The sequence below is a fragment of the Ylistrum balloti genome, unplaced genomic scaffold (genome assembly GCF_031769215.1).
Source record: "Ylistrum balloti isolate Yb309-2 unplaced genomic scaffold, AGI_CSIRO_Ybal_v1 Utg370344, whole genome shotgun sequence".
Taxonomy (NCBI): domain Eukaryota; kingdom Metazoa; phylum Mollusca; class Bivalvia; order Pectinida; family Pectinidae; genus Ylistrum; species Ylistrum balloti.
Genome location: NW_026782247.1, coordinates 199083 through 260030, shown reverse-complemented (window position 1 = coordinate 260030; position 60948 = coordinate 199083). Strand labels below are relative to the sequence as shown.

The 60948-nt window shown below is 36.8% G+C and overlaps 3 protein-coding genes across 3 annotated transcripts; 1 reads left to right on the top strand and 2 right to left on the bottom strand.

Annotated features, from left to right (window-relative positions):
- Positions 1 to 1868: 1868 nt before the first annotated feature.
- Positions 1869 to 13317, top strand: LOC132553654 (solute carrier family 23 member 1-like). Its single transcript, XM_060217914.1, has 11 exons — positions 1869 to 2090; positions 4282 to 4439; positions 7338 to 7441; positions 7887 to 7969; positions 8407 to 8591; positions 10218 to 10353; positions 10746 to 10902; positions 11254 to 11507; positions 11800 to 12073; positions 12366 to 12461; positions 13148 to 13317. Exons 1-11 carry the CDS (start codon positions 1869 to 1871, stop codon positions 13315 to 13317), a joined length of 1839 nt encoding a protein of 612 aa, XP_060073897.1.
- Positions 13318 to 14690: 1373 nt separating this feature from the next.
- LOC132553653 (uncharacterized) lies at positions 14691 to 29180 on the bottom strand. The gene is made up of 8 exons (XM_060217913.1): positions 29123 to 29180; positions 23878 to 24063; positions 22790 to 22914; positions 22515 to 22729; positions 21458 to 21950; positions 21055 to 21173; positions 15550 to 15696; positions 14691 to 14990 (listed from the first exon to the last, which is right to left on the bottom strand). The coding sequence occupies exons 2-8, from the start codon at positions 23986 to 23988 to the stop codon at positions 14737 to 14739; spliced, it is 1464 nt and encodes a 487-aa protein (XP_060073896.1). The 5' UTR covers positions 23989 to 24063; positions 29123 to 29180; the 3' UTR covers positions 14691 to 14736.
- Positions 29181 to 36919: 7739 nt separating this feature from the next.
- On the bottom strand, positions 36920 to 57008 carry LOC132553652 (solute carrier family 23 member 1-like). Its single transcript, XM_060217912.1, has 13 exons — positions 56940 to 57008; positions 54625 to 54653; positions 50544 to 50769; positions 49325 to 49482; positions 49132 to 49235; positions 47597 to 47679; positions 46777 to 46961; positions 46476 to 46620; positions 44770 to 44926; positions 42689 to 42942; positions 41350 to 41623; positions 40886 to 40981; positions 36920 to 37089 (listed from the first exon to the last, which is right to left on the bottom strand). Exons 1-13 carry the CDS (start codon positions 57006 to 57008, stop codon positions 36920 to 36922), a joined length of 1950 nt encoding a protein of 649 aa, XP_060073895.1.
- Between the last annotated feature and the right edge of the window lie 3940 nt (positions 57009 to 60948).

The window sequence follows — 60948 nt, the reverse complement described above, 5'->3', positions numbered from 1 at the left end:
TATAGGCAGTTATTCGGGCGATGAATCCAACAAAATCGGATCGCCAGAAAACTATTCTGGAGTGATTGCTTTCAGTTAAGCAATATGTGAACCAAATTTATCGATATATTTATTTCCTTTAAATTTTCTTCTCGATAACTAAAAACTTAAAGTTGCAATGAAAGATTCCACTTATGAATGTGGGAACTTCTGCTTTTTACGTGCTTATCACCTCATGAATATTCATGTGACATGCTGATCATCTCATGAATATGCAAATCAACAACACCCGCTGGTACTAATCCTGATTGGCCAATCATTATACCTGGTCACGGAATCGTCTCTATCAGTCGGTCAGTACTACTATTACAATTGGTGGTGGGGAAGTGCTTCCAGGACATTCTGCTTTATACAGTCTAAGGTAAGATCAAACTTAATTCTATTTTTCTTTTTTCGATTTCAGGATTTGTGGAAATAGGAAACAGATCCTTTGTATCAATCTTTAAAGTCTTTATTAATTTTCTATATTGATTGTATGTAAACATCGTAAACAGAAAGGAAAGAATTCCCAACAAGGATAAGTACCACATCACTGCTTTAGTCAAATTAGAGAGAGTAAAAAAATCAGCTTCAACGTGTGATTTGTGGACTTGTAAGTTAACAATAAATTATGAAGTTCTCCATTGTTTTTCAAAGTTGAAATCGTATTGATATGAAAAAATGCTGACACAACGACTAAAAATCGCTCAAACTTTGTACAAAGACGCACAAATGAATAGCACAATTTAATACAAATTAAGATGCAGTAGAGCCACAAAATAGATAAAACTATATCATACAGCTGTTACGTCTTTTCACGACATAGGAAGTAATGTCAAGGGTCTATGTTTTGAAGACTAGGAGGTGACTGGTTAATATTCAAAGTGATAACAAGAAATATTAAAAGCAAGATCGGGAGATGCACTAGATTCACAAATTCAATAATTTTCGTAATTTTCTGATAATTAAAGGATAACGACAGGTTCATGTGTATATTCTGAACCGTGCTACTTTTTGAATGAATTAAACGTGGCAGACAAGTTGTGCCAAACCCCGAGGACTTAAAATCTACCAGGAGTGTCTACCAACTGATATATTGAGGATTATACTAAAGACACACAAATGAATAGCACCAACGATGTACAGTTACACTGTATACAGCCATGTAAAATGTCAGGCCTTTTCTCTTGACACTTCTTTGTTAGACAAAATAGTACCAGTAGGGCTGCTAAAGGGCTTCGTACTGTGGCCATATCTTTTCTAAATTAAATATGAGGACCACAAAAGGACATCTCTTTACGGTGTTAGAAAGTAGAAACCAATTCCTCTCCTCTATCTGATAGCACGCATATTTTTTGCTGTTAAAAATATCCAGTACGGCCTCTACTCCATCGGACAACAATTGGTAAATAATGTTTCACATTTCAGACCCAGATAACCCAGACTGAAGTACAAATTTATCGTAACCTGCACAGCACGTTTCAATAAGTTGAAAAAGTGGCACGGTTCAGAATATACACTTGCGGCTACTTGACATCCACACATAGATTCTGATATTCCTTCGGCTATATAGATTTCTTTCTGTAGCCTCCTATGTTTAAAAATGCAGGCCCTTACCAGCACTGACGAGTCATAGAACGACAAATGAGATGGATTTTAGTTTTTTGATTCTACTCTATCTAACTTTAAATTTGTATTAAAAGTTACCATACATTCGGGTGTCTATTGTATAATTACCATATTAGGTAATTAATATTTTGATGTGTCAATGCCTCAATAATATCTTTTGTGACGTAAAAAATGATGTTATTTGAATAAAAGAATAATGTATGTTTGTGACATATTGCAGAATGGACAGCGATGTGAATTCCAAACTGTGCCCTACTGATAATAACACACTCACATCGCCAAACTACAGAATTGAAAATGTTGTCATGGAAAGGACGAGTCAATCCCCGGATGTAGAATTGGAAATCCAGAAAGAGGCACTCAATGACCCGGATGTGCAGCCATTAAGTTACAACGTTTCAGATAACCCGCCGTTTGGATTATCACTGATTCTAGCTCTACAGGTACTGGTACATCAAAGGAAAATTTATTTGGAAAGAAAAAATGGTCTGTTTTTAAGTCGGTAAATCTACTGAAATTTCGGTTAAAAGCGGAATATGAAAAAAATGTGGGGAAGGTGGTTGTTGTCGTAACAGCCTTCACCATATCGCGAAATAATAGCGAATTTTTGTACATTTGAGTTATCTCCCTTGTCTGCTATGGTCCTCTTGCGCGATACACATAAACGCATGATTTGTTTCTATTAAACTGCTTTGTGTTTACTTCATATGTTATATTTCTAAATAAACACTCATTTATCGATAATCTGAAAAGCCATTTTAAGTCCCATCCGACGGACTGTGAGGTAGTGATTAGTTGTAAGTATGGTGCTGGTGGTGATATGTTGTTTCGGTGTCCAAGTCCATGTTCTACCACTCTATATACTGTTCGCTGTATCTATGTCTATACCGTTCCTTTCTTCATGTAGTTTTTCGATGATTATATATTGTGATTGTGAGGTAAATATTGGGAGAGGTTGGAGGTGTAAGTAGGAATTAACTGAGTGGTTAATAAATAGACTTGTATGAATGTTACATTAATAAACATAAATTGTAAAATAAAATTATTCTTTTTCACCATACCTTAGCAAATAAAACAAAATACCTGCTACAGTTATGTTTTGGAGCAATAATTTTAAAAAAAAACGTCAAAAATAGTACTTCTGTCAAACTGTAAATTTGTAGGGACATTTAAGATAATGACTCTAAAAATACCATAAAACTGACAAGTTAAACAATACAAGTGATTTGTCGATACAGATGAACCTATAAACAAATTATGACCCAACGTCTGATCTGAAATCGAGAGGTGACTTCAGTTAACCAAAAACAAAACTACTTTTTGTAACTTGAAAGAGTCCTTCAGTGTATGTTCAGAATATCTTACAAAGAGGAGTATGAGCTTGCACAGTAATAGGAAGATAAATACCTCGCGTACCAACAATGACCTTCACCTTTTCCATAATGTGTAATACATGCGTTTACATGTATTTGGAATAATAATAATAATAAAAATATAAAATGAAAGAAACACACACCAAAAAAACTTTAAGTTCACATACTTAGTAGTATTACAGCAACATTAGGAACGTTCATTGTGAACAAGAGTATAATGGTAATGTGTAACATATGCCCGGTAGAAGAAAAGAAAAAAATGTATTGACCAAATGCACCAACAACTGCAATTCTGATTTTCATATTGACACAAAAACCAAAATTTGGTCTTCTGATAAAAGTATGTCCGTCTATGGAAATGTACTTGAAAACGATGTTTACAGATGAATAAAAGTGGGCTCATACAGTCACATTTCCTGAATATGAAAAATACTAACCGAATTTCTGTAATGCTTGTCTCGAATTTGATATTTTTTTGAAGAAAGGGATAACAGCTTATTGACCTTTTTCTACTTCTTTCATTACAAAAAAACAAAAAGGACAATATCTGATAAAAACTCTGAATAGTGAGTATAAAAGACTAGACACTCTAGAGTGGCTTATAGTTTATATACAAAATCCTCAAAACAAATCTAACTGCTTGAATACATTTACCACAACATTAAAATGCAATGCATTAACTTTCTGCTACAATAATTATTGTAAATCTCTGACAATCACTTAATTATGTCTAAATATATCCAAGTTACTATCGGCACTTCTCGTGTATAGAAAAAAACCCATACATAGTAAAACACGAAAACAAGGTCAATCGCCTTCGCCCTAGACAAAAAAGTTTCCTTAAAAATTCCTCCCCCACCCCCAAGAAAAACACATACACACAAATTCATTGTCTTCCACCACAATTGTTTATATTCCTGTTTTTCTAGTCTGTCTTCCAAACTGAATTCATTTTTTGTTTAAATACCAGGTAAATAGTTTTCTTTCTCTTCGCTCTTGATCCATGGGTTTCTAACGTCCTAATTAGAAGGATTCCAATACAAGCAGTTTATTCTGTTGAATTACTATGTATGTAAGTGCAGTGTTTCCTGTGTGGTTTGATCCACGGAAGTACTGCTCGGTGATTTCATCATTTGATGTTTCCTACCCTTGTTGATTAAACAAGGAAATGACTCCATTTCACCGCATAAGATATGCAGTATTTCACATGTAAGCATATGTATAGAACAACATAGTAACATGTGCCATTTCTTACTAATAGAATGTGCTGTTGTCATTTGGAATGAACTTGCTCGTCAGTGTTACGATCGCTGACCTCGCATGCGCAGAAAGGAACGACCCAATCAGAGCCAAGCTTTTCTGTACGTCAATATTTGTGGTGGGACTAACTACAGTGGTACAGAGCCTATGCGGAATTAGGTAAGTTAAAAAGAATTCAAATAGGATGGAGTGCATGCTTTCATGCAGTCCACGTGCGTTTTCGCGGAATTTGTTTTACGCATCGGAGTATTCATCCTCGTGTATACGTAGGTGGCACCAGCACCAGTTCATTTGAACAAAAACGAAGATATTATGTTGTTAAAATTTCAACGAAATTCTGTTTAATCTGATGATTTATATAAAATAAGATCTTCACTGTGAAAGGTGTTGTAGATTTTAGTCCCCTGCCGGTGAAACCGGAGAGGACTATAGTGTTTGTCTCCGTCCGTCCGTCCGGATGTGGGTTTCTAAACGATAACTTGAGAACAGATTGATGGTTTCGATCAAACTTCATACAATGGTAGTTTATAAGGCAATATAGTGTGGGATTTTGTTTGGGGCCAAAAGGTCAACTACAAAGGTCACTGTAACTAAAAATAGAAATTGTTGTCACATTTTAGTTTCCGGACAATAACTTGAGAATTGATCAATGGATTTGGATGAAACTTCATACAATGGTAGTTTATAAGGCAATATAGTGTGGGATTTTGTTTGGGGTCAAAAGATCAACTACAAAGGTCACTGTTACTAAGAATAGAAAGCTTGTTGTAAGTGCGGCCTACATTGTTTACGCAGCTCTATCTAAAAGTTGTTTAAAAGTGAAGAGGCTGTGTAGGTATTTTGAGGCTCTAACGGGATACACCAAACTCTGATGAAACATTGAGTAATTTTCAGAGTAGTAGGTGCAAGAAAAAATTTTTTACCTGTAACTGAACGAGATCGGGGTATCTCAGTCTCGGGCTAAGATCCTGTAGCATCCTAACCCCAGCTAACGCCTTGGTTGTGATTATATTACAGGATCCTAGCCCTTGTTAGTGTTCAATATCAAATTTGCTCTGTTATAGTGTTACAACTGTTACACCTGACTTGTTTCATGTTGGTATGAAAGAAAAGCCTTTTAGAATCCACTACGTACATTCATTCCGCATACAAAAAGGCATGGAACTGAACAATATTCCTGCCAAAACTTAGAATTGATAGGTTTCAAAATAAAAAAATAACACAAATGAATAAATTTGATAACTTAATGACGAAAAATTTTATAAAAAATCATTATGCATAACAGCTGGCGTGACATGATGTGACGTCACTGACAACTAATTCGCGCCATTTTCAGTAATTCAAAAACATTCATAACCGGGAACCATCACAATTCGAACAGAAATGTGTAAAAAGTATAAAACAACGTATTTTCCGCCCCGATAAATCCGTTATTTAGTCGTTAGGCACCGAGGATTATCTTCGCCTTTACGTCCACTGTAAGAATATTGTGTGATGTTGTATTCCGTTACTTGTTAACATCATTAAATGACAGCAATCCACTCACCAAGTGAATGCAAAGACATGTTCCACAAGTATACAAAGTTCCAACATGTCCCCTGCAATGTGTTGCGTTGCCAATGACTCCGATCATTATCAAGTGGGCGAAGCTAGACTATTTTTACATCACGAAATGGAAAGAATATATCGACCAATCAGAAAGCTGTACCGAAAACTTAATGAATTGTTGGGTAAGGCAACATTATCATTATCATTTGAACCATCAGTATATAAATGTAGAAATGTTTCATATTTTAACTGCAATTTCGAGAAGGATGAACATAATGTACAACTGTCAGTGTCGGATTTAACCATTTCATGAAGTGAAAGGTCAGCTTCAGATGAATCCAAGAGCCAGGGTGGAATTTCTATCGTTCCAAATGACTGACTTTGGTCGATATTAACATAAGTGTTATGTAAAGGAGCTGAAATCCGAATACCGAACGGTGGAATGGTCTTTGATTGTTGTGAAACAAAGTTTTATATTTTGGATCAAATACAAATGAAAAAGCAAGATTTGAAGGATTTGAGTTTAGCTGAATGGTGTATTGCAAAGTCAATTCATTTCGACGGCTATATAGTGATGGTTCGTTAGCCTCTACTTAGAGGTTTGCTATAGGTGTGATCTTAAATGCTCCGAGAGCGAGCCTCAGACCCTGGTGGTGAACAGTGTCTAATAATTTGAGATATGAAGGTCTAGCAGATCCATACACAATGGAACCGTAGGCGTTTACGCGTTTATAGTAAATTCCGACCTCTCAAAGAAATGTCTAAAAGATTTTCTGACTTCGGTTCGGTGAAGATGGGCGCATATTTACAAAAGATAAATATCAGCAACTTCATTATGAATATCAAAATACTGTATTGTCTTGAGTATTTCTCAGATAAGTTAATTTTTCCAATATCAACATTTATTATATTTTCTCATCGCTTTTTATTTTAAATCATCTGAGACGAAGTATATCGTTTACATTTTCGATTTCTTCTCAATAATAACAAATGACATTGACCTTCATTCAAGGTCACCGGGGTAAAATGTAAAACAAAATTTTACATGATTTTTTCTCAATAACCAAATGATCCAGGACCATGGTTTTAGATCAGTTGCATGCTGGGATAAAGGTCTACAAAGTTTGTTCGTATGAATGACCTTGACCTTCAATCAAGGTCACATGGGTCAAATATGCTGCCCTACAACTAAAGACAGCGTTATAAGTTTCGTTATAGTGAAAATTAAGCCTTCAACCTTTGTAAGTATGGTTAAATCAGTTCTGACATGTCTGCCACCAAGTAGGGACTGAATGACAGTTGTTCAAAGACATGGATACCTCAGGTGACCGTTTTTAGTGAAAGTTGCGTATATTGGGTTTTTGATTAATCTATATCTCTCTGTATATGGCCTGAAGTATGAACTGAGACCAACGGATGCAAGTTTCGTTATTTAAATACCACAAAACCCAAATATTATTGGACATATTCAAACCTCGTCAAACTTTCTGTACTGACGGTTTGTTTCAGACTTCCAATCCTTCAAGGCGTTTCCGGTGCTTTCATGGCACCATTACTATCACTGAAGACGGCAGGAGTGTGGTCATGTGACAGCACGAGTGACATGGAGTTTGGTAAGTCACGTGGTGTGACATGATTACAATTTATCCCACAAAGTCAACATACTTGAGCAAAAATCCTTGTAGGGAGTGCGGTCACAATGCAATAAGAGGTGTCGTGACATATAATATAGATAAAAAGAATGATATAGGTCCGTAGAAGCGGAAATAATGTCTTCGAAACTTGGAACTCTTTGTGTACAATTTTTATTTACTATCCAAAAACTGTGGTGCTATAAGGACGACATAAGAAAAATGCATGTTTTTTTATTTTTTTTTTACTTGATATTTGATTACGACATTCAATAATGATGAATGCACCGCTATTAAGAAAAAAGGAAAAACCTTTCAAGTCATCACGTCACATATGGCACGATTATATCATTAATTAAGCTAAATACATAAATCATGTGTTGTGTTTGAAGAGTTACAGCTAATTAATTAACTATTTTTTTTTCAGTTTCGACGTCAGCTAATCAAACGATGATTCAGAATATTACCATGGAAACACGACAGGAAATGGTTTACTACCGAGTAACACAGGTAACGCTCATGTATCTATTTAAGTAATTTAAATCTGATTTTATTTATTTATTAGAGCTTATTGCTGTGATCCTTACAAATCAAACTAATAAATTGGAGTCAAAGAACATACAACCATACAAACCATGTCACGATCTCTCACGCAAACTCCCGAGTGCCTGATAGAAAATATCATTGGAAAAAGATGTTTTGTTGTTTATAGAGTAAATAAATAAACAAGACAATACGGGCATGACAATAAACTCTGGTTTCAGTTCAAAATCAATAAATTCTATTCTGGATGTTCTTACTCTCCCGCATAATAAATTTAATAATAAAACAAACGTCATGGTTCGCAACAATTTATTAAAATATATATAGTTGTTATATCATTTGCAATAATTTCTAAAGAAATGCTACGGATGTTTTCCGATTTACGTGTCATTTTCCTCTCTTAGCTTCAAGGAAGTCTGATCGTTTCCGGTCTAATAACGGAAGTGTTCTTGGGAGCAACTGGCCTTCTGGGATACCTGGTAAACCTTGTGGGCCCCATTACAGTTTGTGTGACGATATCTTCAATAGGGCTATCGATGTACCCCATACCTATCATCTACTGCAGTACATTCCTACCTGTATCGCTTTGGTGAGTGGGATGGAGTCACGGAAAGGTCAATGTCAGTTTATATTGATATATAAGCTTATCAATATTTACATGATAAGATGTGTTGTAGTGAATTTGGTATATATTTTAAAATATTTTTTTGTTTGTTTTTGTTTTATCATAAATGAGAAATGGAAGCAAATAACCCTTAATAATAATGGTTTACGTAGTTTTATAGTATACAACACATATCAAGATATCTTATTATATTAGAATTATTTACTGTGAAATCATTAATTTTCGTGGGTTTTTATTTTCCTTGAATTCGAGGTACGGACCAACTGTTGAAACTAGTATAAATATGTTTATTTAGCTATAATTATCCACGAAATAGAATTTCAAAATTTCAAAAATAGAGCCAAACAAAAAAAGATGATTTTACGTATTGGGAATCAGGTACAAGACCATTTCCGACAGTAAGACCTCTCGCGCGCTTCCATCCCGGACTACCAGAATGATCCGTATTAGTTGGAAAACATGTTTTGCAATGGTTGTAAAATAAATATTTTCTAATTAATTTTATTATTTCCGTTGTCCAATTTTACTCGACGTTTTACTTCGTTGTCTCCCAGGCTCCCTTGCTATCGCGATAACTCGGCTAAAGCGCAGACCTACGTCACTTTAGGTGAAAATCTGAGGTGCGTGGTTGCCGACCTGTGACGCTAAGCGTTTCTCGAGAACCTGGAAATGCACCAGTCTTCGCTGTCACGGTTGTGTCCTTGAAAAAATATTTTACCGTAAATGCTCTATATGACATGTGACGGGCCTCCTATATGTTGATTAGTGAGGAAACCGCCAGCTTCTTCAAGGAGACACCGCCTCGAAATGACCCAGTCTGCTTCTCCAAGCATAATTGCTATGCATCTCTATATTGTTGACAATTACTGGGGTTGTTTATAGAAACTAGTAGAAGAGCTATGACATTTTTGTTAGGTGAGCGACCAACACTATCTTGTGACCTTGAATACACTAATGGAGCTTGTAAACATTTAGGACTATCATGTGTCAATATCTCCGACTATATAACATCACTGATTGTATATTACCAAGCATGTCCGAGTTGATAACTTGCTGCGAGATATATCTTCGTTTCATTGTTAAACTATCACCAACAAAAACCCTTGATCGTGTATTGATGTCCTGAATGGAGGAAGTGCGAATTGTAGCTGTTGTCTCTTTTGTATAACCGTAAGCGACAAGAACATTTCTGTTCTCCATTTTTTCCTGCTTCCTGATATAGCCCTTGATAATGCCCCTTTTTCACATTTGCACTGATCATCTTCTAAATGAGGAAAGTAAAAAAAAAAAAAAAAAGGCGCTGACTACCCTCTGCTTGAAGTTAATATGTTGAGTTGACAGTAAAATCAGGTTGGTCCGTTATCAGTATTATAAGTCTGGGCGGACCTATATGTTACTGTGTTAAGATCACGGCATTTCAGTGTGACGGCGCTATAAAAGAGTTCGTCATAGACTCTTTCATCTTTGAAAACAGTCTTCAAATAACTTTGGTTGTTCCTTTATGGTCACGAACGGTTGAACGAACGACATACCAACAATACTGATATATTCCCAGCTATGTTCATCCTGAGACTTTCTCTACTTTCACAGCTCTGTGGTCTTAATGGTTTTGTGCATTATGTATCTCTCACGGATCCTCGTCCCGATACCCACAATGCAATGTAACAGGAAGAAGTCTGAACAGGCGGCTGGAAAAGTAAAATTGCCCTTCTTCCAGATATTTCCTGTAAGTTATTTTTTTATTTTTTTTCTGTTGTATTGTTGCTGATGTTTTTTCTGTTTTTTTTTTTTTTTTAGATTCGTAAGGAAGTTCAGAGTTTAGACCTTTGATTTAGATCAGTATAGAACACGTTACTTTTAAATCACTGATGACGTCATCTTTTTTGTTGTTTTCGTAACATATATTGTTTTCTTTATTGACAACATAATTATTTCAAAAATAAAAGCAACATATATGGGAAGGGAGGTAATTATGTCAAGTCCCTATTTTTATTCCCTGTATCTTAGTCTTAAAAGAGTTACGTTCGGCGCTCGCGTCATTTTTTCATATCATTATATTTCGGATTTCTTTGCATCTTTATTGTGTCCATTGATGACGTAACCGTTTTTATGTACTAGATATTCATCACGGTGATATTAATGTGGGCGGTTTGTGGTGTGTTGACCATCACGGGGTCGTTGCCTGATGACCCCAGTGAGCCCTCCTATCGTGCCCGGACAGACACACGTGGAGATCTCATATCTTTGTCACCGTGGTTCTTCTTTCCATATCCAGGTAACCTTCTAAGACAGTTGAGAAAATAGCATTTGGTTGATTTTCTTGTTCGGAGATTGTTGTCCAACAAATGGCGTACTACGTGATGAATCTGTACGATCTGTGAAACAAACATTTATAAAGGTTATACTGAGACGACAACCTTCTATTTTGATTATTATAAATTTCCAGATTTTAAAAGCTAAACTGACGTCATCCCAGAGACGCATAAGCTATTATATGCTAAGGTCATCCCAAAGTGTTTCAACAACAATAACAGACATGTTTCTAAGTAACACTCGCATAACGTCACTTCCAGGTCAGTTTGTCCTAATCTGTTTCTAACTGAAACTCGTATGACGTCATTTCCAGGTCAATTTGGTCCTATCCGATTCAACACAGCGGTTTTCATAGGGTTTATAAGTTCCTATCTTTCCTCTAACGTTGAGTCTATTGGGGATTACATGATTGTCTCTCGGGCCACCGGCACTTTTCCCCCACCTCGCCATGCAATCAACCGTGGAATACTGACAGAAGGAATCCTGGGGGTTGTGGCGGGAGCCCTGGGGGCCGGGCATGCCACTACCTCATACAGTGACAATGTTGTTATCATCAAACTTACACAGGTGAGAAAAGTGCCTATTGACTTTTTTAAAATTGTGTCATATGTAAAAACAAATAAATATGAACCTAAAATGTTTTAAGTTTTGAAAATTATATGATATCGTTAGTGTATTAGAAAAAATAATGTGCCAAATTAAGAACTTCATATTCGACATCAATATTGTTTGTTTTGCCGTTATATATTTGAAAATTTGAAATCTTTACACTTATGGATTGCTAAAATTATGAATATTGTTCACAAAACAAGAAATATTCCTCTTAATTAACTCATTATCTGTCTATTATATCCTCAAGGTAGCTAGCCGAAGTGTGATGGTTTTAGCAGGTGTCATCTGCATGCTCTTCGCAATAATTGGTAAATTCGGTGCAGTCATGGCGTCACTTCCGGATCCGGTTATTGGAGGCGTAACTTTAGTATTATTTGGCTTGTTGGTATCCATAGGATTGTCATCGCTACAGCGAGTAAACCTTTCATCCACTCGGAATCTTGCTGTTCTGGGAACATCGTTGTATGTCGGTTTAGTTGTTTCCGAATGGTTGAAAATCAACAAAGATCTCATTAATACGGGTAGGTGGACTTCTTCAACTAGTGACAACCAGATATACAGGGACGCAAGTGAGGATTAATATCATTTGAAATCAATATTGTCTCTTTAATAATTTATGTATTTAATGCATAAGCAGTCTGCTATTCTATTAATTTGCTACTCTAACTACTGTAATATACCCTGGCGCTTTTTCATTGGCTGTGCCAGTAAACCGATTGTGATGTCATATTATCCACTATGACGATAATTCTAAGGGTTCTGTATTTAAATCACGTTCTTTATAAATTACACCTGCTTATCTCCCTTGTACAGGTAATGCCTCCCTGGACCAGGTGATCAAATTGATTCTCGGAACACAGATGTTTGTAGCGGGACTTACTTCAATAATTCTCGATAATACTGTTAAAGGTTGGTGTTACTGTGGATGTTAGTAATCTTTCTAATGTCAGTGTCACTTTATTTTAGATATGTAATGTCACTTCATTTTAAGAGATGAGTTGGAACAGTCTTAAGAACAGGGTAATAATATTTGAACAATGCGGACGCCATTGTTGTTGTATGTGATACCTGAAATGCCGAAAAAAATTATCTGTGTGGGTGGAGGCTCTGATACTGAAACAATACGAAACCCGAAGAAAGGCTTATGAACTTGTATGCAAATTACTTCGTTTAATGTCATTGTCATTTTTACATAAATCTTTCGGTCGAATGAAGAAATGTAGAGCTTCTCTTTAAATGATTAATGAATGCATACAGTAACTTGTTAAAACATATAAGCCGAACGGATAGTCGTTATTTATTTTTCGCAAAATAAATTTTGAAAAAATGAAACTGAAATGGTATTCTAGAAAATCGGTTTGTGGTCTGGAAGGATTTTTCTATTTAACGTCATCAAATGAAATATGTCATTACATCTGTGTATTATCAGAAACAATAATAGATGTCACCTATTTTACAACTTAAGTTTTTTTATTCACTTGAAAATGCTGATTTATTTATCAAATGAATTGAATACATTGATATATGAATACATTATATCGGTAAGCTTATTATAAATAAAATCTTACACGTTGCTTCGTTTCAACTTTTTGTAGGAACAAAAAAAGAAAGGGGAATGGACGCTATGACATCTTTCAAAACCGGATGCAGAAATGATGTTGATAAACATCAGTCCGTGTACGATATTCCGGGATTATCCAAGTTACAACAGAAAATCAGAATTCTGCGTCATATTCCGTTTATTCAACCCTACAGACCTCAGTGACAAAAATGGTGAAATGCTTACAAACAGATGAAACAGTAACACCAACACGGACATCGCCAGTGGACGAACGCGGTTGGAAGTGTTCACACATAACATAATTTACAAACCACGTTTATTTGTTGTGACTATTCCACAGTTTGCCTGAGGAGTACATAATTTAGAAACGTCATTGCCTCTGTAAAGCTGGACCATTAAATGATTATCCCAATTATATCTTAAAATCACGCATTCCTCTTTCAGAATTGTCGTTTTGATCGCAGTGTATTTAGAAGTAGTATGAAGACAAACGAGTAGATAAGGTATGTGATATGTTGCCTTACTCTTCTTGCTGTCAAATCCCCTCCACTTCCCATGACGTCTTGTATAATAAGATGACAAAATATACTTTTGAATTCGAAACGCTATATTTCATAGGTCCATTTCATTGATTCGAGTACATATACTTAATGTTTCGTTGTTTGCACTTAAAATACAGCTTTTCGATCTGTCCACATAATGATGATTGAAAGAGTATATAGCAAGACGCGTGTCTGTTGGCATTTCTTTTTTGTATGAATGGAGTATCTGTTTTACACATAAAATATTTAAATATTTTACCATGTACACAAACAACCAATGATAACAGACTAACCAGGAAGGGGATATATTATTCTATTCTGTTTTACATTTCCGTTGGTATGAAAGATGAAACCTTTTTGCAAATTTCCCCTACGAGCATATTTTCAATTTGTAAATAAGTTTTTCTTTCATATCAGCATGAAACTAAATAATATTCCAACCAAAGCTTAAATCAAAATTTCATTTCCTCTTGGTCTTGTAAATCATCACATCAAAATTGTTTCGGTAAAGTGAGAAACAAACGATGGAAAATACCGTATGAGGTACATTAATACGGAAACATGCAAGATTTCTGTCGGTTAGAACGACGAGAAAAGTGAACATGACTCCTGTGAAGGGTTTAGTTTTACTAATTTGCTGCTCACCACAGCAGCAGAGAACAGAGAAATAAACGGAGGTTGTGAGAAAGTTTGACAATACAAAAAGACGATATTAGACCAAATCTTTTCATTTTGTACAAAAAAATAAGTGAATCACATTGGAAGTACAATACTACAGGAATCCTACTTTTATATATATTCAACTTATGACAGAGCCATTTACGGGCATTTTTATAGTGTAATCACACTGAAATGTCATAAACAAACTTCAGATACTAATACAACTCTGGTCACTCTGTACTGACAACGGGTTCATCTGTCGTAGGTACTAAGTCATTTAAAGTTGTACGTAGCAGGTTCCAAATACGTCGATTTGCTAAAAATAAGGATAAAACACATTTCAACCACTGGAACATTAAGCTTCAATGTTCCATGTCCGAAAGTAGGAAACGCGTATCAGCCAAAATAAGATATATGAACATTATATTTTGGATTGTGGTTTCTTTCGTGGCTTAAGTCGAAGTTTGAATGTTTCCGCCGGAATATCCGAGTCCCAGACACCACGCAGAACCAACATGGCGGCAAGCCGTCCGATCTCATCGCCGGATTTTGCTGCATAACCATTGCCTCCGATTGCCACACCGATTCCTGAATGGACAAGGTCGATATAGGGGTGACCTGTTCGAGTCTCCAGAATCACGCATTGGTCACCATGATAAGACTTTGCCTTGATATCTGTTCCAATACAATGTTACAAAAAATGTGAAGAAAGAACTTGATTTCTTTCAAGTAACCGTATATACATTCTCCACAACGCCTCAAAAAGACACTTGTCATTTATATGCAATTATTCAAAACGCATTTCCGATTGGATGTAAACATAACACGCCATGACAAAAACAACACGAAAATATCGATATGTCAACAGGTTCATGATTCAAACTCAAAATATACTTAAAAGGTCATAATATGAACGAAAGAGTTGGCGGAGACACCTGAACAATTTCACGGAATATGAAAAAATATATTGCTACTACTGGAAAAATGTTTAAAATTTTGTTCAATTCACATTTGAAATTTTTTATTTTCTCTAACCACTTGTAAACGTTGACCAAGCTTTACGCACCTGGAGCCTGATCTGTCTTAGATGTTGTCGACTGATAAAATTTAATTTCCAACTTGTTTATTATCATAAACCCCTTATATCTTATAAAACGCATGTTTTTAAAGGAATGGTGTAGTGAGAAAGTTAATACCAGAAGTCTTCATCTTTAAAACGCTTGTAATCTATTACCTTTCGTCATGGCGGTGATCAGCCGCGCAGATTCTGTTGCTAAAGAGGACTTGCCGTCGCCACAGTACCACGCTTTCACCTCCGCAAGGGTCGTCAAACGCTGAGACACGGAGTCCGCAAAATTACCAAGCTTTATATAATGTTTACCTGTAAGATCAGACCCTATTGTTGTATAGCTGTGTTTTACTTCGGTGTCTTAACCTTTCATTACAATATCGAATACATTGCACTATTAGTCATTAGTTACGAAAGATCTTTACAGAAATACAAGCAGTCATCCATGATTGTAGAGGGCAGGGCTAAGCTGATACCTTCTATGGAGACATTTATAGTTTTGTAACTTTCCAAGTAACTTTCACATCCTCGTCAATAATGAGAAATTGTACAGCTCTTTTATTAATTTAATTTACTACAGGTTATATTTAATACAAGACGTGATCTATAAAGAAATCGATTCATTTTAATCTACCGATAAATTAATTTATTACAGGCATTGCTTTAGGGTATCGAGTCAGTAACATATTCGATATTTCGAAACATAATCTTCATGTTGGTAATGTCAATAGAATATAATGTCATAAAACACGTTCAGTAGCAGATTTCAGTGTGCCGTGTTGATGCCTACGCGGTCATCTCCAGTGTGAAGCGTATAACGTGCGTCAGTGCTAGGACGCTCCACACTGGTCGTTTGTCTGATGGGGGTGACCGTGTAGATATCGTACACTACGTACGTCAGTGCTAGTACGCTCCACACTGGTCATTTGTCTGTCGGGGGAAAATAATAAAATAACGAACGATTTCTATGCTATATATCTAGTCCGCCTGTTTGAAATCTCGAAGTGACGCAGATCATATTGACGACGACCACCATATTGCTGTCCATGACGTCGTGCTGGCGTTTATAGAAATATAGACGGCCATCATGTGAATATTCGATAGAATGCGCAGATTTTCTTCCAAGATAAAACAAATTATACGAGGAGAACATGTAGATAAAAGATTCATAGAGAAAAGGCAGAAACGAACAGTAGATATACCTTACAGAGAGACAGACAGACAGACAGACATTCTTTATTTCCTCAGTAATGAGATTTTTGTACAGGCATGCCAAGTTAGTTTTTCAAAGCAGTTCTTTTTTACACATTAATAAGGTTATTAATTTCACACATCATATTATGCACAAAATTAGCAATGTTCAACATCAGAATTTTTCGAAACATAATCTTCATGTTGGTAATGTCAATAGAATATAATGTCATAAAACACGTTCAGTAGCAGATTTCAGTGTGCCGTGTTGATGCCTACGCGGTCATCTCCAGTGTGAAGCGTATAACGTGCGTCAGTGCTAGGACGCTCCACACTGGTCGTTTGTCTGATGGGGGTGACCGTGTAGATATCGTACACTACGTACGTCAGTGCTAGTACGCTCCACACTGGTCATTTGTCTGATGGAGACAATAATAAAACAACGATTTCTATGCTATATATCTAGTCCGCCTGTTTGAAATCTCGAAGTGACGCAGATCATATTGACGACGACCACCATATTGCTGTCCATGACGTCGTGCTGGCGTTTATAGAAATATAGACGGCCATCATGTGAATATTCGATAGAATGCGCAGATTTTCTTCCAAGATAAAACAAATTATACGAGGAGAACATGTAGATAAAAGATTCATAGAGAAAAGGCAGAAACGAACAGTAGATATACCTTACAGAGAGACAGACAGACAGACAGACATTCTTTATTTCCTCAGTAATGAGATTTTTGTACAGGCATGCCAAGTTAGTTTTTCAAAGCAGTTCTTTTTTACACATTAATAAGGTTATTAATTTCACACATCATATTATGCACAAAATTAGCAATGTTCAACATCAGAATTGACCATTTTCCGTCGTCTTGCTCGATATCCGCTCTACAACCAAGAAGGAAGTAACTCTTTCTGTGATCGTCCAAATTGTCAAAATATACATAATCGTTAACGTCAAGAAAGTTGACCAAATAGTCTAATAGTTGGTCACGATTGGTGAACAGACTTGGACATTGAACAAGAAAATGTACTGCTATGTTGTCGGCGTGTCTTCTACATAATTTGCAAATCACGGGTTCTTTCTCATGGCGATAGGCCAATTTGATCAGCTCTCCTAGTATCCATGTAGAATGAGGAAATACTAGGTCTAGAGACCATAGCGGGCGAGGACCGTATCCACTGTGGACCGACGCATACATTTTCAGTACATCGGATTTCTCTATTTCGCCGAGCCATTTCACGTGATAGAAATCACAGACTGCCCTTTTGCAGAATACTCCCCATGACCTACGCGTGGGTAGGAAGTCTTCGAAAATGAAGTCGAATAGACTTGTCGATATACCATAGTTTGACGCGATTGTGAAAATGTCGTGAATGAAACTTCTCGGACTTAATAGGTTTCCACTAAATGCAAATTTACATAGCCAAATGATGAAAAGAGCTTTCCAGATAAGTGTACTGCTTGCTAAGCACAATTTATTCCAAGATATAAGCTTTCTTATGTCCACTTCACCACAAATATCAAGAAGCCCAATTGCTCTAGTAGTTACTAAAGTTTGGGACCTTGTCCCAAACCCATGGCATCTACGCGCCGCGTATCTTTGGGTGACGCGGAGCTCCTCATGCGACCGTGCGGTTGGATTTGCCCATAACTCAGAGCCATACAGAATTCTAGACTGAACTATTGATTCCACGAGTTTGCAGCTGTTCAGAGGGTTCATACCGTCATTATGTATCCCTACACTTATAAGCGCGTTCAAAGATTGCCTTCCTTTTGCGCATGCCCTTTTGACTTCCTCGTCACACTGTAGTTTGGGGTTAGCGTAATTCCCGCGTATTCTTTTTTTGTTACCCAATCAATTGACTGCTCGCCAAGATTGCATTTAATGCTTGGGACACGTTTCGTCCGCCTATTGTGCAATTGTAGTAGTGAACTCTTCGCAGGATTATAGTTCAATCTCCATTTCTGAGAGAATTTAGACACTATGTCGAGTAAGCATTGAATGTTGCCTATGGAACACGATAGGAGCAATGTATCGTCTGCCAGGAACACGGACGGTACGTGGAGACCATGAATGTGTAGACCGAGATTAGAGGAGTCAAGTTCAGAGATTAGGTCGTCGATCATTACTAAATACATCCAGGATGACAGAGTGCGACCTTGACCTACGCCCTGCATGACCTTGTACGTGTTTCCCTTTTTACCCTCGTGAAGCACACAAGCCGTTACATCCGAAAAGGAGTTACATAAAATGCACCACATTTTGCTATTAAATTCAATCTTATAAAGTTTATATAGCAGACCATTGACCCACACGCTATTAAACGCCTTTGCATTGTCCAAGAAAGCTGCATACGCATTTGTGCCTAATTCTAGATGGTGACAAATTACTTCTTTCACAGTAAAAGCAGCCGTGATGCTTCCACAGTTTGATCGAAAACCTTGTTGCAGTTTATGTGGAAAGTTTATATTCTCGCATATTTTAAAGATTCTCTTGTATAACACTTTTTCAAACAATTTTTGAAGTGCGGGAGTTAAGGTTATGTCTCTATAATTGTTCATGTCTAGCCTATCCTTTTTTTCCTCCTTTAAAAAGTGAAATAACAATTCCATGTTTAAAGGACGGCGGATAATCTTCGATTTCTAGTATCGAATTAAACAATCCTGAAATTATGTTCAACAAGTGCATACCGGCATAGCGAATGTGTTCCACGACGACATAATCATGCCCTCCAGCTTTACCATTCCTCGTGTCTTTTAGTGCGTTAGAAACTTCCACTGGTGTGATGCTTTCCTGACACACTATATCTTCGTTGAAATACGAGCTAATACGTAGGCGGTTAATATCACGATCAAAATGTCCACTATAGTGTCCATGCGTCAAGGTTCGTCTCCGGGTCACGAGATATCACGCCATTTACTCTTATTTCTGATGAGTCATATTTACTTATTTTCCAAGCACGAACTGTTCGGTAAAAGGTACCTGCATCCATCTCCGCTGCCACTTGTAATTCTTTTAATTGCTTTTGTTCGTATTCTTCAGCTTTATGCAAGACATTGACAACATCCTTCACTTTTCTTTCTAGACATTGACAAGATCCTTCACTTTTCTTTCTAGTAACACGATATCAGAGGTCGCTGCTTGCACAATCGTAGATTCACTCAGCATTTTAGAGACGCACGCACTATAATTCGAAATTTGTTGCTCAGAACTCATTTATAGAATGGATATTTCTTTCGCGCTTGCGTACAGCAGTAGGAAAGTTATACCGCACACGCAATGGTAAGTGATCTGAAACATTCAGATAGTGTTCGTCCATGGTGTTACATTCATATACACAGTCGACTCGTCGCGACTGAACTAAAATGTGATCTATGAGAGACCCATTGCCATCTTTTGAAACAGTTGACATACCGCCAATTGCCCATTCCTGAGAATTCATTGACACCATGTTTTTGTCAACAAGGAAATGTTCTAGTAAGCGACCTCTTTCATTTGCTTTGTCGTGATTCTTACTACCGAACCGTTTGCTAATCTGGGCATTAAAGTCACCAACGATAATTATATGACCTTCTTCGGCAAATCGGTCATACAAATCCGATTTGTATTCCAGTGTTTCCTTATAAACATGCAGTGGAACATTGGTGGATGGCATCAGAGTACCTATTAAAATGACATTTGTTCGGTCATGGAGTTGAACAGAGCAGCATATTACCCTGTCACTACCCTCACTGAGAATTGGGCAAACATTTAAATCCTTTCTCCACATTATAGCCAATCCGCCAAAGCCCCGATTACATGTTCTATTGTCCAGCTCAATAGGAATACGACTATCACTTACACCATAAGCGTTAAAAGCAGAGTCAACAGTATGTAGGAAGTTCATTTGTTCAGGGAGCAGCCAATGCTCAGTTACTACAGCAATATCAGTCTCTCGAAGAAGTTCTGATAACAATGGAGTTCCGTACATGACACCCCGAATGTTCCAACAGAGAACCGTGAATATGACGCAGAGAAAGCACGAGTACACGCGTGAGATGATAACTTTCAGTTCCATGATGTCTGATAAGGACGCGATATGTCGTTGAATCGATTAAGATATTCCCATTCCCGGACAAGAACGTTTTCAGGCCAGAAGGACGGGTCTATTGCCTTTTCAAAGTCACATTCTCGAACATTTAACCTAGCTGTATATCTTCCCTAGTTGAAACTCTCATTTGTCGTGACGTGGCATTTGGCGCCATTCCTGTCTCTTAACTTTTAATTATACACGTGTTGGTCTCCAATGTGGGTAACCTTATTCTTCCTTCGCTTCATTTAGAATCTGTTACTGAGTGTCCCTGATACTCAACAGTCAATGCACGTGAATAAAAAATACAAATAATAGTTACGAAGGATCTTAAAAGGACAACCATCTGTAAATAGCATATTTAACTTTGCATTATTTTAACCAATTATGAAAATAACTTACCATCCGGGTACTTGATGGGTGGGAGTACATATATACCTATAAGGTTTGTGGAATTGCGTGGATAATTTTCAGGCCAGTCTGGTGCACCTTGACCATAGTAGAGGATGGACGGCATATTCCTGGGATAACAATGGATACACATGTAATAAGTAATATTTTGAGATCTTGCAGAATCATCACGTGACTTAAAATAGTGTAGTTATCGAGTAATACCAAAGACCTAATTTAAATACGTGAAGCCGCGCATGGTCGGCGTTGCTGAAAAATTGAACTTTGATTGGTCAAAGTGAATTCGGTATCATTATTTTACCTTGGAGCTTAAATAAATAAAAGTGTGACAGAAAATTATCAAGCTCTTTGGAATAAGTGCAAATATTATGGGATATCATGTAAAAAGACTTACTCTAAGTGCTTGACGTCATTTTCATTGACCTCGACCTTGGCTACGGTAAGCGGACAGAGCGTTACATCCGGTTCTGTTTCAGTCCACAGAAGGTCTCTAAATGTCGTAAAAGAGCCCGTGGCAAGGAGAACCCGACGTGATACAATCTTCCGACCACCTTCAGTCAGCACGGACATGAAAATCGTTCCGTTCATTTGTTCTTTCGTGATCTTACAGACAACGTCATCGATGACGTCACATTGAAAATTCATTGCCACCCGTTTCTGTGCATTAATCATAGCTCTAGGATTGATGTAGCCGGATCTGGTCTGTTCATATATTGCGGCGTCTGTCCTTGACAGGTTCAGGTAGGGAAAACGTTTTTTAAGCATTTCCGGGTTGAGATATTCATGTTTAATACTTTGGGACGAAACTGTATCCCGCGTTTGTGACATGAAATGTCCTTGGGCTTTACCAGCCATCAGACAACCAGTCTCCATGTAAAATGCAACGCCTTTTGTGAAGAAAAAGAATGATACATGAGAATACAGATTGTAAAATGAAACAGCACATATGGGTACACTGCCTTAAAGATATTATTCATCACAAAAACGAATTGACATTATACAGTTCTTTTTTCCAAGTTCAGTGAAATCAGTTGATGAAGGCCACTGACACAGGAGTGGTTGCTATACAGAGGTCAATAACTATAGATTATATTGTGATATTAAGCGAAACGAGATACTTTTAAAGAAATATTTTTGTATACTTTGGTACATGTTTTGTTGTATCAATATTTCATATTTAATACTTTGTATATTTCGTCTTAACGAGTATACAAATATCTACACGTGAACAATACTTTGTACAAAAGATACATAAGTGAGCAGAATATAGAATTTCAGAGTAAGATTATAAGCAGCCAATTAATGAATATATCCTACAGTTGTTACGTCTTGCTAGGACAAGGATGTCAATGACCTATATTGTTGAAGCCAAGGAAGTCACTATTCTGATCTCTAATACCTTCCAGAGGCTACTGCGTGGTAATGGCGTCTGTCTGTCTTTTTTGACTTGCCTCTCACCTCTGGGTCGCGGTTACGAGGCGTACAGGGAAATGTTGCCAGGTACTGGCCGCAGGTCTGTAGTTTTTTCTGCGGGAATTTACGCGTCCCTCCAGTAACCAAATCTTGCACGTTCTCAAATGACTCTGGCTGTTGATATGACTTAAAGGAACAAGTAACCAATATCCCAGAGATACGTCCCTCATCTATGAAATGGTATAGCGAGAAGCTTGATAACAGATAGAAGCCGAGAATGAGAACTTCCGGCTTAGTCCAACAAAAAACTTACCGGAAGTAGTCTCCAGATCTCTGCGCTAATGCGGCCCACACTGGGTCAGGATCAGAGCACCTTGTAATCCGCCCTTCATCGTAATGTGCGCCAAATATCTCCCTTGTGGATTCAAGGCTCCTTTCCTAGTAAAAAAAGAAACTATTAGGTGTAATTCGTAATACAATATGATGTTGACAAATATTAATGGGTTATATCTAAAATTTAGAGGGATGGATTGAATTTGAAAGACATTTTGTTTAAAACACATATTACAATATGCTGAATCAGCAGAGTTATTCCCCTTTCTCGAAAGTTGTATTCAAAAGTGGCAAATTAAAGAAATAACTGATGCGTGTCCCATCAACTACGGCTTCATGATCCTACAACACATTCAATATCTATCATGTTTACGAAGGGAGTTCGGTGTCAATAATAGAAGCAATTTTTAAACTTATGTTTGTATTTCGAAATGAGGTGAAGGTAGAGGTGGTTATGAATGAGACCGCAGATATACAATTTTCTAGCGTTCATTTTCTAATTATTATGGGAAAAAACTGTCATATCATAATAGTCTGATGATGGTGACGAAGCATTTTACAAAAGACATTCAAATAAAAAAAATCAATATAAATTTCAAATCATTAGAACAAATTTGAAGAATGGTCGAGAGTAAATGAAGATCAGATACTATTCATTGTCGACAGGTTTGATGATTATCAAAATTCTCACAAAAATCCATAATATGTAATTTTCAAGGAAAGTGAATAATGCTCAGATTCTTTACAAAAACGTTTGCAGAAAAATGGAATAAATCAAACCGAAAGAAGTTATCAATAATCACGTGAACTGAATAGCCCGAAAGTCACTTTTGTTTATTTTTTTTTTGTTTTGTTTTGTTTTTTTGTTTTTAGTTTTTTTTATGTTTCTTATCTTTTCAAACATGTATAAGCATGTATGTAATTATTATCATTGATAGTTTTCTAACGAAAACGTTAACTTCAATGTTTGACTGTACTGAAAAAAATAATGTTCATGTAACTGCAGTTGTTGTGATTGACCGGAAGTGGTATACTATACCAGAGGCTGTGTAACCGGATGTTTCTTACCTGTGGTTCCTCCGGTCCTATGAGACAAACTTTAGTTCCGTTTTGCTGGGAGGCGTGTCGAGCCGCCGCTGATCCAATTAGTCCCGCTCCAATCACGCACAAGTCGTACATGGCTAGGTTATAATATTATGATCGTGCGTGCCGTGTGTCTCCGTGAAACCTCTAGAGGTAACCTTTACCAAGCATCTGTATACGGATAACATATTGTCAACAATATACATTTAGAATATCATGATCTACCACTGACCGGCCAGGTCGGTGGTGTAAGTTCAATATTATCTTATCGGACCCCTGTAAGCCTATACGTTAACTATCTACTGAGAGTGCATTTGTGAGCATCATCAGTTGATGAAGTGGCTGATTATAAAACGGATTTTTGGCCTGTACCTGATGAGATAAATTTACTTAATCTTTAATTTATTTACAAATATACAGCTTTGCAATGAGTAATATATGTATTATATAAGTAATATTCATTATTTATTTAATTTTAGTAGAAATACTTTTTTTTTTGTAACACAACAAGTTTTTGGGTCCAAATATTATGACAGAAGTATGTTACATTGTGTTATAAAATACAGGAGGTTAAATAAGAGTAGTTCATTTATATAGTGAGGTACAGGTAGAGGTGTCATGCTGAGTTATCTCCCCCTAGCTGAAGGGATGGGACTAATCATACCTTACCTCAGCCAGGTGTCAGACTGAGTTATCACCCCCTAGCTGAAGGGATGGGACTCAACATACCTTACCTAAGTCAGGTGTCAGACTGAGTTATCACCCCCTAGCTGAAGGGATGGGACTCAACATACCTTACCTAAGCCAGGTGTCATGCTGAGTTATCTCCCCCTAGCTGGAGGGATGTTACTGATCATACCTTACCTAAGCCAGGTGTCATACTGAGTTATCTCCCCCTAGCTGAAGGGATGGGACTAATCATACCTTACCTTAGCCATGTCATGCTGAGTTATCTCCCCCTAGCTGAAGGGATGGGACTCAACATACCTTACCTAAGCCAGGTGTCATACTGAGTTATCTCCCCCTAGCTGAAGAGATGGGACTCAACATACCTTACCTAAGCCAGGTGTCATGCTGAGTTATCTCCCCCTAGCTGAAGGGACGTTACTGATCATACCTTACCTAAGCCAGGTGTCATACTGAGTTATCTCCCCCTAGCTGAAGGGATGGGACTCAACATACCTTACCTAAGCCAGGTGTCATGCTGAGTTATCTCCCCCTAGCTGAAGGGATGTAACTGATCATATCTTACCTAAGCCATATGTCATGCTTAGTTATCTCCCCCTAGCTGAAGGGATGGGACTCAACATACCTTACCTAAGCCAGGTGTCATACTGAGTTATCTCCCCCTAGCTGAAGGGATGGGACTCAACATACCTTACCTAAGTCAGGTGTCATGCTGAGTTATCTCTCCTAGCTGAAGGGACGTTACTGATCATACCTTACCTAAGCCAGGTGTCATACTGAGTTATCTCCCCCTAGCTGAAGGGATGGGACTCAACATACCTTACCTAAGTCAGGTGTCATGCTGAGTTATCTCCCCCTAGCTGAAGGGATGTAACTGATCATATCTTACCTAAGCCAGGTGTCATGCTGAGTTATCTCCCCCTAGCTGAAGGGACGTTACTGATCATACCTTACCTAAGCCAGGTGTCATACTGAGTTATCTCCCCCTAGCTGAAGGGATGGGACTCAACATACCTTACCTAAGCCAGGTGTCATGCTGAGTTATCTCCCCCTAGCTGAAGGGATGTAACTGATCATATCTTACCTAAGCCATATGTCATGCTTAGTTATCTCCCCCTAGCTGAAGGGATGGGACTCAACATACCTTACCTAAGCCAGGTGTCATACTGAGTTATCTCCCCCTAGCTGAAGGGATGGGACTCAACATACCTTACCTAAGTCAGGTGTCATGCTGAGTTATCTCTCCTAGCTGAAGGGACGTTACTGATCATACCTTACCTAAGCCAGGTGTCATACTGAGTTATCTCCCCCTAGCTGAAGGGATGGGACTCAACATACCTTACCTAAGTCAGGTGTCATGCTGAGTTATCTCCCCCTAGCTGAAGGGATGTAACTGATCATATCTTACCTAAGCCAGGTGTCATACTGAGTTATCTCCCCCTAGTTGAAGGGATGGGATTCAACAGGTGTCATGATGAGTAACAAAAAGATACAGCAAAAGGCAAATGTCATACAAAACATCTTAGACGCTATCCAGGACTGGGTTGACCAATGGCGATAAAAATCCGAAAAAAGAAAAAAAAGTATAGCCCTATCCTTTTCGAGAAAAGAGAAATGTCAAGAAATATGGTTTGGCGAAAATTAACATGGAATCCACACATTAAAAATACAAAAGAATGCTGCAAAAATACATTACACATTAACATATATCTCTGGAAATAAATTAGGCTCAAACAAACTTACCCTATTAACTTTGTATAAAGCAATTATTAGATAAAAATTAAACTATGTCTGTCAAGTTTACTATTCGGCTTCTGATAATGCATAAAGGATTTAAAATCCTTAAGCGCTTTTAAATACACCTCGTCAATAAGCATGATCTCTGAATCTGGCGAATCACCATTAGAATTAAGGAGGAAAGGACTCGTACTTCCGCATTGGGTTAGAACTCAAGCACACCCGATTTCCCGCCAAATAAAATAGTCACAGAGGTTAGACAAAGTTTAAAATTGAAGAAATTATTCCAAATACAACTCCGCCCTGGAAATTAGACACTCCCGGAATTAGTACCGAAATTTTAGACAAAACCAACAAAAAAGAAAATCCAGCAGAAACTAGGGCAATTGCATCATCTATAACTGACGAATTGACGGATAAAAAAATCCACAAACGAACAGAGTAGGGTTAGGTATTTATTCCGAAGAAAACAACATCGCATTATCACTCAGACCGACCAATCAGTGCTCCGTTTATATCAGTGAAATCATTGCTATAGAATTAGCAATTATTAACATCATCAATAATAATCAAAATGTCCACAAACATCGGTAAGTCTTACAGTCTTTAATATATCGGTTAGATAAATGATTAAAACATTAGATAATACCAACAAAATTTATACAAAGTTAGATGCCACAAGCCATCGTTGAAGATAGGACCCTGTGACTAGCTAGGCGGAGATTCTATTGGCCTGGCCTGGAAAAAGATGTCTGTCGCAAGGTAGAGCATTGTGGTAGATGAAATAGAAAGTAACCCCCGTGTGACCCGTGGCTGGGTTAGTCCCCATTGAAACCACTTAGCCTAAACTTTTTGAGTTTAGAAGAGCCCAAGCGTGACAACAAAATCATCCTAGTAATCACCGATCACCTCACGTGCCGCAACCAAAACCAGCTATAACAGCAAAAACATTATACGAACACTTTATCGTTCATTAGAGCTTCCCTGAAAAATTGCTGTCTGATCAGTACAGGGATGTCTGTAGCAAAATCATTAGGGAACTATGTGGGGTTAAGGAGGTTTGCACCATTCCATACCATTTCATAGGTGATATCTCGGTAAAGCGGTTTAACCAGACTCTCCTAAAGCTGCTGGCTGCCTTAGAGGATGAACAAAATTCCGACTGGAAAAGCTATGTTGTCTGGCCTACAGTGCCACTTAGAGTGACACGACTGGTTACGCTCCACACGTCCTAATGTTTGGCTTTGCATCCGAAGCTGCCCGTTGATGCATTCCTTGGTATTGCTATCCCACTGTCCGGCAACCATGATACATATGTCGAACGACCGAGGCAGAGGTAAGAGTATGCTTATACGGCAGCAGCTCGAGAATGTGGTAAGGAAACCACCCTCGTGCACGAGAGTGAATACTAAGTGTGGGTGATCGAGTACTGGCGAGAAATGTAGGATTCCAGGTCAGACATAAGCTCTTAGAGAAATGGGAGTAGGATCCATACATTGTTGTCTCAGTATATAAAGATGGGTTACCTGTGTGTGAGATGGAGAGGGAAGATGGTGTTGGTTCCATGCGCACATTCCATAGGAACATGCTGTTGTTACTTATAGCGATTCCGACTGGCATAGCTGGGAATGATATTGTGGCGAATCGCAACGTCCGCTAAGAAAAAATTCAGTAGAATGGAGTGCTGATCGGAACGGATTTCCAGCTCCGAGACGAAGACGGACAGTTCAAGTATGGTTAGTGACAGGTATGTCTTCCCTCAGAGGAGAATACCCAAGAGGGTAGTCTCCCCTAGCCTGCATGGAACCCCTGGACCGGTTAGGTGTCCTTAGCCGTCCCGAGTGTCCATAGACAACAGTCAAGCACCACCAGAGTTATCTTCTCCTGTTCCCTCTATGGTGCCAGGCCTAGTGGTTGGTCCTATCCCCATCGAAGTTTCCACGAAAAACGAACATCCGACACTCATGGGTGTGCGTAATACCAGCATGATATATGCATTATATATATATATATATATATATATATGATTTGTTTTAAACATGTGTTCTGAATCAATAGGTTGTCATTATTCAAAGGTTTTTTTCTATAGAGAGGTGTCCTTGTAGAAAGGTGGTCCTTATACGAGGGTTTCTGTGTATGGGTTGCAGGACAAAAATACATTAAACCTTGGTACAGTATTTATTTAAGAGGTTTAATATGTTATATTAGGTACCTGATCATATTTGGAAGTAGTGGTATTTTAAAACAAGTGACCCTGTCAGTGGTTTAAATTGGCTAAATTGCGTTAGTTTATATTTTTACAGCAGCCTTATTGAGATGAGTGACAGTTGATATCATCTATTTATTGCAACGAAATATCTCGTTGTGTTGGCTGTTGGAACATAAGGTCTTTGGTTTGCGGATTTACCGATTTTAAAATAATTTGATACTTGATAAAGGCATCATGTTATTGACTGATGTGCCCAATGTATTTATGCCCAAGTCCATTCTATTACCTAGGGAGGTATACTATTGTGACAAATAGCATTGTCAACAATTTCTTGTTTGGAGCACGCGCGTTGAGCTCATGTAATTTGATAAATAAACACCATTTGAATAGAGGGATAGGACAAGGAGACAAACGTATGTACTTTAAAAGCTGTATTGAGTAATCGGAATTTACATTTACAAGTGGACAGATAGAAGTATAACAGAAGTTCTACCACAGCGATAGTGCGAGTGTGAACGTCTATGTGTGGTGTCACGTGATTGGTGTCTCATGAGTGTACCTCGGACTGACCAGTGATGGACGGAATGTATGACTTACCCCGGCCTTTATCCAGCATCCCTTGCTACCCGCTGTATCCGTCTCTACGGTCCTACCACCAGACACGCCGAACTAGAACTCGTAAGAGTGAGGGCGTGCTCTGATATCAAGTAGGCAACATACGGAGCCAAACATGGAGACGTCGTCCACACGGGTGATGAACCACTCGGCGAGTCTTGTCAGTGTACATGCGTGAACGGTTGTATGCATATTTCCGGTTTAGTTAAAGTCTGTTCTATATTTGTGTGTGACTGTTTTATGTTGCTGGTTTTTGTTAGACGTCATAAAACATCCAGATAAATGTACATCTGAGGTTTTTATGTAAAATACACTTACATGTGATTATATTTGCATACCGCTATACACAATACTTATGTACTTACCTACAATGCATTACATACATACATATATATACGTGTACATTCATTCAATTGGCATTTCTCTACGTTTTTCTAGATTTGATAAGAATTTTACAACTTTCTTAATAAGTGTAATATATCAAATAAAAAACATACTTTTTATCTTAATTATACCGGGATTTTGTGATAATATTCTAGAATGTATTAATTACGTGAACTTCTACAAATTCATGCTGGCATCTGTAAAAGTAATGGTACTCGTCACCTACACCAAGCATATAAAGAGGATGTATTTTATTCTTTTGAGGCACACCTGTCCATCGACAGGTTTCGATTGATAATTTTTAATTGGATTTTCTAAATCAATAGAGTACTCTCTCTTCTTCTGGATATACCTGGATGACGATATCTGTTCAGGTAACTGTCCGGTCGGCACGTGCAGGTCACCTTTTTACGGGTGAATAGTCATCACTGATCACAGTAACTATCGATTTTTCGGATTTACGGCTGATATATTAAATATTCAGTTTCCTGTGATTATACCTGATATGTGATATTTTTTCTTTTTCATTACGATCGTAATAGCATCATTCATAGTGGAATAATATATTAACACTTGAAATTCAAACTATTGGTTCTACAGACCGGAAATACCTAGAAGTAACAAAATTGTAAAAAATCACGTGACTGGCGTGACTTAAATCCGAGATAGCTTGTAATTTTGTGTAATAAGACAGCTATCCCGTGTGACGTCATTTGCTCTTGTACACATGCACTTAACAAATTACATATAGAAATGAGTCTGATGGAAAAAACGGCCAAACAGGGATCATACCATTAAAATGGTCAGGTAAAACATAGCTCCCTCCTTAAAAAATGGTCAAAAGGGAGACAACCCTTAATGGATGAATTCCACAAAGTTTCTGGATGAATGTATTATTTTCCTTCTTCCGGTTAATCTGGAACATTTATCCGGCATCCGTGTCCGTTTTTAGAATGTAAATTAAGACTGGAAGCATATAAAACCATCTCCTCATGTAATTGATAACCCCCCCCACCCCCACCCCCAGATCATGCCGATGAAAACAACCTCACACGGTGATCGATACAAAGATATAGAACCAGCCTGATCATGTTTTTTTTCTCTGATAATTCGGTTTCTCCACTCTATAAACCTCACTCTCGCTTAAATTCTTTCCAACATGGGTCATCAACATGAATTGGCTTTATAATATCATAATTTTTTTGCCTATATAAAACATGTGGAATTCATTATGTACCTGTAATGGTTACCTGTAGATTATCTTCCAGCTTTACACGTACTTATTTCCTTATAGTCAGACTCCAGCAGTCCTGGTCATTGTTGTTTATCCTGTGTTAACAGTAATATATACTACTGCATTAGAATTTCCTATATGCAATACACGGATGTGACCTGGCTCGGAAAGATGACAAGATAAAATGTGTCACATATGTGTATGAATATTTCAAGTGCATATGTGAACGGATCAGATCGATACGCTCTAGTTTACGTGTGTAGAAAGGCTTCTGTAATAACTTTGTGTGTATGTTACAACTTCTGTGAGCTATCTACATCGCTGAAGATAACGATATTCGATGGCCCACCTCTAATGCATTACAATTCCTATTCATCTGTCGATGTATAGTTTCAACAAATTCTTGACTCATAATTTTGTTAAAATATGGGATTTAATATGTTTTTCGTGTTGATTATCTCCCTTGTCAGAGATAATCACATATGGATAGTTTTCCTACAAAAAGGCATCGACCATATCTTTCACATGAATTTTTAAAATAACAATATATTTACTGTTAGATGACAATGGTATGGTTGACCTGCTTTGTGTACATGTTTTAACAACTCACATACCGGAATATTGCAGTTAATGTTAAAAACAACTAATTTTCTTTCCAGAAGAAAAAGATGAATATTTCGAATGTTGAACATAAGCAGTGACCTTTCATTTGGCTAAAGAGATATTCAACATAAAACGGGACGAAGAGAGATGTGAAGTCATAAGTACTATATAATTCATTATTTAAATAAATATGTAATGTGATGGGATAAATTATCTTATCACGTCACAACCCCGTTATCAGTAAAATAACAAACGTTTGATAAAAGTTTGCTTTTACGCTCGTGTTATACGACATAGAGAGACTAGACTTATTAAAAGTCCCCATTTTGATGTCATAACTCCATGGCCTCATATGGAGCGTGACGTCACCAAAGAAAGCGACGTAGAATGAGAGCATCACCTAAATAGATGACGAATTAGTCAAATATAACGATTTTCTGATATTTGTTTTTAAAAGGTGTCTTCATCATATGATAAACATAATCTTACATTGGTCGATATGTCATATGATTTTTTTAACTCGCCACGAATTCTAAAAGCCGATTTATTAATCTCATATCAATAGAAACTTATGTAAAAATTGTATTGTGTCTTGTATATATTATTAGATAAATAAGTAAATAAATTATAATTAAATCATTACAGAAAATAAATAAATGAAACAAATAGATAAATATATGAATAAAAAGTACGTAAATAAATAAATAAATGAAGTACGTAGATAAATTTAAAAGTAAATAAAGTAAGAAAATAAATGAATATGTAAAGGACGTAAAAATAGAATATATATAAAGTTCGTAAATAAAGTACGTTAAGTAAAAAAATAAATAAAGTACGTAAAGAGATAAAGTATGTAAATAAGTAAATAAAGTTCGTAAATAAATAAAGTACTTGATTAAATAAAGTGTGTAAATAAGTAAATAAAGTACGCTAATTAATAAGTAAATTTAGGAAACTAATATTGATAAAACAGCACGTGGTAAAAACGTATTCCCATCAACATATAGTATTTTCCGTCGATATTGACATTCATAACTTTCTATCAAATTCACGACCTCAGCTACATAATACACTCTTAAATATACATTCCATTACCAATGTTTCTTAATAAGTCAAGAAATCCACGTTTTAGAATCAGATATACTAATTCAAATTGTGTGATAGCACGAAAGATACCTTGTCGGTCTGGAAAAAGAGAAAAAGATGCAAATTTGCTCAATCTCTTTTCTAACTGTACATGAGAAAACACTCTAAATGTTAAAATATTATAATATGTACACTAGAATTTCTGTATCCACTTCATAGATATATATTTGTATAGTATACAGATTATATACTTAATAAGTTCCTGATATCTACATTATCCTCATGATCACGACCATTACCTACCACAACATTCTTCCCTAATGAAATACCGGAAGTGATTGGGATCAATGTCAGTCCGTCTGTCAGTACATGACCAGGAGTTTGATAGGCAAATGATACACGCACGCACACCACTTCCGTCATGCTGTTGGTTTTTGTCAGTGATGTTGTTGGGAGTTAGTTCCCTTGTATCGCTGTTTTAAGTAAAGTGACCATTGTTCTATCTATTCATATTATTTTGAAGTTTGAATTTCTTTTCCAATAATTCGTGCCATCCTTGAAAAGAGTGAAAATTAAAAAAAAAAAAAAAACCGGCAATGATGGACCTTGGTGTAACAAACCCACAAGCATACCTGGGTTATTCTTTGAGGACCGGCGAGAGAACAGCGGAGCGCCTTGGGATGTCTCAAAAGTTTCTAAATCGATAGGTGCAAAACGTATGTGTAGTGACTGTAATAGAAACCGTTACTTATCACTCGAAGTGGTAAAACAAGCTCCTCCATTCATGATGTTCATCTATTTATTTATCTAATATTTTTTTATCTTGTTTGTGTGTGTATGTGCGTGTGTGCGTGTGTGTGTGTGTGTGCGTGCGTGCGTGTGATTCTGTGAAGACGCAGCATCTTTTCACGACGTAAATATATGAAAATAAGATATCTACGTTTTGTTGGTCCTATCATAAAGCTGCACAACACAAACATATGACTACACTGACTGCGACGATAACACATTCGCATGGTACTGACCGCTGAGGTCACAACGTCAGGTTTATTACTATTGTCTATATAGCGCACGAGTTATATAGAAAAAAATCTGTCATAGTTTGGTACTTGATCGTATTCTAACTATTTCTGGGACAAATATCGACAACTGACTGACAAATAACTTATTGCTCTCATCGAAAATTTATGACCGATAAATAACATACACACATTATGTATATATAACTGACTTTTATATGTCTACTACTTAGGGCCCTGGAAGGACACCGTGTTCGCAAATGACACACAATATCTGTATTTCTAGTCATTTATACAAAAGACAGCTGGAAATAAAATGAAAAAAGCCATATGATTTTAGACGTAATATTATAGCATGGTGTAACTATAACATTATTTTAAAAAAAAACGTAATAGATCTCATTATGAAGTGACCTACTCGGTGTTTCAGAACGATCCTGAAATGACACAGTTAGCATATTTCCGGCTTATATGTTGACAAAAAATTGGCAAGGAGAAAAAAATGAAGTGTAACACGTGGACATAGGTTCTGGACCGTTATGTATTTCAGAACGGCCATTTTGTCGAGGCTTATTACATACACTATTGACCTGCGGGACATAGCATACTGATACTTTTGTTTGCAAGAACTTGCCACGCTTCCAGGAAGAATAAAAAATAGTGATTTAAGCCAAGGACACCCAGTACACCAGTGCGAGACGTCGGTAACAAGTGTTTTACGAGTACCTGTCTATAACTGAAACAGATTGTCTAGGACCGTTATTTGCAACACTATACAGGAAGATTTAAAACTGAAATAAAAATAACATTCTCATGAATTTGATTGATCATACCTTTTAATGTAAATCACAATTATATCTGCTGAACTTTCGCGGTTGCTGCGGAAGTCTTAGCTGACGTCAACAATAGCCTGTTGCATCCTGGGATCGATAGGTCATCGGGTCAAATTCTAGAACTACCGCCATGCTTGTTTACGATAAGAATGGCTTCGTGTAATTTACAAGAAATAATGTGGAACGATAAGAATTTTGTCAGCATGCATGGGTATTCGCTAATATTTAACAGTACAGACACCGATAGAGATATTGTTAAGTAAATCGTTCATAACGTCAGGCGTTAATGTTATTTCTGTGCGTAGGCAATCTTTGAAGTCTTCCAAACCAAATGAGTTCGATAATTCCTATTTGACGTTTTTAAAACACACCAATGAAATAAAAGGATTATCTGTGTATAATTAATTTGTAAACTTATATTAAATGTTTCACTAACTGGCTTCCGTTGTCTTTTATATCAACGTAACGGTTACCACGTGTGCGGCTTTTATTCCAGTGCGTTTTTAAAAAAATCTCTAAAAACTGTTCTGGGTAATTACGCTATTTTTTATAGTTCTAACACACTGGGTTGTCTTATTTGATTTATTGGCGCATTCACTGTTGGGAGGTTTGTCTCTTTCTTGTTATAACTGTTATAGCTGTTATAGTTGTTATAGCTGTTATAACTGTTAAAGGTGTTATAACTGTTATAGCTGTTATAGTTGTTATGGCTGTTATAGTTGTTATAACTGTTATAGCTGTTATAGTTGCTATAGCTGTTATAACTGTTATAGTTGTTGTAACTGTTATAGTTGTTATAGCTGTTATAGCTGTTATAGTTGTTATAGTTGTAATAGTTGTAATAGTTGTAATAGTTGTTACAGGTGTTATAGCTGTTATAGCTGTTATAACTGTTATAACTGTTTTAGCTGTTATATCTGTTATAGTTGTAATAGTTGTTATAGGTGTTATAGGTGTTATAGGTGTTATAGCTGTTATAGCTGTTATAACTGTTATAGGTGTTATAGGTGTTATAGCTGTTATAGCTGTTATAGGTGTTATAGCTGTTATAAGTGTTATAGTTGTTATGGCTGTTATAGTTGTTATAACTGTTATAGCTGTTATAGTTGCTATAGCTGTTATAACTGTTATAGTTGTTATAACTGTTATAGCTGTTATAGCTGTTATAGTTGTTATAGTTGTTATAGCTGTTATAGGTGTTATAGTTGTTATAGCTGTTATAGCTGTTATAGCTGTTATAGTTGTTACAGGTGTTATAGCTGTTATAGCTGTTATAGTTGTTATGGCTGTTATAGTTGTTATAACTGTTATAGCTGTTATAGTTGCTATAGCTGTTATAACTGTTATAGTTGTTATAACTGTTATAGCTGTTATAGCTGTTATAGTTGTTATAGGTGTTATAGCTGTTATAGGTGTTATAGCTGTTATAGGTGTTATAGCTGTTATAGCTGTTACAGGTGTTATAACTGTTATAGCTGTTATAGTTGTTATAGGTGTTATAGCTGTTATAGGTGTTATAGCTGTTATAGGTGTTATAGTTGTTATAGGTGTTATAGGTGTTATAGGTGTTATAGTTGTTATAGCTGTTATAGCTGTTATAGTTGTTAGAGTTGTTATAGGTGTTATAGCTGTTATAGGTGTTATAGCTGTTATAGCTGTTATAGGTGTTATAATGTTATAGCTGTTATAGTTGTTATAGGTGTTATAGCTGTTATAGGTGTCATAGCTGTTATAGCTGTTATAGGTGTTATAGCTTTTATAGCTGTTATAGCTGTTATAGGTGTTATAGGTGTTATAGGTGTTATAGCTGTTATAGGTGTTATAGGTGTTATATCTGTTATAGCTGTTATAGCTGTTATAGGTGTTATAACTGTTATAGCTGTTATAGTTGTTATAGGTGTTATAGCTGTTATAGGTGTTATAGCTGTTATAGCTGTTATAGGTGTTATAGTTGTTATAGGTGTTATAGCTGTTATAGCTGTTATAGCTGTTATAGGTGTTATAGCTGTTATAGGTGTTATAGTTGTTATAGGTGTTATATCTGTTATAGGTGTTATAGTTGTTATAGTTGTTATAGCTGTTAGGATTGTTATAACTGTTATAGCTGTTATAGGTGTTATAGCTGTTATAGCTGTTATAGCTGTTATAGTTGTTATAGTTGTAATAGCTGTTATAGGTGTTATAGGTGTTATAGGTGTTATAGCTGTTATAGGTGTTATAGCTGTTATAGCTGTTATAGGTGTTATAGCTGTTATAAGTGTTATAGTTGTTATAGGTGTTATAGCTGTTATAGTTGTTATAGTTGTTATAGGTGTTATAGCTGTTATAGGTGTTATAGCTGTTATAGGTGTTATAGCTGTTATAGCTGTTATAGGTGTTATAGCTGTTATAAGTGTTATAGTTGTTATAGGTGTTATAGCTGTTATAGTTGTTATAGCTGTTATAGGTGTTATAGCTGTTATAGCTGTTATAGCTGTTATAGGTGTTATAGCTGTTATAAGTGTTATAGTTGTTATAGGTGTTATAGCTGTTATAGTTGTTATAGCTGTTATAGGTGTTATAGCTGTTATAGCTGTTATAGCTGTTATAGGTGTTATAGCTGTCATAGTTGTTATAGTTGTTATAGTTGTCTGTAAGGTTGGAGAAAGGGAATATAACGAAGTATCCGGATTTTCTTCTGTAACCTCGATATCCCTGGAACATCGTACACCCAATGGTACGTATCGACCTTACTTCCGCTTCCGGTTTCGAAAGATGGCAATCTGCCCATTCCCCTCTCTTCTTTTGTTCCTACAATTGTAAAAAGACATTATGACAATAATATGTTTATATCTGTTAACTTTGATTTGGTTTAATTCCACATTGCTTGTAAAATACAGCTATTAATAGTCTCCTTGTGTATGAAAAGCGAGTGCATGGGTTTTCGGGGGTGGGGGGGGGAGGGGGGAGAGGTGTCATTTTATAAACTTCTTGTAAAACAAACCTCTTTGAAATAGAGTGCCGTTAACACCGATCAGAGCACCGCACTAGGTAACACCATTATAATGCCAACGGGTAAACCAACGTTAAACAGGGAAAAATAACCAACCATTGCTACAGAAGCCGGCGTGTCTCGTCCAGAGAACGCTCAATGAAAGATGAAAGGTGAGACAGTATCATGGGAGACATTAATAAAGAGCGGTTTTCTAAAATAAGATCCCACAAATAGTCACTTCTTACTGTAATACAATAGGGATAGCGGGTAGAATGTTTACTTCTTACTGTGGCAAAATAGGGATAGTGGGTAGAATGTTTACTTCTTACCTTCAGGGTTATATTGATAGATGTACTATTGACAGGAAGGACAACTCCGGATAAAAACTGAGATTTTCAAATTTAACGACTGATTGAAACGAATATCAGACAATGGTGAATGAACTGTTTGCAAAAATGGAAATGAATATGACCAACTTATTTATTTGATGATGTGTGTGTGTGTGTGTGTGTGTGTGTGTGTGTGAGAGAGACAGAGAGAGAGAGAGAGACAGAGAGAGAGACAGAGAGAGGGAGGGGGGAGGGAGAGAGCGAGATGGAACAGAAAAGGAAAAAGCAACTATTAAGATAATGTGTATTACAGTGAGTTCAGCAAATTAACTGTGACCTCTTCAATGTCCATATCGTAGGAGACGGAGCTGTTCTACATTGTTTAACGTTTAGCAACTGTGGTCAATTCAGGACGGCATCCTTTATATGATAGGTGAGTGTTTGAGAGTCTACGATATGTTAGTGTAAGCCTCCTTGTGGAAGAGTGAAACCGAAACCGTCTGTAAAGTGCTATCACACTGAAGTGTACTGCCGAAGGCCTGAAGCAGGGCATCACGTGGTCATATTATACTGACAACGGATGAACCAGTCATTACAAAAAATAAATTCCCGACTGTTGGGGACCAACATTTAACCTCTCCTGAATATCTAACTATCTTACACTTAATGAATTCCCGACTTTTGGGGACCAACATTTAACCACCCCTGAATATCTATGTAGAACTACGGTACTCTAACGCCCCTCAAACGGTGAGCATCCAGAGAATATATAACATTAGCACGGACACAAATGTTCAGTAATTTGATAGAAGAGAAAGGATCCGGCAGTCGTCGGACACAATATCTTTTGCTCATAGGTAAGTCTTCAGGACAAAGGTATGACAATTTAATGTCCAAATCGTTTTCCACGCATATAAATCTCACAATAATTGTCGAAGGAAAAAAGTTCATTATTTACAAATTATTAACTCTGATGTGGTCAATACTTTTCTATCGGGTTCAAATAATTTATTGTCTCCATCAAGGGCTATCACTGATAAATAACATTATGAGTATATATAACTGACTTCTATATGTCTACTATTTACAGCCCTGGCGTTATTGACGAGTCCTAAAAGGACAAAGAACAGCTGCACGGGTTAGTTTAATACATTATTTAGATCTAATTCTAAGTATTTGTGTTGACAGATACTTTCACTTGTGTGTCTTATGTAGGTTGATTATTCCTTCACCTGTGTCAATACAACATCTACATGTATATTGAAAAAAAAGATAGCTGAATCAGAAATATGCATGCTTCATACGTTTTCCTGACCTACATACTAGTTGACAAAAAACCCACTTTAGTCCTATAAGGGAAATTATTATCTCATTTGAAGAGCACTAATATTGGACAGTCTGTTTTGGTAACGTTTCTCCTGCTTTAAAATATCCACACATATAAATTTGTCACTAGTTACCATGGTGATTAGAATATTGATTTCAAGAAACAAATGTTAATTTATAGGTATTATTCTGTCATTAAAACAGAACAATATTCATGTGTTTATATTTAGCATCATTTGCAAGAGGATTAGCATACGAACTGGCTACAGTCATTAAATACCGCTTTACCTACCTGATTTACATTATTTTATTTACCACAGCTTTAAAGTAGTGAAATGTTACGTTGTCCCTTTTCGTCTGTGTTAAGTATAAGATAGAGAGTAGATTCTATCGGTATCATTGATGAAAAATGCTTGTGTACAGAAAACTATTTTAAGTAGTCTCGCTTGTTCTGTTTTATCTGTTTATTGAATCATAGGTTATTTCATAAGTATATCAATTTTTTTAAAGAAAATTTTACAAGTTGCAAAGAAGCAGTATATTTTTTGTATTATTATAATATCAATATTTATAGCGACAATACTCAAATGATTTTCATGTTGCCCATTTCCTGTAGAAAATTTTGTAGATGCCAGAAAATATCGTGTAATGACTATCCCTGTTATACACGGCATTCGATAATACGAAAGGGTCTAAATCAGATAAATGTAACCCTGAGTGCAGATCCTAGGTCAGTGATCCGGGCCCTTCCTGGGGCGTGACTAAAGGAAGGCGTAACCCCGAGTGCAGATCCTAGGTCAGTGATCCGGGCCCTTTCCGGGGCGTGGCTAAAGGAAGGCGTAACCCTGAGTCCAGATCCTAGGTCAGTGATCCGGGCCCTTCCTTGGGCGAAACTAAAGGAAGGCGTAACCCCGATTGCAGATCCTAGGTCAGTGATCCGGACCCTATCCAGGGCATGACTAAAGGAAGGTGTAACCCCGTGTGCAGATCCTAGGTCAGTGATCCGGGCCCTTCCTGGGGCGTGACTAAAGGAAGGCGTAACCCCGAGTGCAGATCCTAGGTCAGTGATCCGGGCCCTTTCCGGGGCGTGGCTAAAGGAAGGCGTAACCCTGAGTCCAGATCCTAGGTCAGTGATCCGGGCCCTTCCTTGGGCGAAACTAAAGGAAGGCGTAACCCCGATTGCAGATCCTAGTTCAGTGATCCGGACCCTATCCAGGGCATGACTAAAGGAAGGTGTAACCCCGTGTGCAGATCCTAGGTCAGTGATCCGGGCCCTTCCTGGGGCGTGACTAAAGGAAGGAGTAACCCCGAGTGCATATCCTAGGTCAGTGATCCGGACCCTTCCTGGGGCGTGACTAAAGAAAAGCTTAACCCCGAGTGCAGATCCTAGGTCAGTGATCCGGGCTCTTCCTTGGGCGTGACTGAAGGAAGGCGTAACCACAGTGCAGATTGATGCAGTCATTGTGTCTTTAGGAAAGACATTTTACTCCAGTTTCTTTGGGCCTGCTGCATTCAAGGATACACCTTGCTGTCCGTGGGCCGATAAACCTTGCAAGCGTCGATATTGCATTGCAGTAATAGACAAGGCAATATGGACAAAAATTGTTTTAAGTTAAGAGACAGTTTTCTTTTAACTTTCCCTTCGGTCAGAATTTGCAGAAAAAAAATTGATTCTAAATTCTTCATTTTTTTACGATAAGAGGCAGTTTTTTGTCCTTCGGTCAGAACTAGCCGAAAATTCTTAATTCACCAAGGTCCCCACATTTAATCATCACCTACAGCTGTTAACAGCTTATCACTACAGGTGGTTTCTTCACCAATGTAGAAAGGCATCAGAAATTACCCGTGATTCTTCTTCCCCCGACGCTTCAAACGACAAGCAGTGAAGAACGACAGTGATAATTCTCAACCATGACTGCACGGGATGTTATAGATAATACTAGCAATAATGACTTACCTTTCACAGTATTATCCAGAATGATAGAGGTTAGTCCGGCTACAAACATCTGAGTTCCTAGGACCAGTTTTAGCACCTGGTCTAGGGATGCGTTACCTGTAAAACAGAGGACGACATGATCAAAAAGATTCAAATGATTTAGAAATTTGTTCAATGGCACGTTAACCAGTTGATGGCATGAGTGCACACCGAGTTTTGTGTTATGGCTTAAAACGTTGAAAAATAAAATATTTTTTTTATTAAATTGCAGTATTCTTCATTATTTCTTACACTGCCGTCTTGACCAATCAAACGTGACATCGGTTTTTCTCAGTTAGTGGATGATAACAGGAAAAATTGGCCAATGGAAATGCTTGTATCATAGAGGATTAAATAATGCTAAAGTAATATATCCCTTGGAATCTCGTTATTTAAGCATTTCTAAGTTCCATATGACGTCATATGCCAATTAACAATCCATTCACCTGTATTAATGAAGTTTCTGTTGATTTTTAACCATTCGGAAGTGACTAAGCCTATGTACAATGACGTGCCCAGTACAGCAAGATTCCGAGTAGATGACAGGTTTACTTTCTGTAGTAATGAAAGTCCAATTGACAATAGTAAACCAAAGTTTACTAAGGACACGCCCCCTATAACCGGATCCGGAACTGATGCCATTACCGCTCCAAGTTTGCCGATCACCCCAAAAACCATACAAATAAAGCCAGCAATCACCATGACGCTCCGACTAGCTACCTAGGTGATAGGATAAACAACAAGAATGTTCGGTAAATGACACACAACTTTTGGTGCGTCCATTTATAACTGTTATTGGTTCTACCGCTTATGGAGATTTTCTTGTCTTTCTTTTACTTATCTATTTGCTATTCTATGTGTATGACAAATGAATGGAACTTTACGACTAGAAAACTATAAAAGCAATGACAAAAAAAAAAAAAAAAAACATTTAAAAGATGTAGCTTGATGAAGAGCATAGTTACGGTCGTCATGACTTATTTGGACCGACCATGGTTTACATGGTGAATGTCGTCGATGAAGCAGAAGACGCTTACTCTTTCGGAACAGCTGGTAATATTATCCTTGTACTTTTTCACAAGTATCCGTATAAATCATCATAGTGTTCATATTTTGTCCTAGTTTTATTGAATTTGAGTTTGGATTTTTATTAAGCTGATAAGTTGGTAGTGTCACGCTGTTTTGTAACGGGTTTATCTCAAAATTTAGAGTGGCCATTGACAGTCGGCATCAGATCATGATCAAAATTTTATAGATATTTACTTCTAATATTAACTATATTGCTAAACTTACAAGAATATTCCCTCTGTAATCAAAGCGAAACAGTGGTAACAGGATCAAGATGTTGTATCCCGGAGAAATCCAAACAGACCGCTGACGGTCATCAAGAAGATTGTTCAATCACTGTAAACATTTGGCAGTTACAAATATAGCCAATATGGCTTAGCAGTTGCTGTGGTAACGAACTTCTGATATGTTGAAGAAATGTTTTAAATTCTTTGAGGATATCGATGGTATGCAGATGTACTGGCGGCCATCTTGGATATTATTTAATGTAGCGTTGATGTCCTGTTAAAAGATCGATTCAGTTATTTGGAAGAAATAGTAATATTTGGTACTAATATTGGCGATTTAGGCTGTCAATCGATTGAATGGGGTTTGAAGTCAAACATTGTGTTTTTTTTAGGTACTATTTTCTGTAATTTTGTTTCTATTCTGTTATTCATACCAGTGCGCTAAATCCGTGCAAAGAATTTTATACGTAGAATACAACATTTGCATTACCTGTGTAAGTTTGATGAGAACAGCGTTTGAACTGTATGACGTAGTAGCATGCCCGGCCCCCAGGGCCCCCGCCACTACTCCCAGGATTCCTTCTGTCAGTATTCCACGGTTGATGGCGTGCATGGGTGGAGGATATGTTCCCGTATGCTTGGAGATAATCATGTAATCCCCGATGGACTCGATATTGGAAGACAGATATGAACTGATAAACCCTAGGAAGATGGCTGTGTTAAAACGGATTGGACCGAATTGACCTGCAAATGACGTCATCATAACAAGACACTCGTAAATGAGTAAGCATTCCATATATGGAATTTTATACCACAACGGTAAATTGCTATTTGTAATAAACCCCAATGCTATTTTTTTGAAAATTTCTGATACCTTAAACTGTTGATCATGACAATTATGTGTACGTACAAGGCAAACTATTAAGTTCCTGTCTAATAAAAACTTAGAGCAGTGTAAATACCCGCAACAACATCATAGTAGGAGTCGGACGACATCAACACAACCACCCATAAGTTTCTTCTTTGAAGTTATATGACATGATGGACTTTAGTGCATATCAGTATACATTATGTAGATGCTGCTGTGTGAAGTGTTAAATTGAACTTTTAGTGCTGTAAATAAGTTTCTTCTTTGAAGTTATTATTAATGTTAATTTTTTAATATTTATGGAAATATTTCTTTCTAGTTAATTGATAATTATAAATATGAATATTTTGGTTTTTTGTTTTGTTTTGTTTGAAGGAATATTTTCATTTCAAGGAACTTTGATACACATTAACAAACATTGAGAAATCAGCACAATCAACCGTCATCAATAAAACTAGAAGACAAAAAATATAAGTTATAACAAAGTCAGCATCATGATCAGTACAGTATCAAAAATATATCATTCATAAATCATGAACACCAATTGTACCTTGCCTACGAAGCGCAAACTTTTTATCTACAAAAACTTGAAAAAGAGTCATGGCGGTGGGTGTGAAAAACCTGAAAAAGTGTCATATCGGCGGTTATGCGCGTGGGACGTCTAATGAGGTAAAATGATGTTATATATTAAGACGATCTTGCCACAACGACAAGGATTAAAGCAAAATTGAATTCTGTTTGTAAGTTTTGTTTGTTATAAGTGCTGTTAGTTAATAATTCAAACCAAGCCCCCAGACAAGCTTCTTATCATGGCGCCAACCCGCACGTACAGTGTTCAGAGTCTCATGTCGAGAAGGATTCATAAGCCGCCATACAGTAAATACACTGTAAATCAAGTCACGCAGTTACAATAAACTTTGAAGATACAAGAAACCATTTTTTTGGTTACTTACGGCAGAGACGTATCTCTGCTTACGGATAATATGGTTGTTTTCTAGGAATATTCACAGCAGGCGATAAGAATCACGTCAGCTCGATCTTCTTCAACAGTACAGGTCGGGGATGTCCGTGAGCAAATTCCGTAAATTATATTGTTCAAAATTTATCATTAGTTCAACCACACTGTGCTTCTTTTTTTAAATATATAGTAATCGTATTGTTATTAAAAAAATAAACTTATTGTGGATGCTTTTAAAATAGCGATTTGAAATATCGCGGCGTCATTTACGCAGAAAATTGCCGCTAGAGGACTCTAACTCTTTTCGATATTTCAGCCAATGAGAAGGCCAGGATCGGTAAATTTTGTCTAAAAGGCCGTTTCAACAGACTGTACGTACAGAGTACGTTTAGCCTAAAAAGCATGAACGTGCCTCATGTATAAACATGATTTTAATTTATATACATATTACTTACTATATACATATTACTTATTATATACATATTACTTACTATATACATATTACTTATTCACATTAAATTGAAATATTTCTTTACGTTTGATATTAGAAATTACTTTATTTATGCTATCATTTTTATCATATAGATTTTATTTTAACATTGACTTTTTCGCGCCTGCTTGGTTTAAAGGTTAGACGGTATGCATCTCTGCATCTAATTATAAAGTCGTATCAAAAGGCACTGTTCAGTTGTGTGTTGATTATACAATCTAAGTATATATACCTGTCTTAATGTGAATTATTTACCTGGATATGGAAAGTAGAACCATGGTGACAAAGATATTATATTTCCACGTGTGTCTGTCCGGGCACGATAGGCGGGGTCACTGGGGTCATCTGGTAGAGCTCCGGACAAAGTCAGTACCCAACACAGCGCCCACGTAAACATCACTGTGATGGAAATCTGATCAAATCGATGACGTCAAAATTTAAATGGAAGGCATGTATTTAAAAAAAAACATCGAACGAAAGAGAAATTCATCTATGTGCCGAAAATATTGTTGTCTATATTCGGTAACTGGAAAAAAAGCACGCACTGATCTCTGTATATATATGTTTTATTATTGGTATAATTATTGTGTAAAATATATATAAAAAATGTATTGGGTTCAAATGGGGTTATGGCCCTTCGTGTTACTTCGAGGTTTTAGCGTTCTAGCTGGTACAACGGTATGGAAGAATGGAACGTTTAGCGACATAAGGTGGAAATGACAGATCTTAGCCCAGATATTCGTAGAAAGAAAGCTTATCTTATTCAGAGGAATGTTGTGCGAGTTATGAATGATCTATGTTAGTGAATATTTCATGGTAATTATCAATAATTAATTAATTAATCAAATAGTCAGAAATACCATGAGATGAGTAAAAATGGCGGGAACCTTGCCGTGGTGAAAGGCACGTTACGAGTCTAGGTTAAGAGCATAGCATTACTTTACATGGATAATATTTACCGTTACTGTACCATTCAATATCTCTCAATCTATTCCAATAAGACTGGGAAACTTATCTCGCCTGGTTGAAACTCAAGACTAACGTGACGTGAGATTTGACGCCACCTCTCCATCGTGACTGAACAATCCTATATTACTGCTTCCATGCAGGATACAGTGTGATAAACACATCATATAAATATCCACATTTTCAAAAAGGAAACTTCATAAAACGAGGAAGAACTAATAAAAAAAAAGGTGAGGATTTATCTCCCCTGGTTGAAACTTTTATACTTTTTATATTTTTGATACGGACATAGAGAAATTCTTTTTTACCCATGTCCATACTAATATGCAGAAATGATATTTTTTATACATGGAACTTACTTCGGAGATAGGACATAGGAAAAAAACTTCTACAGATCAAACATGGATCAGACACCTAAATACACGTAGATGTTTTCCACCTGGATATATTAAAACTATGATGTACAGAAAACAAAGATGTCTGCTTTAAAACACACATATAAAGATGACCTTATTTACGTTATGAATATATACAGTGTCTAATGAACATTCCTGTTAAAAAAGGGGAATGCATGATGGTAAGCGTAAGGATAGGATAAGTGGGCTAGCAAAGTTTGACTAGAAAAATCCCCATCAAAAGTAATCTATTTGCCGGTAGGATTTTCACGTCCATTCGGAAACAGACATACAATATGTTTACTATTCTATATAAGGTATGAAGGATGACATAAGCCTAGCTTTTTACTCATGCCATTGAAGCGACGGCAACAAAACTCTTCAGTCACCCCGGATTATACCGACTACAACACAAACGCCACCTAGTGGCAAAAAAAGCAGTCGGCGAACGCCCTACGGTATTAAGTGATTCCTGAATGGTGACCGTCCAAACAATTGAAAGATGTACTAATGATCTGCTACAACAACACGATAAGAGAAAAGGGCCATAACATCTTAGTGATTTCAGATAGTATGCTTTCTTATAAGTGGTGAACTTACCGACAATGTCTGAAAAATTGGCATTTTCGTTGTTTTGGACGACTTTGGTCGATTGTTGGCCTTCTTCCTGTCGCATTGCATTGTGGGTACCGAGACTTTGATTCGTGTGAGATACATGATACACAAAATCATCATGATTACACCACTGTAAATTATATATGAGTAAATATAAGCCCCGATATGTATGTGATAATACATAAAATAAGTTATATTAAATAATCATAAGATAATATATTATGTAGGCCAATGTCTGTGATAAAAATACAACGAGTAACAAAACTGATGACGTCACGTGACTCACCAAAGAGCAACCGGAAGGAATGCAGTAGAGTATCGCAAAGGGATTGGGTATAGGGACAGTGCTATCGAGGAAATCGTCACACAGACTGTAATGGGGCCCACAAGGTTCACCAGGTATCCCAGAAGGCCAGTTCCTCCTAAGAACACTTCCGTTACAAGACCGGCAGCCATTAAGCTTCCTTGGAGCTGAATTTTAGAAAAAAAAATACAGTAAATTCATTAGTTTTCGTGGGAAGTTTATTTCTGTTCATGTCTTAAGTTACAGTAATCCGCTAATTCATCTGCCCACAAAATAGATAACCAGTTAAATATCAAATCATCAAAAAATGGATTTCGTGGGTATTATTTTACCCATGAATTTACGTATGGAAAAAATAATAAAACCACGAAAAAAAACACAACTACTGCGTAACATGATAAATACACGACAGGTTTAAAGATAGAAACATCTCAGAAATGTTAGGACAAATGTGGAAATATTCTACATACATTATGAAGTATACATTGGACTATGATGGTGTTAAAGACACGGTACATGTAGTTGATGATAATGAATTACAGTATAGCTGGTAATTTACATGGGTCAAAGTTTTCGTGATTTTCATTTAAAACTGTCAAAATGAAAAGCGAAAATAAGATACCTACAAAAAGGATCGGCTATACGGTATGCAGCTTAGACCAAGACGAGGGTTGCCTAGTGACAAACCATTGATCAAACCAATAATGTAAAACTGCAATTTGCTTGTTTCAATTTTTGTTCACTAGGTTCATGAACAGACTAGGCTAAGTTAAGATTCATAATTCATCTGAAATTACTGTACCTGAGTAACCCGATAATAAACCATTTCTTGTTCAGTTTCCATGGTAACATTCTGATGCACCGTATAATTGGTTGACATAGTTTCTGAAATCATAAACCGTTCATATGTCAATGGACTGAAGCTTAGTGTAGACAGGGCGAGTCAATCGATAAAGTGTCGATTTATATATATCTTGATGTTTTTAACCTATATTTTCACACATCAATTCACAAACTTCACTGAAGGACAAAACGGTGGAATGTTTTCAGGATGTTTGCTCTATGAAATGTCTGAGATTATGGATCTGTAAGACTGAGGTTCTGTGATGTATTTTTAATGTCTACAGTATGTGGCGCTGAGTTGTATTTGGGATGTCTATAGGGATTGGCTGTTGAATGCATGTGATGTCTACATGATGTGACTCTGGGATGTTTACAGGATGTGACTGGGTATGTTAGGGATGTCTGTAAGACGCTGTCTCTGTGGGGTGTATACAGGACTTTGGCTCTGTGGGGTGTCTACACGATGAGACAATGGGATGTCTACAAGAAGTGACAATGGGATGTCTACAAGATGTGACTGGGGGATGTCTACAGGATGTGACAATGGGATAACTACAGGATGTGACTGGTGGATGTCTACATGATGTGACAATGTGATGTCTACAGGATGTGACTGGTGGATGTCTACATGATGTGACAATGTGATGTTTACAGGATGTGACTGTGGGATGTCTACAGGATGTGACAATGGGATGTCTACAGGTTTGGCTCTGTGGGATGTCTACATGATGTGACTCTGTAATGTCTACAGGATGTGACTCTGGGATGTCTACAGGATGTGACTCTGGGATGTCTACAGGATGTGACTGTGGGATGTCTACATGATGTGACTCTGGAGTGTACCTGAGGTGTTGGCTCTGGGATATATTTGTGAGATAATGCAACCATGAGAGGTTTGTACAATGATTGATCTGTGAAAAAGCAGGAAAAATATAAAATTGTTGTAACTGGTGGTTATGTCTATGTTCATCTTAGTAGGACAACCAGGACCAGGAGGAATCCATCTTAGTAGGACCACAAGGACCAGGAGGAATCCATCTTAGTAGGACAATCAGGACCAGGAGGAATCCATCTTAGTAGGACCACAAGGACCAGGAGGAATCCATCTTAGTAGGACAATCAGGACCAGGAGGAATCCATCTTAGTAGGACAACCAGGACCGGGAGGAATCCATCTTAGTAGGACAACCAGGACCAGGAGGAATCCATCTTAGTAGGACAATCAGGACCAGGAGGAATCCATCTTAGTAGGACAACCAGGACCAGGAGGAATCCATCTTAGTAGGACCACAAGGACCAGGAGGAATCCATCTAAGTAGGACAATCAGGACCAGGAGGAATCCATCTTAGTAGGACAACCAGGACCAGGAGGAATCCATCTTAGTAGGACCATCAGGACCAGGATAAATTTGCTTGTTACTTAATTTTTTTACTATAATTTGTTATAAGGAAAGCTTGGATTCATTATATACACATTTTGAGTCACGTCACATACCCGATTCTACGTCGCTGGAACTGTCACATGACAACACTCCTGCTGATCGCATTGCCAGCAAGGGTCCATAAAAAGAATCGGAAACGCCTTGAAATATCGGTAATCTGAAAAATAGTATTAAGTATAAGTAATGTATTAATAACTATTAAGATATAAGAAACAGACTGCGAATTAGTTTCGTATTTAAACCTACCTTATTCCAAAAGCACTCTGCGCAATCGTAGTTAGTCCTACCATAAACACGGACGTACTGAAAAGCTTGGCTCTTATTGGGTCGTTTCTGTCTGCGCATGCGAGGTCTGCGATTGTGACGCTCATGAGCAAATTTGACGAAAATGACAACATCACATTCTGTAGATATAAACAAGTAAACAATTGTACTGTCGCTGTGTATGAGAGAATAAAGTTAGTAAAAGTAATGTTGCTTTATTAGTCTGAAGGAAAAAAGACCAATCATATTTGCCCTCATACAGGGATAGCATCTCATTCATTCACGTTGGAATGTCATTTCAAATACATAACAATGTTTTTAGGAGATTTGTTTGTTTTATTTTAGAGGAGTTTAGTGTCCTTAAAAGAGCGAGTTTCACATGAGGACGGGAGTCAAGAGTGGCGAAAAGACATAGAAAGAAAAAACTTGATTAGAAAGAAAGAAATATATCAACATTCCCAAAGTTTTGTACGATTTTAGTCTCTTCAATGTCATATCGACAAGACACGGAATAAAACATCCGATTCTGCAGAGTCCAAGTTTAGTCGCCTCTTACGAGAATACAGCACGTCTGATTTTTGGACTCTCCGATGTCTCCGAAATAAAAGGAATGTACAGAACAAATCCTGATCTACAACAGGATGCTCCAAAATTAGTCTCTTTGTCATGTCTGGTCATAAGCCACGCCAGAATGTCGGATCCAAAACCTTAATCAAACAACGATCATGGTCAGACAAGCGTTTAGCATTACTCGAATCAATACAAACATATGATTGATCTGGTCATCCTATCGTATTACTAAATACCCGAAGTCATGCTCCACCGACAATAACCAACATGACATACAGCAGATATACCTTCCCAGTCTCTCATTTGGTTTGTTTCCAATTATATACACCAGACATACGGCGATACTAATGGCCAGCGTTCCTGATCATGATGATGTTTTCATGATTTTTCTTTTATTTTTTTTATTGTTTTTTTTTTTATTTGAAATTGCGATTATTATTTTCAATAATTTGTCTATTATGTACTTTTCGTGTTCAAAACTTACTTCATTAAAGATAAAGCAATAAATCTCAAATTTACGGTTATTCGAATAAGATTATGACTAGATCTTAACACCAAAATCCGCAGAATAAAAAAAAATTAATAAAAAAATTACAAAAAATCCCCATCTTGGGTGAGATGATTTCTCTACCTGAATGGCTAGAATCACAGAAAACACAAACGGTGGGTGATCTCGTACGCCGAAACGTAATGTCGGAACATCCGGATCATTTTCAGGATGCTGGGATGTTTTGTTATCAGGGTCTTCTGCTGTTTCCGATAATGGATTGTTGGCTTCAATCACGATATCGACAGTTCTGTCGTTTTTCCCTGTACATTCACTACGGCAATTCCTAGCAAGTGTTGTACAGTCCTTGCTGAAATAGATCGCATGATTACAATTACCTTTGTACGGAATTATGCAAATGGAATCATTACTACACCCTCAAAATATTTTCTTTATAATAGATTAAGACATTTATATATTTTTGATCTGTTCATATAATATTTTCAATGAACATTTAAATAAATATATTTCAGTTCAGGCATCCTCCTGTGTTTATATTCTGGTATTATAAACAAACTGTTCAGGCATCCTCATGTGTTTATATTCTGATATTATAAACACACATGTGCAGGCATCCTCCAGTATTTATATTCTGGTATTATAAACAAACTGTTCAGGCATCCTCATGTGTTTATATTCTGATATTATAAACACACATGTGCAGGCATCCTCCAGTATTTATATTCTGGTATTATAAACAAACTGTTCAGGCATCCTCCAGTATTTATATTCTGACATTATAAACACATTGTACAGACATCATCATGTGTTTATATTCTGATATTATAAACACACGTGTGCAGGCGTCCTTCTGTGTTTATATTCTGATATTATAAACACACATGTGCAGGCATCCTCCAGTATTTATATTCTGGTATTATAAACAAACTGTTCAGGCATCCTCCTGTGTTTATATTCTGATATTATAAACACACATGTGCAGGTGTCCTCATGTGTTTATATTCTGATATGATAAACAAACTGTTCAGGCATCCTCCAGTATTTATATTCTGACATTATAAACACATTGTACAGACATCATCATGTGTTTATATTCTGATATTATAAACACACGTGTGCAGGCGTCCTTCTGTGTTTATATTTTGATATTATAAACACACATGTGCAGGCGTCCTTCTGTGTTTATATTCTGATATTATAAACACACATGTGCAGGCGTCCTTCTGTGTTTATATTCTGGTACATTTATGTTAATATGGACAAATATCATCTCAATTTCGTGGCACGTGAAAGTGACCGCGAAAATTTAATTCCTGAAATAATGAAAAAAGGATGTCTTTTAAATCCGGAAGACGAAATCTTTAATTGTTAACAGATATTATGGTCATTTTCAAGGAAAACCGCAAAAAAATTGACCCGTGGGAATTACCGGATTTATGGAAATAGATATATCACATGTACAGAGCAGATTGCAGTTACAGATATATGATAAACAGCTCCATCTATTAATGATTCATTTAACCAACATTTATTCACTAAGAAATATAGATTTCTGTGCTTACAGATACAACCAAGAGAGACATCTGTCTGCTACATTTACCACTGAAAAAAAGATACTGGTTGATTAAAATTGTGGAACGTCTGTTGTTAGGATATCTCAACTAGCGCAACACTCCAATTATGTGTAAGACTTTATAAAAGACATAAGCAATACGAATTAAGAATCAGACGCCGTAGAGCCAGCAAGTTAATTAAAACTGCATCATACAGTTTTTTCGTCCTTCGACGACTCGTCAGTTGTGCTATAGGCATAAATTTTAAAACGTAGGAGGCAACCGAGTGAAATTAAAAATTGATCGAAAATCTAGATGGAAGATGCAGTAACTAAGCTTAAGGCATTAAACATGATGCTGGAGCAATATGTAGTGATACGTTATATGTCCCTATTCGGACAATTTACCTACGATATATAACCTACAGGATCTGACTGAACAAAACGTTGGCCTGTCAGGTGATGGGTTTGTAGCAAGTATGGACAATGGAATTCGTTTGCAGCCAAGAAACAATGTATATATATAGCCACCAAATTCTAACACAGGTAGGTCTAGATTTCGCAAACCTTTGCCACAAAGATTTGTCCGTGTGTCAAATTCATTCCGAATTCTAACACAGGTAGATATAGAATTCGCTCTCCATTGTCACAAAGATTTGTCCGTGTGTCAAATTCATTCCGAATTCTAACACAGGTTGATATAGAATTCGCTCTCCATTGTCACAAAGATTTGTCCGTGTGTCAAATTCATTCCGAATTCTAACACAGGTAGATATAGAATTCGCTCTCCATTGTCACAAAGATTTGTCCGTGTGTCAAATTCATTCCGAATTCTAACACAGGTAGATATAGAATTCGCTCTCCATTGTCACAAAGAATTTTCCGTGTGTCAAATTCATTCCGAATTCTAACACAGGTAGATATAGAATTCGCTCTCCATTGTCACAAAGATTTGTCCGTGTGTCAAATTCATTCCGAATTCTAACACAGGTAGATATAGAATTCGCTCTCCATTGTCACAAAGATTTGTCCGTGTGTCAAATTCATTCCGAATTCTAACACAGGTAGATATAGAATTCGCTCTCCATTGTCACAAAGAATTTTCCGTGTGTCAAATTCATTCCGAATTCTAACACAGGTAGATATAGAATTCGCTCTCCATTGTCACAAAGATTTGTCCGTGTGTCAAATTCATTCCGAATTCTAACACAGGTAGATATAGAATTCGCTCTCCATTGTCACAAAGATTTGTCCGTGTGTCAAATTCATTCCGAATTCTAACACAGGTAGATATAGAATTCGCTCTCCATTGTCACAAAGAATTTTCCGTGTGTCAAATTCATTCCGAATTCTAACACAGGTAGATATAGAATTCGCTCTCCATTGTCACAAAGATTTGTCCGTGTGTCAAATTCATTCCGAATTCTAACACAGGTAGATATAGAATTCGCTCTCCATTGTCACAAAGATTTGTCCGTGTGTCAAATTCATTCCGAATTCTAACACAGGTAGATATAGAATTCGCTCTCCATTGTCACAAAGAATTTTCCGTGTGTCAAATTCATTCCGAATTCTAACACAGGTAGATATAGAATTCGCTCTCCATTGTCACAAAGATTTGTCCGTGTGTCAAATTCATTCCGAATTCTAACACAGGTAGATATAGAATTCGCTCTCCATTGTCACAAAGATTTGTCCGTGTGTCAAATTCATTCCGAATTCTAACACAGGTAGATATAGAATTCGCTCTCCATTGTCACAAAGAATTTTCCGTGTCAAATTCATTCCGAATTCTAACACAGGTAGATATAGAATTCGCTCTCCATTGTCACAAAGAATTTTCCGTGTCAAATTCATTCCGAATTCTAACACAGGTTGATATAGAATTCGCTCTCCATTGTCACAAAGATTTGTCCGTGTGTCAAATTCATTCCGAATTCTAACACAGGTAGATATAGAATTCGCTCTCCATTGTCACAAAGATTTGTCCGTGTGTCAAATTCATTCCGAATTCTAACACAGGTAGATATAGAATTCGCTCTCCATTGTCACAAAGATTTGTCCGTGTGTCAAATTCATTCCAACAGGTACCTAGAGTTCTATCTAGATCTCCGATTCCAGCATTAAACATAGACCATACAGGATGATTCAAATACGTGCACAATTTTTGTAGGTTAATTGACGCTTGGGAGATACACAGTCATACTGTTTACATGTATTCTAGTGAATAAGCGTACTTACTGGTTATCAAACTTTAAGAATGTTAAGCTGATTCGAGAGATACAAATTTAATTACGATATTTCTGTCATCCTTAATACAAATTTAATTTCATTCCTACTTTCTGGATATGTCTAAAACAGTCTGACTTCTATAAAACTTGCTTTCTGTTACACTAATACATGTTCCTACTTCACTATACGGTTGTCATACTCACAGGTATATATAACCATACAAACTACAAAGGGTTAATACACTTACAAATTCAGTTTTCTTCTTACAGCACAGTATGTTAGAAAGAAATGTACAAGAATTCGGTGAAAAAGTATAAGAATTAATTTTTATCAGATTTATTTCGTTTTGAAATCTTAAGTATTTGTACCTTAGTTTTGTAAATAAATATATATCCCACGATAAGTAATACAGGTACGTACCAGTTGTCACGTGCTATATTATGTAAACCCTATAACAAGAAACTAAACAGGTAATAATTACTAACAACACACACGGTACACTGGTCAAGGGAAAAAATATGGTGTTTTTTTTTTATCTAAAATCACTTCCTTTCTCCATTTTTCGCTTTAAGGTACCTGAATTACTCAGAATTTTCTGTAAGGGATATCGATTGAATAGAATTATAAAATTTAGAGAAAAATGCATATTTATTTAATTCTACTCAATTAGGTATGTAAACGGCGCAATTATAGGGGCCAGATCCACACCGGTTTTGTTAAGAATGGGAGTGGTACCGATAAATTATCAATTGAAAAGAAAAAAGAGTGGATGATAAAAGCGACCCCTGTCTTATCCGTATCCCCGGCGATAATTGGCGCCAACAATTTTATTAGATCATAAAGCCCGATATAAAAAACAAAACACCAGAAACTAAGATTTTTTTTACTAGTGACACGAACTTCAATTCCATAGTAAGTTTTCATTTCTATGAAAGTCATCAAACAATGCAACGCAAGTGACTTTATCAGAGATCAAAGCAAATCCCCAAACGAAATTCTTAAATGTGGAGCCAACATGATAGACATTTCAATGAGACAGCTGTAGGTTGTCGCCATAGTTGCAGCGCAGTAATTTGACAAAGGTTTAATTCTGAACGTTTTATAGCAAACCTTGTCTGTTAGAGTCATGAATAAGTAACATTTTCTATCTGAATAAAGAATGAATAAAAAATGAAATTTATTTTTTGTTGACAATTTTTTGATGATTTTTTCTTAAACGGTCTATATTTTGTCGCGTACGGCGATGTTGTGATGACTGAGTAGTGCCCGTGAAAAAGCCTAGTCAGCTTTCTCGTTTTATATCTGTTCTAATCATACCAGCTATTTGGCTATTTTACTTGTGAAAATGTAATAAATAGAATAATCAGTAGTGTCTACAGTAATAATAAATATATTCACCCTTGTGTTGTTATGTTTGACTACAAGTAAATGACACACTTAAAATGCATTTGATAAAGATAACTAGTTTTGGAAAGATCATCCTGGTTTTAATTCTTAACATTTTAGATTAAGATTTTAAAAGATGCAGGCTGATGAAAATCTCAACGAAAAATATATTTTTGTTACGATATAAAGCTGGACGTGATTAATGCTCGTTAGTTTGCCTGTTTGTTCCTTTATTGTATACATTGTTCTCATTTTGAGAACGTGACATTACTTACTTGTATTGACCACGATTTACCTAGCAGGAGTCGACGATGAAGCAGAAGACGCGTACTTTTTCCGGAACACCTGGTCTTATCGTCCTTATAGTTTCCCATAAGTCTCCGTGTGAATCTTTCTTTTGTGCATATCTTATCCTAGCATCATTGAATTGAGCTTGGATTATAATTATGTTGTTTCTTCATTTGATCTTGCAGTATTCGGTGAAAACTCAGCGTGGTTAGTGACGAGACTATATATTTCACGAAGTTTAAATTATGTTCCCTATTCATAATTTCGAAGAGAATCAAACTCATATATATTGAAGAATAAACATTGAATATTTCTTAAGTGCGGACTTGAAATGAAAAATTTTAAAAAATCGCTAACTTTATGAAATTAGCAAAGAAACAATTTACGCTTTAAATGAAAATAAAATAGAAATTATTACCTGTTTTCTGAGACGTTCATCCTCACAATTTTCGGCAATCTTGGATGTTAACAGAAACGTATCACAAAATTTAAGTGAATGTGGAATTAGCAGCAGATGGCGTTGTATATATGAAATCCTACACTTGTTGATATTATGTAAAAATTTCGTTAACGACAGAATAAAGCCGGCAAATTATAAGATTTTATGTATGCATTTTCTGTCAACGCTCCAATGGCTTTACAATGCGGTTTCAGCATCACGGACAAAGTTTAATCTTAAATGCAGCAGCACGTAGCTAAACGACAAACAAACATGAAACCTTTACATTAAATCATAACTTAATGATATAATATTCAGAGCGATGTTACCAAAGATAAATAAGATAGAATCTTGATGGGGGCCTGTAATGTAGATAGAAATATCTAATCTCGAATTTCAGTGGGCGGCATGAGGTTAGCAGATACTGATCATCCCATCTCTTTAACTGAACAGATGAATGTCGTATAACTTTGATCATAAACTTACAAATAAGACCGTTACATATTAAATGTTATGTTGAACAGTGTTCATCGCAACATTATGAATGACGTCATCAATTTGTAATATGGTAAACTAATCACGTGACACAACTGTGAGTTCACGTAATCTAATGTCAACGCACCTTCGGAGTATCTTCCTTACCCCGTGTGAGATAGAGCTTTCCTCGGAAAACTTCGGGATGAGGCGCCATCTTTTGAATATGCTGCGTTTCCGGTAAACCATGAAAGGGCACGGTGATCGAATGGTTAAGACGTCTGACCGTCTTTATGGCTAGCCCTTAACCTCTTTTTAAATTCTGGTTGAAGGTAAAACAGAGTAAAAACTGTATTTTCAAATCATATTATGACGAGTGTGTTAATCTAAACGATGTCTGTCAAACAGGAATTATCAAGTCTTAGGTTGGAATATGTGTTTGAAAAGAATTTACCTGTTAATGTTGCTTTTAAAATTATAGAACAAAGAATTTTTGACAATAGTAGACAGAACATGTTAGCAAATATATCAAGGTCATCTAAGGGTATTTTTTGTATCAGCACCTTGTTGATAATTTGTGTCTCCAATTTTATTTATGTAAATCTATGGAAACAAAAGTACAAACGTCTTATTACTTGTTTCAGATTGTCGTCACATAATTTAAGTATTGAAGTCGGTAGACAGAATAATGTTTTTCGTCGTTATACCTCTGGTGATGTAGAGGACGAATTTCACTTTATCCTAAAATGTCCTTTTTACCAAAATCTGAGACGTTAACATATTAAACAATTCTATCACAGAAGACCAAATGTTTTTAAGTTAACGATATTACTGCGCACCAATAGTGTAAAAGAATAGTGTAATTTAGGAAAATATCTATATTGTGCCTCAAGGAAACGCACAGAATTTAGTGATTGATAGAAGTAATTGTACACTACAGTATCATTGTAAGCTTACTCTCCATTTAACCTAATTTGTATAACATTCTTTCATATTTGTACCACATTATGTAAGTATGTCTTTGTTATTTAACCTATGAGTCAGATGAATCACAGAAAAAATAAAATGAATGGAAAAGGACCTCTGGGTCGCGGGCTCGAGACCGGGCTGCACATCCTTTTTTCCCCTTTGAGAACTCCTCCACACATACTAAGCATTTCCTGTTCTCGGCTGTTAATAAGGCGTAAAACTATGATAAACTGAACCTCCTCATATGACACTGGCTGTTGCGAGGAAGTAAAAACCCCATCAAATCCATCAAAACCTGATTGTGAAATTCCGATAGCTTGCACGATTGCCAAACAATTGCCCCATCATTTGTAGACGCCATCATCCAATGACCTTCGCTGTTACGATGATGCGAAACCTCGAACAAAGAAAAAACTCTTCACCTAAGGTTACACTAGACTGATATTTTATCAATTGAGCCCCTTGTGCAGCAAAGGGTGTTGAATGCGTTATGATTTAACTATTGTAAAAAATCTTGGTATGATTATTTATTTATGCTAAAATCGATACTGTTTATAGAAAATTATCCTACAGCATAAGAATCTAACATATGATAGAAAGATAAAAAATAGAATTGCAAGAATTTTCCACATAGTGCTAGGTGTACAAACACTTATACAATTCTAATGCAATTAATATACGTTCCTGTTAAGAAACATTTTAAGTTCGTCAATTTCCATTTTGAAAGACAGAAAGTCCAGATATATAAGATAAGCCTATTGTATGTATGAATTTATTGGTGAATTTAAATTCTAAATATAACATATGAATGAGATATGAATAAAGTTCCTGAATAATTGATTAGAATATGGAAATATACAAATTCAATGAAAATGAAAGATAAATGCTGTTTGTAAAAATCTGTTAAATGTATTGTACGTATATGCTGAGAAAATCGAGTCTGTTTCTTTTAACTTTAACAAAAAACAATATGAAATAAGATATAAAATAAAAAAAATTGAAAGAATGAGATAAAAAATAACAATTAAAAAGAATAAATAAAAATAAAGATATGTTTTCCTGCTGGCTAGGCTTTGCACGTGGTCCTTTGTGATAACCTCTTTTTTTAAAATGTTTTCTTTTCTACCTTAGTGTATATAACATTATAGTACAGACGAAAACGTTGGCCGATTTCCTCGTACTATCTCGTACACTACGTACGTCAGTGCTAGTACGCCCCGCACTGGTCATTTGTCTGATGGGGGGTGACCGTGTAGATCTCGTACACTACGTACGTCAGTGCTAGGACGCCCCACACTGGTCATTTGTCTGATAAAGGTGACCGTGTAGATCTCGTACACTACGTACGTCAGTGCTAGTACGCCCCACACTGGTCATTTGTCTGATAATGGTGACCGTGTAGATCTCGTATACTACGTACGTCAGTGCTAGTACGCCCCACACTGGTCATTTGTCTGATAAAGGTGACCGTGTAGATCTCGTACACTACGTACGTCAGTGCTAGTACGCCCCACACTGGTCATTTGTCTGATAAAGGTGACCGTGTAGTACGTCAGTGCTAGGACGCCCCACACTGGCCATTTGTCTGATAATGGTGACCGTGTAGATCTCGTATACTACGTACGTCAGTGCTAGTACGCCCCACACAGGTCATTTGTCTGATAAAGGTACGTCAGTGCTAGTACGCCCCACACAGGTCATTTGTCTGATAAAGGTGACCGTGTAGATCTCGTACACTACGTACGTCAGTGCTAGGACGCCCCACACTGGTCATTTGTCTGATGGGGGTGACCGTGTAGATCTCGTACACTACGTACGTCAGTGCTAGTACGCCCCACACTGGTCATTTGTCTGATAATGGTGACCGTGTAGATCTCGTACACTACGTACGTCAGTGCTAGTACGCCCCACACAGGTCATTTGTCTGATAAAGGTGACCGTGTAGATCTCGTACACTACGTACGTCAGTGCTAGTACGCCCCACACTGGTCATTTGTCTGATAAAGGTGACCGTGTAGATCTCGTACACTACGTACGTCAGTGCTAGTACGCCCCACACTGGTCATTTGTCTGATAAAGGTGACCGTGTAGATCTCGTACACTACGTACGTCAGTGCTAGTACGCCCCACACTGGTCATTTGTCTCATAAAGGTGACCGTGTAGACATCGAAACGTCACACTCTAATCTTCCGCGTGTGTTCTAAGAAATATCTTTCTATTGTGTTGTTTACCTAACATACGATGTAAACTCTGGTGTGTTCATTGCTCAGGCCTTGAACTTATGTTGAATTCTCTGCCTTAATATCACTTTATCTCCTCATTCCTATTAAGACTGTTTAAAAACAGAAATTAGCAGTTTGAGGTGAATACTGAGATGTTTTGTCTAAATTTTGACACGCCTGGATTAAAAGAGTTTGAATTTCAATTAGATATAGTTTGAAATGGAGTGATACCTTCCAATATATTTCATTGTTCCTGTCACAGATATTCAGTCGCCTAAATGTATTCGTAGGTAAAATTACATATTTCAGTTTGAATTATGATACTGTATATTTGATAATTTTCACAGGTCAATGTTTTCGCAATTTTCTCTTAAAATCATCGAATTGCATTATAAGGAAATGATATTTTGGAATTGGGTAAAAAAAGACATCTAAAACATTCGTTATTTAAATTTTCGTGATCACGTAAATGTACGGCGAAATATTGAAAATATCGTTCCGCGAAAATCCCCGGCTATACAGTATTATGCTTATAGCACCAGTAACAAAACTTCCAAATTATACCAGGTTAAATTAAATTGAAATATGATCTTAAAGCATGCATGTTTACGACCTGTTTAGTTTCATAAAATGTATGAATGCATATGAAAACAGGACATTCTTTAAAATACCTATTTATATTTATATATGTACAAGCAGGTCCGGTCTGTGCTCGAGATAATACGTTAAGTACTCAACAGAATACATATAAACTATAACATGGTGCCCGTCCTAAATGTACCACTGTAAATTATCAATATAGCACATAACGATTAAAGTGTCCTAAATGTACTACCGTAATGATTTATTCAAACCCAGGAAAGGTCAAATAGTTTCAGAAAACAGGATGAATCAATTACTCTATCATAAAGAAGGAAGTAAAATGTTTGGGGCGAACGTTGAACTAACAGTCAAGTTTGAGACAG

Coding starts and splice junctions, on each gene's coding strand:
- LOC132553653 (XM_060217913.1), bottom strand. CDS start 23,988: ATGTACGACTTGTGCGTGATTGGAGCGGGACTAATTGGATCAGCGGCG. Junction 22,915..23,877: donor TAGGACCGGAGGAACCACAG/GTAAGAAACATC, acceptor TTTTTTTACTAG/GAAAGGAGCCTTGAATCCAC. Junction 21,174..21,457: donor AATGACGTCAAGCACTTAGA/GTAAGTCTTTTT, acceptor TTGTTATCCCAG/GAATATGCCGTCCATCCTCT.
- LOC132553654 (XM_060217914.1), top strand. CDS start 1,869: ATGGACAGCGATGTGAATTCCAAACTGTGCCCTACTGATAATAACACA. Junction 7,442..7,886: donor CACGAGTGACATGGAGTTTG/GTAAGTCACGTG, acceptor TTTTTTTTTCAG/TTTCGACGTCAGCTAATCAA. Junction 7,970..8,406: donor TTTACTACCGAGTAACACAG/GTAACGCTCATG, acceptor TTCCTCTCTTAG/CTTCAAGGAAGTCTGATCGT.
- LOC132553652 (XM_060217912.1), bottom strand. CDS start 57,008: ATGGCGCCTCATCCCGAAGTTTTCCGAGGAAAGCTCTATCTCACACGG. Junction 49,483..50,543: donor CTGTGATTCTAGCCATTCAG/GTAGAGAAATCA, acceptor TTATATCTACAG/AATGTGATGTTGTCATTTTC. Junction 37,090..40,885: donor TCTGGATAATACTGTGAAAG/GTAAGTCATTAT, acceptor TTACAATTGTAG/GAACAAAAGAAGAGAGGGGA.